Raw genomic sequence first — 68,928 nt, 5'->3', positions numbered from 1 at the left:
GCACAAGTTTGGAGTGTGATGGAATACTCTCCACTTGCTTGGATGAGTGCTGCTCCAACAACACTCAAGAAGCTCGACACCATCCAGGACAAAGCAGCCCGCTTGATTGGCACCCCATCCGCCACCCTACACATTCACTCCCTTCACCACCGGCGCACTGTGGCTGCAGTGTGTACCATCCACAGGATGCACTGCAGCAACGAGCCAAGGCTTCTTCGAGGGTACCTCCCAAACCCGCGACCACTATCACCAAGAAGGACAAGAGCAGCAGGCACTTGGGAACAACATCACCTGCACGTTCCCCTCCAAGTAACACTCCATCCCGACTTGGAAATATATTCCCGTTCCATCATCCTCGCTGGTTCAAAATCCTGGAACTCCCTCCTTAACAGCACTGTGGGGGAACGTTCACCACACAGACTGCAGCGGTTCAAGAAAGCGGCTCACCACCAGCTTCTCAAGGGCAATTCGGGATGGGCAATAAATGCCGGCCGCGCCATCGAACGCCCCCATCCCATGAAGGAATAAAAAAAGGATAGAGGAGCAGAGTGATCTGGGCGTACAGATGATTAAAGTAGCGAAGTTGGTTAGTCAGGCGATAAAAGAGCAAACCAAGAATTGGGGTTTATTTCCAGAGGGATGGAATTGAAAAGCTGAGAAGTTATATTAAATTTGTGTAGAACCTGGTTTAGACCATACTTGGAGAATTGGGAACAGTTCTGGTCTCCATATTATAAAAAAGGACAGAGAGGAATTCGAGAAGATGAACGGACTATTGCAAAGTACCATACGGACAACTGGGCAACGAGGAATACTACAGACGGTTACCCGCAGATCCAAAGAAGGAACACACCCACCACCTCAACAAACTGATCAAGACCTTCGACACAGACCTTCAAAACATCCTACGCGCTCTCATCCCACGTACTCCCTGCGTGGGAGACTTCTACTGCCTCCCAAAGATACACAAAGCCAACACACCCGGACGTCCTATCTTATCAGGCAACGGAACCCAGTGTGAGAACCTCTCTGGATACGTCGAGGGCATCCTGAAACCCATCGTACAGAGAACCCCCAGCTTCTGTCGCAACACTACAGACTTCCAACAAAAACTCAGCACCCACGGACCAGTTGAATCAGGAACACTTCTCACCACGATGGACGTCTCGGCACTTGATACCAGTATCCCCCACGATGACGGCATCGCTGCAACAGCATCAGTACTCAGCACCAACAACAGCCAACCCCCAGACGCCATCCTACAACTCATCCGCTTCATCCTGGATCACAATGTCTTCACCTTCGACAACCAGTTCTTTACCCAAACACAAGGAACATCCATGGGGACCAAATTCGCACCCCAACACGCCAAAGTTTTCATGCACAAGTTCGAGCAGGACTTCTTCACTGCACAGGACCTCCAACCAACGCTATACACCAGATACATCGACGACATTTTCTTCCTATGGACCCATGGCGAAGAATCACTGAAGAGACGACACGATAACATCAACAAGTTCCATCCCACCATCAAGCTCACCATGGACCACTCCTCAGAATCGGTTTCTTTCTTGGACACACGAATCTCCATCAAAGACGGGCACCTCAGCACCTCACTCTGCCGCAAGCCCATGGACAATCTCACGATGCTCCACTTTTCCAGCTCCAACCCTAACCACGTCAAAGATGCCATCTCCTATGGACTGTCCCTGCGAATACACAGGATCTGCTCAGACGAGGAGGAACGCGATGGACACCTACAGACGCTGAAAGACGCCCTCGTAAGAACGGGATATGACGCTTGACTCGTCGATCGACAGTTCCGACGGGCCACTGCGAAAAATCGCAGAGACTTCCTCAGAAGACTAACACGGGACGCAACCAACAGAGTACCCTTCGTCGTCCAGTACTTCCGCGGAGCGGAGAAACTTGGCCATGTTCTCCGCAGCCTTCAACATGTCATCGATGACGTCGAACACCTCGCTAAGACCATCCCCACACCTCCACTACTCGCCTTCAAACAGCCACCCAACCTCAAACACACCATCGTTCGCAGCAAATTACCCAGCTTTCACGAGAACAGCGTCCACGACACAACACAACCCTGCCACGGCAACCTCTGCAAGACATGCCAGATCATCGACACAGACACCACCATCACACGAGAGGACACCACCCACCAGGTACATGGTTCATACTCCTGTGACTCGGCCAACGTTGTCTACCTCATACGTTGCAGGAAAGGATGCCCCAGAGCATGGTACATTGGCGAGACCATGCGGACACTGCGACAACAGATGAACGGACACCACGCAACAATCGCCATGCAGGAGGGTTCACTCCCAGTCGGGGAACACTTCAGCAGTCAAGGACATTCAGCCACCGATCTTCGGGTCAGCGTTCTCCAAGGCGGCCTTCGAGACATACGACAACGCAAAATCGTCGAACAGAAATTGATAGCCAATTTCGGCACCCATGAGGACGGCCTCAACCGGGATCTTGGGTTCATATCACGCTACAGGTAACTCCACCAGCGAAAGAAAGTTATCTGTTTTTAACACAACGGTTCATTCTCTGTCTTTCTGTTCCTTTCGGATGTTTCTCTCTCTCTCTCTGTCTGTCTTTTGTTCTGGCCGTTTGTGTTTTCGGTGGTCCTGTAGGTAACATCACTCTGTCTGAACACTTTGATTGCCTTGACAACGGGCAGTTGGAAAGATTATCTGTAATCACCAGGTATTGTTCTCTGACTGTAAATGCGGTAACCTTCCATGGAATCGCACACTCGCTCACCTGACGAATGAGAAAGCCTCCGAAATCTTGTGATTTTCAAATAAAACAGTTGGACGAAAACTTGGTGTCGTAAGATTCCTTACATTTGTCAACCCCAGTCCATCAACTGCATCTCCAAATCACAGATTTAAAATTAACAATGGCGCTAGAATTAACTGTCATTTGCAGAAGAGCCTAACTTAACCAAACGTTTTCGTGCAGAATTGTTTCCAACTTCACTCCTGAAAGCGCTGGATCCAATTTATCGACGACGTCCCCGAGTTCGAGAAAAGAGCCAAGTATCTTTGGATGGAGGGTGTGACATTTCTAATTGAATGGGTTCCATGGTGTAATGGTACGCACTCTAGACTTTGAATCTACCGATCTGAGTTCGAATCGCAGTGAAACTTGGTTTGTTTTTGTCCCATTCGTTTGCAACTGCAAGGCGAAAAAACAAAATGCAGCTGGAATGCACTCCCTGCTGGTGGGAAGTTGCTGCCTCAATCAATGAGGTTCCAGTTGCTCCGATCGGTTCCAGTTCAGAAGCTCAACCGGACTTTTGCTTTCCCAAATCAGCAGAAGAGAAAGTTGTTTTTTCTTTGATGCTAAGTTTCACTGCACCAAAGGATGGTGTTTGCAGAGCTATTCTTTGTAATCTGCATTCAGCAGTCAAGCAGGCAGAAATTCAAAGCACTGTTTCTTGAAAGGCAGGCATTGCTTGGATCATGTCCTCGGGCAAAGTTTACATTTTCTTTGCAAGAAGTTGCAGTTTTGCTGATGGGAGAGGTTTGTCGGTAGCCTCGAGGTGTCAGTGATATTGCATTATGGCAGTGCTAAGAAAAGAGCCAAGTGTCTTTGACTGGTGGGTGCCGGCAGAAGTAATCAGTTGGATTCCATCGTGCAATGGTGAGCCTTCTGGACTTGGACTCCAGCGATCCAACTTTGAACCTCGAATTTTGTCCGATTCGTTTGCAAGTTTAGCGCAGAATAAGTCAAACGCACTTGAAATCCAATCCCTGTTGGTGGGGATTTCGCAGCTTCAATCAGTGAGGATCGAGCTCTTTTCTTTTTACCCCGAACTTCATGCATCAGTGCCTTGCAATGTTTATGCACTGATTATCCAACAAGACGAGCTGCGCTGAGAAGTGTGAAACAGAAGCAGCAACGAGCGAAGCGATGGATTCGACAGCAGCTGTGTGATTGGCAAAGCATCTATACTTATCAAAGGGGAAAGTGGGCAAGCTGAACGTCTGGATGAGAAAGGGCGGAGCCAAAGTGGCAGGTTGGGATTGACCAGGGCTTGCAGTTTTGTGAATGGCAGAGGTTTGCCAGTCGCCTCGTGCAGTCAACGATGCAGCGCCATGGCGATGCTGATAAACGAGCCCAGTATCTTTGATGGAAGGTGGGGGCCTGTTTTAATAAATGGGTTTCATGGTGTCATGCTGAGCTTTCTTTACTTTGAATCCAGCGATCCGAATTGAAATCTTGCTGGAACCTCAACTTTTGTCAATTTCGTTTGTAACTTTTGGGGAAAGAAACAAATGGCACCTGGAATCCCATCCCTGTTCGTGGGCAGTTCGCAGCCTCAATCAATGAGGCTCGAGCTCCTTGTATAAATTTGGCCTTTTGTTAAAGGCAAATCGTATTGAACGAACTTGATAGAGTTTTTGATGAGGTCACGGAGTGGGTTGATGAGGGCAATGCTATTGGTGTGGTGATTTTTAACTTTCAAAAGGCGTTTGATAAATTGCCTCATAATAGGCTTGTCATCAAGATTGATACCCATAGAATAAAAGGAGCAGTGGCAACATGGATGAAAAATTGCCTCAGTAACAGGAACCAGAGAGGATTGATGAACGGTTGTTTTTCGGATTGGAAGGAGGTGTACAGTAATGTTTCCCACAGGTCGGTAATCGCACCACTGCCGCTTTTGACATTTATTAATGACTTGGAATTCGGTGTACAGGGCACAATTTCCAAATTTGCAGATGAGACAAATCTTGGAAGTATAGTGAACAGTGAGGAGGATAGTGATAGACTGCAAGTGGATATAGGTATTTCACCCAGAAAAATGCAAGGCGATACACCTTGGTCGGAAGAAGGAGGAGGAGCAACATAAATTAGAGTGCTCAAATCGAAGAGGGGTGCAGGAACAGAGATATCTGGTGGTATATGTGCACAAATCATTGAATGTAGCGAGGCAGGCTGAGAAAGCGGTTCAGAAAAGCAGACGGGATCCTGGGCTTTATAAATAGAGGCATAGAGTACTAAAGCACGGAATTCATGATGAACCTTTATAAAACATGAGTTCGACCACAACTGGAGTATTGTGTCCAATTCTGGTCACCGCACTTTTGGAAAAATGTGAAGGCCTAAGAGAGGGTGCAGAAAAGATGAACGAGATTGATTCCAGGGATGAGGAACTTCAGTTACCTGGATAGACTGGAGAAGCTGGGGTTGTTCTTCTTGGAACAGAGAAGATTGAGAGGAGATTTGAGAGAGGTAATTAAAATCATGAGCGGTGTTGACAGAATAGATGGAGACAAACTTTTCCCATTGGCGGAAGGGTCAAGTACCAGAGGAAATAGATTTAAGTGACTGGCAAAAGAACCAAAGCTGACTTGAGGAAAAAGCTTTTTTAGTCAGTGAGTGGTTCGGATCAGGAATGCACTGCCAGGGGTCGTGGTGGAGGCAGATTCAATCGTGGCTTTCAAGAGGGAACTGTATAAATACTTGAATGGAAAACATGTGCTGGGCCACGGGGATAGGGCGAGGAAGTGGGATTGGCTGCATTGCTTTTGCACAGAGTTGGCAGGACTCGATGTATCGATCGGCCTCCTTCCGTGCTGTAACCTTTCGATGAGTCTGTCAGCTCAGCCTATCTTTTGCTTTCCCAAATCTTCAGAAGAGAAAGTTGCTTCATGTGCAACGCTGCGCGTCACTGCACCAAAGAATGGTGTTTGCTGAATTTTTCTTTGCAATCTGCATTCAGCAGGCAAACATGTCGAAATTCAAAGCACTGTCTCTTGAAATGCACGCATTGCTTGGATCGTGTCCTCGGGCAAAGTTTGCATTTTATTTTACGCCAATCTTCATGCATCAGTGCCTTGCAATATTTATTCACAGATTATCCGGCAAGACTGCAATTGGAGCAGAATCTGCGCTGAGCAGATTGAAACAGAAACAGTCACGAGGCAAGCGATGGGTTTGACGAGCAGCTGTGTGATTCGCAGAGCTTCGGAACGAAGCAGAAGGGAAAGGGTGGAAGCTGAAGGTATCGATGAGAACGGGCCGAGTCAAAGTGGCAATTTGGAATTGTCCACTTCTTGCAGTTTTGCTGATGGGAGAGGTTCAGCAACAGTCAGTGATGCAGCGACATGTCCGTGCTCAGAAAAGAGTGAAGTGTCTTTGGATGGAGGGTGCGGCATATCTTCATGAATGGGTTCCATGGTGTAAAGTGAAACACATTAAATTCTGAATCTAGCGATCCGAGTTCGAATTTTGGTGGAGATTGTTATGTTTTTGGTTCATTTGTTTGAAACTGCAGGGCGAAAAAACAAAATGCAGCTGGAATCCACTCACTGCTGGTGGGAAGTTGCTGCCACAATCAATTTGGTTCCAGTTGTTTCAATCGGATTCAGTCCATAAGTTACTTGTCGAATCTTGTGATCCCGGTGATGGTAACTGAAGAACTGGTTTTTGTTTTGATGCTTTTTGGCTTGTTTCTTTCAGCAGTTGAGTTGCGTGACCGACGGGCAGCGCTGCAGAGCTGTGAATGGCGGTTGACAGGTGCACATTTGGCAAGTTGGGGCGGCGCAGCAAGATCGGAAGTGTTCCGCCTTGGTCTCAAGAGTTCTGTTCAAACATGCGATTGAATCAAGTAGAGGATAAATGTAAAGAGCGCCTGTGGCGAAAAAGGAGCGATTACAGGCCATGAGCGAAAGGTCTTTCAAATTATTGTGCTGCACGACGCTGTGTGAGGATTCGGCAGATTTTAAAACGTGTGTCGGAAAGTAAAGTGCGATGTTGTGTGTGCGAAGAGCACAAGAAAGTTGTGCTTGAAGCTGCGCCCTTGAGGAATGTTTCAGGTTGTCAGGAAAACAACTACAGTGAAAGCTCAAAAATAAATCCAGAAACTGCTGGCAACACTCAGCAGGTCAGGTATTATCTGTGGACAGATACGCGTCAGATACTCGCGAGCAATGCAAAATTCATCCACCGTGGCTTCGGATTGGAGCGAGGCCCAAGACCTCTGGTTGAATGGAAGGAAGGAACCAACACATCAAACGGTAAATGCAATAATGGCGCGGATGAGATACAAAACCATGCGTGCAGAGCACAATGGATTAGGAATCCATCACCTCAAACACTCGGCCACCTCGTCGCATGAATATTGCTCAGAAAGCCCATTTATTTGATTCGTTCAATGGAAAATCCTCGACTCAAAGGTCAAAATGCAAGAAAACCACATTTCAATCACCAGATATCAGATTCTGAACGCAAAGCTTTGCGAGGTGGTAGCGTGGCCGAGCGGTCTAAGGCGCTGGATAAAGGTTCCAGTCTTTTCGGATGCGTGGGTTCGAATGCCAGTGTGCAAAGTGCTTGCTGCTTTTTCCTCATCACCAAACATCCTTCTTTTCCAAGCAGCACCGGGCGCGACATTGCTGTTGATCGGGCATGTCTGCCCCACCTGATGCGCTTCGCCTTGATCGTCTCCTCGTCCATGCTCTGCGTTGAGGTCGCAGTTTGTTCGGTTTGAATACGAGCTACAGTATCGTTTCGATTACATCTTTTGTTCTCTACCACATACACTAATAGAATGCAGCAAGAAATCAATCTTTTGCACAAAAAAGAAATATTTTTTGTTGCTGGCAAAAACCTAACCATTCCTTCAAATCCAGCACTCTCACATGCCTGTACTTGATGCTGCACAGTTCAAACTGGCCTGTTTTCCCCACTTTTTCTTCCTTCCACAGCCAATATGCCGCCTTTCCTTTCTTCCTTCCACTTCATGGAAACTTTCCTGCGGCATTGCCGACTCCAGCATTCACTTTCATGATCTCACGCCTTTAAGTTTGTTCTGCTGCGACCACTGTTTCTATTGGGCAGATGTCCGATTCGCACCAATGTTCATTTGCGCCTTGAAACCAGTCGATACATTTTGATCTGCGAGACCGCTCGACAGACAAACACGATGAAAGCAGGGCTGGCCTCTGGAAAGACAGCCGCCCGATTGTTCACGAATTTTACTTGTCGAATCTTGTGATCCAGGTGATGGTAACTGAAGAACTGGATTTTGTTTTGATGTTTTTTGGATTTTTTCTTTCAGCAGTTGAGTTGCGTGACCGACGGGCAGCGCGACAGAGCTGCGAGTGGCGGTTGAGATGTGCACATTTGGCAAGTTGGGGCGGCCCAGGAAGATCGGAAGTGTTCCGCCTTGATCTTTATAGTTCTGTTTAAACATGGGATTGAATCGAGTAGAGGATAAATGTAAATAGCGCCTGTGGCGAAAAAGGAGCGATTGCAGGCCAAGAGCGAAAGGTGTTTCAAATTTTCGTGGCGCAGGAAGCTGTGTGCGGATAAGCCAGATTTTAAAGCGAGTGTGTCGGAAAGTAAAGAGCGATGTTTTGTGTGAGTAGAGCTCAAGAAAGTTGTGCTTGAAGCTGCGCCCTTGAGTAAAGTTTCAAGTTGTCAGGAAAATGGCAATAGTGAAAGCTCAAAAATAAATCCAGAAACTGCTGGCAACACTCAGCAGGTCAGGTATTATCTGTGGACAGATACTCGCTTTACCGGGGCGTCATTGTGCACTTTCTTGATCCTTCACATTATTCACATCTTACACTCGCAACACCTCCGTGCACCAATTTTTCCTTGCTGATTTGAGCAGAGATCAGCGAGCAATGCAAAATTCATCCACCGTGGCTTCGGATTGAAGCGAGGCCCAAGACTTCTGGTTGAATTTCAGGAAGGAACCGACACGTCAAACGGTAAATGCAATAATGGCGCGGATGAGATACAAAACCATGCGTGCAGAGCACAATGGATTAGGAATCCATCACCTCAAACACTCGGCCACCTCGTCTCATGAATATTGCTCAGAAAGCCCATTTATTTGATTCGTTCAATGGAAAATCCTCGACTCAAAGGTCAAAATGCAAGAAAACCACATTTCAATCACCAGATATCAGATTCTGAAGGCCGAACGTTGTCAGGTGTTAGCGTGGCCGAGCGGTCTTAGGCGCTGCATTCAGGCTCCAGTCTCTTCGGGGGCGTGGGTTCGAATCCCACCGCTGCCAGCGTGTAAAGTGCTTGCTATTTTTTCCTCATCACCAAACATCCTTCTTTTCCAAGCAGCACCGGGCGCGACATTGCTGTTGTTCGGGCATGACTGCCCCACCTGATGCGCTTCGCCTTGATCGTATCCTCGTCCATGCTCTGCGTTGAGGTCGCAGTTTGTTCGGTTTGAATACGAGCTCGAGTATAGTTTCGATTACCTCTTTTGTTCTCTACCACATACACTAATAGAATGCAGCAAGAAATCAATCTTTTGCACAAAAAATAAATATTTTTTGTTGCTGGCAAAAACATAACCATTCCTTCAAATCCAGCACGCTCACATGCCTGTACTTGATGCTCCACAGTTCAAACTGGCCTGTTTTCCCCACTTTTTCTTCCTTCCACAGCCAATATGCCGCCTTTCCTTTCTTCCTTCCACTTCATGGAAACTTTCCAGCGGCATTGCCGACTCCAGCATTCACTTTCATGATCTCACGCCTTTAAGTTTGTTCTGCTGCGACCACTGTTTCTGTTGGGCAGATGTCCGATTCGCACCAATGTTCATTTGCGCCTTGAAACCAGTCGATACATTTCGATCTGCGTGACCGCTCGACAGACAAACACGATGAAAGCAGGGCTGGCCTCTGGAAAGACAGCCGCCCGATTGTTCACGAATATTACTTGTCGAATCTTGTGATCCAGGTGATGGTAACTGAAGAACTGGATTTTGTTTTGATGCTTTTTGGATTTTTTCTTTCAGCAGTTGAGTTGCGTGACCGACGGGCAGCGCTCCAGAGCTGCGAGTGGCGGTTGAGAGGTGCACATTTGGCAAGTTGGGGCGGCCCAGGAAGATCGGACGTGTTCCGCCTTGATCTTAATAGTTCTGTTTAAACATGGGATTGAATCGAGTAGAGGATAAATGTAAAGAGCGCCTGTGGCGAAAAAGGAGCGATTGCAGGCCAAGAGCGAAAGGTGTTTCAAATTTTCGTGGCGCAGGAAGCTGTGTGCGGATAAGCCAGATTTTAAAGCGAGTGTGTCGGAAAGCAAAGAGCGATGTTGTGTGTGAGGAGAGCTCAAGAAAGTTGTGCTTGAAGCTGCGCCCTTGAGTAAAGTTTCAAGTTGTCAGGAAAAGGGCTATCGTGAAAGCTCAACAATAAATCCAGAAACTGCTGGCAACACTCAGCAGGTCAGGTATTATCTGTGGACAGATACTCGCTTTACCGGGGCGTCATTGTGCACTTTATTGATACTTCACGTTATTCACATCTAACACTCGCAGCACCTCCGTGCACCAATTTTTCCTTGCTGATTTGAGCAGAGATCAGCGAGCAATGCAAAATTCATCCACCGTGGCTTCGGATTGGAGCGAGGCCCAAGACTTCTGGTTGAATTTCAGGAAGGAACCGACATATCAAACGGTAAATGCAATAATGGCGCGGATGAGATACAAAACCATGCGTGCAGAGCACAATGGATTAGGAATCCATCACCTCAAACACTCGGCCACCTCGTCGCATGAATATTGCTCAGAAAGCCCATTTATTTGTTTCGTTCAATGGAAAATCCTCGACTCAAAGGTCAAAATGCAAGAAAACCACATTTCAATCACCAGTTATCAGATTCTGAAGGCAGAGCTTTGACAGGTGATAGCGTGGCCGAGCGGTCTAAGGCGCTGGATTAAGGCTCCAGTCTCTTCGGGGGCGTGGGTTCGAATCCCACCGTTGCCAGCGTTAAAGTGCTTGCTATTTTTTCCTCATCACCAAACATCCTTCTTTTCCAAGCAGCACCGGGCGCGACATTGCTGTTGTTCGGGCATGACTGCCCCACCTGATGCGCTTCGCCTTGATCGTATCCACATCCATGCTCTGCGTTGAGGTCGCAGTTTGTTCGGTTTGAATACGAGCTACAGTATAGTTTCGATTACCTCTTTTGTTCTCTACCACATACACCAATAGAATGCAGCAAGAAATCAATCTTTTGCACAAAAAATAAATATTTTTTGTTGCTGACAAAAACCTAACCATTCCTTCAAATCCAGCACTCTCACATGACTGTACTTGATGCTCCACAGTTCAAACTGGCCTGTTTTCCCCACTTCTTCTTCCTTCCACAGTCAATATGCAGCCTTTCCTTTCTTCCTTCCACTTCATGGAAACTTTCCTGCGGCATTGCCGACTCCAGCATTCACTTTCATGATCTCACGCCTTTCAGTTTGTTCTGCTGCGAACACTGTTTCTATTGGGCGGATGTCCGATTCGCACCAATGTTCATTTGCGCCTTGAAACCAGTCGATACATTTCGATCTGCGTGACCGCTCGACAGACAAACACGATGAAAGCAGGGCTGGCCTCTGGAAAGACAGCCGCCCGATTGTTCACGAATTTTACTTGTCGAATCTTGTGATCCAGGTGATGGTAACTGAAGAACTGGATTTTCTTTTGATGCTTTTTGGATTTTTTCTTTCAGCAGTTGAGTTGCGTGACCGACGGGCAGCGCGACAGAGCTGCGAGTGGCGGTTGAGAGGTGCACATTTGGCAAGTTGGGGCGGCCCAGGAAGATCGGAAGTGTTCCGCCTTGATCTTAATAGTTCTGTTTAAACATGGGATTGAATCGAGTAGAGGATAAATGTAAAGAGCGCCTGTGGCGAAAAAGGAGCGATTGCAGGCCAAGAGCGAAAGGTGGTTCAGATTTTCGTGGCGCAGGAAGCTGTGTGCGGATAAGCCAGATTTTAAAGCGAGTGTGTCGGAAAGTAAAGAGCGATGTTGTGTGTGAGTAGAGGTCAAGAAAGTTGTGCTTGAAGCTGCGCCCTTGAGTAAAGTTTCAAGTTGTCAGGAAAAGGGCTATCGTGAAAGCTCAAAAATAAATCCAGAAACTGCTGGCAACACTCAGCAGGTCAGGTATTATCTGTGGACAGATACTCGCTTGACCGGGGCGTCATTGTGCACTTTATTGATACTTCACGTTCTTCACATCGAACACTCGCAATACCTCCGTGCACCAATCAGGGCCTTGCTGATTTGAGCAGAGATCAGCGAGCAATGCAAAATTCATCCACTGTGGCTTCGGATTGGAGCGAGGCCCAAGACTTCTGGTTGAATTTCAGGAAGGAACCGAAATATCAAACGGTAAATGCAATAATGGCGCGGATGAGATATAAAACCATGCGTGCAGAGCACAATGGATTAGGAATCCATCACCTCAAACACTCGGCCACCTCGTCGCATGAATATTGCTCAGAAAGCCCATTTATTTGATTCGTTCAATGGAAAATCCTCGACTCAAAGGTCAAAATGCAAGAAAACCACATTTCAAACACCAGATATCAGATTGTGAAGGCGGAGCTTTGACAGGTGGGAGCGTGGCTGAGCTGACAAAGGCGCTGGATTAAGGCTCCAGTCTCTTCGGGGGCGGGGGTTCGAATCCCACCGCTGACAGCGTGTAAAGTCCTTGCTATTTTTTCCTCATCACCAAACATCCTTCTTTTCCAAGCAGCACCGGGCGCGACATTGCGGTTCTTCGGGCATGACTGCCCCACCTGATGCGCTTCGCCTTGATCGTATCCTCGTCCATGCTCTGCGTTGAGGTCGCAGTTTGTTCGGTTTGAATACGAGCTACAGTATAGTTTCGATTACATCTTTTGTTCTCTACCACATACACTAATAGAATGCAGCAAGAAATCAATCTTTTGCACAAAAAAGAAATATTTTTGTTGCTGGCAAAAACCTAACTATTCCTTCAAATCCAGCACTCTCACATGCCTGTACTTGATGCTCCACAGTTCAAACTGGCCTGTTTTCCCCACTTTTTTCTTCCTTCCACAGCCAATATGGCGCCTTTCCTTTCTTCCTTCCACTTCATGGAAACTTTCCTGCGGCATTGCCGACTCCAGCATTCACTTTCATGATCTCACGCCTTTAAGTTTGTTCTGCTGCGACCACTGTTTCTATTGGGCAGATGTCCGATTCGCACCAATGTTCATTTGCGCCTTGAAACCAATCGATACATTTCGATCTGCGTGACCGCTCGACAGACAAACACGATGAAAGCAGGGCTGGCCTCTGGAAAGACAGCCGCCCGATTGTTCACGAATTTTACTTGCCGAATCTTGTGATCCAGGTGGTGGTAACTGAAGAACTGGATTTTGTTTTGATGCTTTTTGGATTTTTTCTTTCAGCAGTTGAGTTGCGTGACCGACGGGCAGCGCTACAGAGCTGCGAGTGGCGGTTGAGCGGTGCACATTTGGCAAGTTGGGTCGGCCCAGGAAGATCGGAAGTGTTCCGCCTTGATCTTAATAGTTCTGTTTAAACATGGGATTGAATCGAGTAGAGGATAAATGAAAAGAGCGCCTGTGGCGAAAAAGGAGCGATTGCAGGCCAAGAGCGAAAGGTGTTTCAAATTTTCGTGGCGCAGGAAGCTGTGTGCGAATAAGCCAGATTTTAAAGCGAGTGTGTCGGAAAGTAAAGAGCGATGATGTGTGTGAGTAGAGCTCAAGAAAGTTGTGCTTGAAGCTGCGCCCTTGAGTAAAGTTTCAAGTTGTCAGGAAAAGGGCTATCGTGAAAGCTCAAAAATAAATCCAGAAACTGCTGGCAACACTCAGCAGGTCAGGTATTATCTGTGGACAGATACTCGCTTGACCGGGGCGTCATTGTGCACTTTCTTGATACTTCACGTTATTCACATCTCACACTCGCAACACCTCCGTGCACCAATCAGGACCTTGCTGATTTGAGCAGAGTTCAGCGAGCAATGCAAAATTCATCCACCGTGGCTTCGGATTGGAGCGAGGCCCAAGACTTCTGGTTGAATTTCAGGAAGGAACCGACACATCAAACGGTAAATGCAACAATGGCGCGGATGAGATACAAAACCATGCGTGCAGAGCTCAATGGATTAGGTATCCATCACCTCAAACACTCGGCCACCTCGTCGCATGAATATTGCTCAGAAAGCCCATTTATTTGATTCGTTCAATGGAAAATCCTCGACTCAAAGGTCAAAATGCAAGAAAACCACATTTCAATCACCAGATATCAGATTCTGAAGGCACAACTTTGACAGGTGGTAGTGTGGCCGAGCGGTCTAAGGCGCTGGATTAAGGCTCCAGTCTCTTCGGGGGCGAGGGTTCGAATTCCACCGCTGCCAACGTGTAAAGTGCTTGCTATTTTTTCCTCATCACCAAACATCCTTCTTTTCCAAGCAGCACCGGGCGCGACATTGCGGTTGTTCGGGCATGTCTGCCCCACCTGATGCGCTTCGCCTTGATCGTATCCTCGTCCATGCTCTGCGTTGAGGTCGCAGTTTGTTCGGTTTGAATACGAGCTACAGCATAGTTTCGATTACCTCTTTTGTTCTCTACCACATACACTAATAGAATGCAGCAAGAAATCAATCTTTTGCACAAAAAAGAAATATTTTTTGTTGCTGGCCAAAACCTAACCATTCTTTCAAATCCAGCACTCTCACATGCCTGTACTTGATGCTCCACAGTTCAAACTGGCCTGTCTTCCCCACTTTTTTCTTCCTTCTACAGCCAATATGGCGCCTTTCCTTTCTTCCTTCCACTTCATGGAAACTTTCCTGCGGCATTGCCGACTCCAGCATTCACTTTCATGATCTCACGCCTTTAAGTTTGTTCTGCTGCGACCACTGTTTCTATTGGGCAGATGTCCGATTCGCACCAATGTTTATTTGCGCCTTGAAGCCAGTCGATATATTTCGATCTGCGTGACCGCTCGACAGACAAACACGATGAAAGCAGGGCTGGCCTCTGGAAAGACAGCTCCCGATTGTTCACGAATTTTACTTGTCGAATCTTGTGATCCAGGTGATGGTAACTGAAGAACTGTATTTTTTTTTGATGCTTATTGGATTTTTTCTTTCAGCAGTTGAGTTGCGTGACCGACGGGCAGCGCTACAGAGCTGCGAGTGGCGGTTGAGCGGTGCACATTTGGCAAGTTGGGTCGGCCCAGGAAGATCGGAAGTGTTCCGCCTTGATCTTAATAGTTCTGTTTAAACATGGGATTGAATCGAGTAGAGGATAAATGAAAAGAGCGCCTGTGGCGAAAAAGGAGCGATTGCAGGCCAAGAGCGAAAGGTGTTTCAAATTTTCGTGGCGCAGGAAGCTGTGTGCGGATAAGCCAGATTTTAAAGCGAGTGTGTCGGAAAGTAAAGAGCGATGTTGTGTGTGAGTAGAGCTCAAGAAAGTTGTGCTTGAAGCTGCGCCCTTGAGTAAAGTTTCAAGTTGTCAGGAAAAGGGCTATCGTGAAAGCTCAAAAATAAATCCAGAAACTGCTGGCAACACTCAGCAGGTCAGGTATTATCTGTGGACAGGTACTCGCTTTATTGGGGCGTCATTGTGCACTTTCTTGATACTTCACGTTATTCACATCTCACACTCGCAACACCTCCGTGCACCAATTTTTCCTTGCTGATTTGAGCAGAGATCAGCGAGCAATGCAAAATTCATCCACCGTGGCTTCGGATTGGAGCGAGGCCCAAGACATCTGGTTGAATTTCAGGAAGGAAGCGACGCATCAAACGGTAAATGCAATAATGGCGCGAATGAGATACAAAACCATGCGTGCAGAGCACAATGGATTAGGAATCCATCACCTCAAACACTCGGCCACCTCGTCGCATGAATATTGCTCAGAAAGTCCATTTATTTGATTCGTTCAATGGAAAATCCTCGACTCAAAGGTCAAAATGCAAGAAAACCACATTTCAATCACCAGATATCAGATTCTGAAGGCAGAGCTTTGACACGTGGTAGCGTGGCCGAGCGGTCTAAGGCGCTTGATTAAGGCTCCAGTCTCTTCGGGTGCGTGGGTTCGAATCCCACCGCTGCCAGCGTGTAAAGTGCTTGCTATTTTTTCCTCATCACCAAACATCCTTCTTTTCCAAGCAGCACCGGGCGCGACATTGCTGTTGTTCGGGCATGACTGCCCCACCTGATGCGCTTCGCCTTGATCGTATCCTCGTCCATGCTCTGCGTTGAGGTCGCAGTTTGTTCGGTTTGAATACGAGCTACAGTATAGTTTCGATTACCTCTTTTGTTCTCTACCACATACACTAATAGAATGCAGCAAGAAATCAATCTTTTGCACAAAAAATAAATATTTTTTGTTGCTGGCAAAAACCGAACCATTCCTTCAAATCCAACACTCTCACATGCCTGTACTTGATGCTCCACAGTTCAAACTGGCCTGTTTTCCCAACTTTTTCTTCCTTCCACAGCCAATATGCCGCCTTTCCTTTCTTCCTTCCACTTCATGGAAACTATCCTGCGGCATTACCGACTCCAGCATTCACTTTCATGATCTCACGCGTTTAAATTTGTTCTGCTGTGACCACTGTTTCTATTGGGCAGATGTCCGATTCGCACCAATGTTCATTTGCGCCTTGAAACCAGTCGACACATTTCGATCTGCGTGACCGCTCGACAGACAAACACGATCAAAGCAGGGCTGGCCTCTGGAAAGACAGCCGCCCGATTGTTCACGAATTTTACTTGTCGAATCTTGTGATCCAGGTGATGGTAACTGAAGAACTGGATTTTGTTTTGATGCTTTTTGGATTTTTTCTTTCAGCAGTTGAGTTGCGTGACCGACGGGCAGCGCTACAGAGCTGCGAGTGGCGGTTGAGAGGTGCACATTTGGCAAGTTGGGGCGGCCCAGGAAGATCGGAAGTATTCCGCCTTGATCTTAATAGTTCTGTTTAAACATGGGATTGAATCGAGTAGAGGATAAATGTAAAGAGCGCCTGTGGCGAAAAAGGAGCGATTGCAGGCCAAGAGCGAAAGGTGTTTCAAATTTTCGTGGCGCAGGAAGCTGTGTGCGGATAAGCCAGATTTTAAAGCGAGTGTGTCGGAAAGTAAAGAGCGATGTTGTGTGTGAGTAGAGCTCAAGAAAGTTGTGCTTGAAGCTGCGCCCTTGAGTAAAGTTTCAAGTTGTCAGGAAAACGGCTATAGTGAAAGCTCAAAAATAAATCCAGAAACTGCTGGCAACACTCAGCAGGTCAGGTATTATCTGTGGACAGATACTCGCTTTACCGGGGCGTAATTGTGCACTTTCTTGATCCTTCACGTTATTCACATCTTACACTCGCAACACCTCCGTGCACCAATTTTTCCTTGCTGATTTGAGCAGAGATCAGCGAGCAATGCAAAATTCATCCACCGTGGCTTCGGATTGGAGCGAGGCCCAAGACATCTGGTTGAATTTCAGGAAGGAAGCGACGCATCAAACGGTAAATGCAATAATGGCGCGAATGAGATACAAAACCATGCGTGCAGAGCACAATGGATTAGGAATCCATCACCTCAAACACTCGGCCACCTCGTCGCATGAATATTGCTCAGAAAGTCCATTTATTTGATTCGTTCAATGGAAAATCCTCGACTCAAAGGTCAAAATGCAAGAAAACCACATTTCAATCACCAGATATCAGATTCTGAAGGCAGAGCTTTGACACGTGGTAGCGTGGCCGAGCGGTCTAAGGCGCTGGATTAAGGCTCCAGTCTCTTCGGGGGCGAGGGTTCGAATCCCACCGCTGCCAGCGTGTAAAGTGCTTGCTATTTTTTCCTCATCACCAAACATCCTTCTTTTCCAAGCAGCACCGGGCGCGACATTGCTGTTGTTCGGGCATGACTGCCCCACCTGATGCGCTTCGCCTTGATCGTATCCTCGTCCATGCTCTGCGTTGAGGTCGCAGTTTGTTCGGTTTGAATACGAGCTACAGTATAGTTTCGATTACCTCTTTTGTTCTCTACCACATACACTAATAGAATGCAGCAAGAAATCAATCTTTTGCACAAAAAAGAAATATTTTTTGTTGCTGGCAAAAACCGAACCATTCCTTCAAATCCAGCACTCTCACATGCCTGTACTTGATGCTCCACAGTTCAAACTGGCCTGTTTTCCCAACTTTTTCTACCTTCCACAGCCTTTCCTTTCTTCCTTCCACTTCATGGAAACTATCCTGCGGCATTGCCGACTCCAGCATTCACTTTCATGATCTCACGCGTTTAAATTTGTTCTGCTGTGACCACTGTTTCTATTGGGCAGATGTCCGATTCGCACCAATGTTCATTTGCGCCTTGAAACCAGTCGACACATTTCGATCTGCGTGACCGCTCGACAGACAAACACGATGAAAGCAGGGCTGGCCTCTGGAAAGACAGCCGCCCGATTGTTCACGAATTTTACTTGTCGAATCTTGTGATCCAGGTGATGGTAACTGAAGAACTGGATTTTGTTTTGATGCTTTTTGGATTTTTTCTTTCAGCAGTTGAGTTGCGTGACCGACGGGCAGCGCTACAGAGCTGCGAGTGGCGGTTGAGAGGTGCACATTTGGCAAGTTGGGGCGGCCCAGGAAGATCGGAAGTATTCCGCCTTGATCTTAATAGTTCTGTTTAAACATGGGATTGAATCGAGTAGAGGATAAATGTAAAGAGCGCCTGTGGCGAAAAAGGAGCGATTGCAGGCCAAGAGCGAAAGGTGTTTCAAATTTTCGTGGCGCAGGAAGCTGTGTGCGGATAAGCCAGATTTTAAAGCGAGTGTGTCGGAAAGTAAAGAGCGATGTTGTGTGTGAGTAGAGCTCAAGAAAGTTGTGCTTGAAGCTGCGCCCTTGAGTAAAGTTTCAAGTTGTCAGGAAAACGGCTATAGTGAAAGCTCAACAATAAATCCAGAAACTGCTGGCAACACTCAGCAGGTCAGGTATTATCTGTGGACAGATACTCGCTTTACCGGGGCGTAATTGTGCACTTTCTTGATCCTTCACGTTATTCACATCTTACACTCGCAACACCTCCGTGCACCAATTTTTCCTTGCTGATTTGAGCAGAGATCAGCGAGCAATGCAAAATTCATCCACCGTGGCTTCGGATTGGAGCGAGGCCCAAGACATCTGGTTGAATTTCAGGAAGGAAGCGACGCATCAAACGGTAAATGCAATAATGGCGCGAATGAGATACAAAACCATGCGTGCAGAGCACAATGGATTAGGAATCCATCACCTCAAACACTCGGCCACCTCGTCGCATGAATATTGCTCAGAAAGTCCATTTATTTGATTCGTTCAATGGAAAATCCTCGACTCAAAGGTCAAAATGCAAGAAAACCACATTTCAATCACCAGATATCAGATTCTGAAGGCAGAGCTTTGACACGTGGTAGCGTGGCCGAGCGGTCTAAGGCGCTGGATTAAGGCTCCAGTCTCTTCGGGGGCGAGGGTTCGAATTCCACCGCTGCCAACGTGTAAAGTGCTTGCTATTTTTTCCTCATCACCAAACATCCTTCTTTTCCAAGCAGCACCGGGCGCGACATTGCTGTTGTTCGGGCATGACTGCCCCACCTGATGCGCTTCGCCTTGATCGTATCCTCGTCCATGCTCTGCGTTGAGGTCGCAGTTTGTTCGGTTTGAATACGAGCTACAGTATAGTTTCGATTACCTCTTTTGTTCTCTACCACATACACTAATAGAATGCAGCAAGAAATCAATCTTTTGCACAAAAAAGAAATATTTTTTGTTGCTGGCAAAAACCGAACCATTCCTTCAAATCCAGCACTCTCACATGCCTGTACTTGATGCTCCACAGTTCAAACTGGCCTGTTTTCCCAACTTTTTCTTCCTTCCACAGCTAATATGCCGCCTTTCCTTTCTTCCTTCCACTTCATGGAAACTATCCTGCGGCATTGCCGACTCCAGCATTCACTTTCATGATCTCACGCGTTTAAATTTGTTCTGCTGTGACCACTGTTTCTATTGGGCAGATGTCCGATTCGCACCAATGTTCATTTGCGCCTTGAAACCAGTCGACACATTTCGATCTGCGTGACCGCTCGACAGACAAACACGATCAAAGCAGGGCTGGCCTCTGGAAAGACAGCCTCCCGATTGTTCACGAATTTTACTTGTCGAATCTTGTGATCCAGGTGATGGTAACTGAAGAACTGGATTTTGTTTTGATGCTTTTTGGATTTTTTCTTTCAGCAGTTGAGTTGCGTGACCGACGGGCAGCGCTACAGAGCTGCGAGTGGCGGTTGAGAGGTGCACATTTGGCAAGTTGGGGCGGCCCAGGAAGATCGGAAGTGTTCCGCCTTGATCTTAATAGTTCTGTTTAAACATGGGATTGAATCGAGTAGAGGATAAATGTAAAGAGCGCCTGTGGCGAAAAAGGAGCGATTGCAGGCCAAGAGCGAAAGGTGTTTCAAATTTTCGTGGCGCAGGAAGCTGTGTGCGGATAAGCCAGATTTTAAAGCGAGTGTGTCGGAAAGTAAAGAGCGATGTTGTGTGTGAGTAGAGCTCAAGAAAGTTGTGCTTGAAGCTGCGCCCTTGAGTAAAGTTTCAAGTTGTCAGGAAAAGGGCTATAGTGAAAGCTCAAAAATAAATCCAGAAACTGCTGGCAACACTCAGCAGGTCAGGTATTATCTGTGGACAGATACTCGCTTTACCGGGGCGTAATTGTGCACTTTCTTGATCCTTCACGTTATTCACATCTTACACTCGCAACACCTCCGTGCACCAATTTTTCCTTGCTGATTTGAGCAGAGATCAGCGAGCAATGCAAAATTCATCCACCGTGGCTTCGGATTGGAGCGAGGCCCAAGACATCTGGTTGAATTTCAGGAAGGAAGCGACGCATCAAACGGTAAATGCAATAATGGCGCGAATGAGATACAAAACCATGCGTGCAGAGCACAATGGATTAGGAATCCATCACCTCAAACACTCGGCCACCTCGTCGCATGAATATTGCTCAGAAAGTCCATTTATTTGATTCGTTCAATGGAAAATCCTCGACTCAAAGGTCAAAATGCAAGAAAACCACATTTCAATCACCAGATATCAGATTCTGAAGGCAGAGCTTTGACACGTGGTAGCGTGGCCGAGCGGTCTAAGGCGCTGGGTTAAGGCTCCAGTCTCTTCGGGGTCGTGGGTTCGAATCCCACCGCTGCCAACGTGTAAAGTGCTTGCTATTTTTTCCTCATCACCAAACATCCTTCTTTTCCAAGCAGCACCGGGCGCGACATTGCTGTTGTTCGGGCATGACTGCCCCACCTGATGCGCTTCGCCTTGATCGTATCCTCGTCCATGCTCTGCGTTGAGGTCGCAGTTTGTTCGGTTTGAATACGAGCTACAGTATAGTTTCGATTACCTCTTTTGTTCTCTACCACATACACTAATAGAATGCAGCAAGAAATCAATCTTTTGCACAAAAAAGAAATATTTTTTGTTGCTGGCAAAAACCGAACCATTCCTTCAAATCCAGCACTCTCACATGCCTGTACTTGATGCTCCACAGTTCAAACTGGCCTGTTTTCCCAACTTTTTCTTCCTTCCACAGCCAATATGCCGCCTTTCCTTTCTTCCTTCCACTTCATGGAAACTATCCTGCGGCATTGCCGACTCCAGCATTCACTTTCATGATCTCACGCGTTTAAATTTGTTCTGCTGTGACCACTGTTTCTATTGGGCAGATGTCCGATTCGCACCAATGTTCATTTGCGCCTTGAAACCAGTCGACACATTTCGATCTGCGTGACCGCTCGACAGACAAACACGATGAAAGCAGGGCTGGCCTCTGGAAAGACAGCCGCCCGATTGTTCACGAATTTTACTTGTCGAATCTTGTGATCCAGGTGATGGTAACTGAAGAACTGGATTTTGTTTTGATGCTTTTTGGATTTTTTCTTTCAGCAGTTGAGTTGCGTGACCGACGGGCAGCGCTACAGAGCTGCGAGTGGCGGTTGAGAGGTGCACATTTGGCAAGTTGGGGCGGCCCAGGAAGATCGGAAGTATTCCGCCTTGATCTTAATAGTTCTGTTTAAACATGGGATTGAATCGAGTAGAGGATAAATGTAAAGAGCGCCTGTGGCGAAAAAGGAGCGATTGCAGGCCAAGAGCGAAAGGTGTTTCAAATTTTCGTGGCGCAGGAAGCTGTGTGCGGATAAGCCAGATTTTAAAGCGAGTGTGTCGGAAAGTAAAGAGCGATGTTGTGTGTGAGTAGAGCTCAAGAAAGTTGTGCTTGAAGCTGCGCCCTTGAGTAAAGTTTCAAGTTGTCAGGAAAACGGCTATAGTGAAAGCTCAAAAATAAATCCAGAAACTGCTGGCAACACTCAGCAGGTCAGGTATTATCTGTGGACAGATACTCGCTTTACCGGGGCGTAATTGTGCACTTTCTTGATCCTTCACGTTATTCACATCTTACACTCGCAACACCTCCGTGCACCAATTTTTCCTTGCTGATTTGAGCAGAGATCAGCGAGCAATGCAAAATTCATCCACCGTGGCTTCGGATTGGAGCGAGGCCCAAGACATCTGGTTGAATTTCAGGAAGGAAGCGACGCATCAAACGGTAAATGCAATAATGGCGCGAATGAGATACAAAACCATGCGTGCAGAGCACAATGGATTAGGAATCCATCACCTCAAACACTCGGCCACCTCGTCGCATGAATATTGCTCAGAAAGTCCATTTATTTGATTCGTTCAATGGAAAATCCTCGACTCAAAGGTCAAAATGCAAGAAAACCACATTTCAATCACCAGATATCAGATTCTGAAGGCAGAGCTTTGACACGTGGTAGCGTGGCCGAGCGGTCTAAGGCGCTGGATTAAGGCTCCAGTCTCTTCGGGGGCGTGGGTTCGAATCCCACCGCTGCCAACGTGTAAAGTGCTTGCTATTTTTTCCTCATCACCAAACATCCTTCTTTTCCAAGCAGCACCGGGCGCGACATTGCTGTTGTTCGGGCATGACTGCCCCACCTGATGCGCTTCGCCTTGATCGTATCCTCGTCCATGCTCTGCGTTGAGGTCGCAGTTTGTTCGGTTTGAATACGAGCTACAGTATAGTTTCGATTACCTCTTTTGTTCTCTATCACATACACTAATAGAATGCAGCAAGAAATCAATCTTTTGCACAAAAAAGAAATATTTTTTGTTGCTGGCAAAAACCGAACCATTCCTTCAAATCCAGCACTCTCACATGCCTGTACTTGATGCTCCACAGTTCAAACTGGCCTGTTTTCCCAACTTTTTCTTCCTTCCACAGCCAATATGCCGCCTTTCCTTTCTTCCTTCCACTTCATGGAAACTATCCTGCGGCATTGCCGACTCCAGCATTCACTTTCATGATCTCACGCGTTTAAATTTGTTCTGCTGTGACCACTGTTTCTATTGGGCAGATGTCCGATTCGCACCAATGTTCATTTGCGCCTTGAAACCAGTCGACACATTTCGATCTGCGTGACCGCTCGACAGACAAACACGATGAAAGCAGGGCTGGCCTCTGGAAAGACAGCCGCCCGATTGTTCACGAATTTTACTTGTCGAATCTTGTGATCCAGGTGATGGTAACTGAAGAACTGGATTTTGTTTTGATGCTTTTTGGATTTTTTCTTTCAGCAGTTGAGTTGCGTGACCGACGGGCAGCGCTACAGAGCTGCGAGTGGCGGTTGAGAGGTGCACATTTGGCAAGTTGGGGCGGCCCAGGAAGATCGGAAGTATTCCGCCTTGATCTTAATAGTTCTGTTTAAACAGGGGATTGAATCGAGTAGACGATAAATGTAAAGAGCGCCTGTGGCGAAAAAGGAGCGATTGCAGGCCAAGAGCGAAAGGTGTTTCAAATTTTCGTGGCGCAGGAAGCTGTGTGCGGATAAGCCAGATTTTAAAGCGAGTGTGTCGGAAAGTAAAGAGCGATGTTGTGTGTGAGTAGAGCTCAAGAAAGTTGTGCTTGAAGCTGCGCCCTTGAGTAAAGTTTCAAGTTGTCAGGAAAACGGCTATAGTGAAAGCTCAAAAATAAATCCAGAAACTGCTGGCAACACTCAGCAGGTCAGGTATTATCTGTGGACAGATACTCGCTTTACCGGGGCGTAATTGTGCACTTTCTTGATCCTTCACGTTATTCACATCTTACACTCGCAACACCTCCGTGCACCAATTTTTCCTTGCTGATTTGAGCAGAGATCAGCGAGCAATGCAAAATTCATCCACCGTGGCTTCGGATTGGAGCGAGGCCCAAGACATCTGGTTGAATTTCAGGAAGGAAGCGACGCATCAAACGGTAAATGCAATAATGGCGCGAATGAGATACAAAACCATGCGTGCAGAGCACAATGGATTAGGAATCCATCACCTCAAACACTCGGCCACCTCGTCGCATGAATATTGCTCAGAAAGTCCATTTATTTGATTCGTTCAATGGAAAATCCTCGACTCAAAGGTCAAAATGCAAGAAAACCACATTTCAATCACCAGATATCAGATTCTGAAGGCAGAGCTTTGACACGTGGTAGCGTGGCCGAGCGGTCTAAGGCGCTGGATTAAGGCTCCAGTCTCTTCGGGGGCGAGGGTTCGAATCCCACCGCTGCCAACGTGTAAAGTGCTTGCTATTTTTTCCTCATCACCAAACATCCTTCTTTTCCAAGCAGCACCGGGCGCGACATTGCTGTTGTTCGGGCATGACTGCCCCACCTGATGCGCTTCGCCTTGATCGTATCCTCGTCCATGCTCTGCGTTGAGGTCGCAGTTTGTTCGGTTTGAATACGAGCTACAGTATAGTTTCGATTACCTCTTTTGTTCTCTATCACATACACTAATAGAATGCAGCAAGAAATCAATCTTTTGCACAAAAAAGAAATATTTTTTGTTGCTGGCAAAAACCGAACCATTCCTTCAAATCCAGCACTCTCACATGCCTGTACTTGATGCTCCACAGTTCAAACTGGCCTGTTTTCCCAACTTTTTCTTCCTTCCACAGCCAATATGCCGCCTTTCCTTTCTTCCTTCCACTTCATGGAAACTATCCTGCGGCATTGCCGACTCCAGCATTCACTTTCATGATCTCACGCGTTTAAATTTGTTCTGCTGTGACCACTGTTTCTATTGGGCAGATGTCCGATTCGCACCAATGTTCATTTGCGCCTTGAAACCAGTCGACACATTTCGATCTGCGTGACCGCTCGACAGACAAACACGATGAAAGCAGGGCTGGCCTCTGGAAAGACAGCCGCCCGATTGTTCACGAATTTTACTTGTCGAATCTTGTGATCCAGGTGATGGTAACTGAAGAACTGGATTTTGTTTTGATGCTTTTTGGATTTTTTCTTTCAGCAGTTGAGTTGCGTGACCGACGGGCAGCGCTACAGAGCTGCGAGTGGCGGTTGAGAGGTGCACATTTGGCAAGTTGGGGCGGCCCAGGAAGATCGGAAGTATTCCGCCTTGATCTTAATAGTTCTGTTTAAACATGGGATTGAATCGAGTAGAGGATAAATGTAAAGAGCGCCTGTGGCGAAAAAGGAGCGATTGCAGGCCAAGAGCGAAAGGTGTTTCAAATTTTCGTGGCGCAGGAAGCTGTGTGCGGATAAGCCAGATTTTAAAGCGAGTGTGTCGGAAAGTAAAGAGCGATGTTGTGTGTGAGTAGAGCTCAAGAAAGTTGTGCTTGAAGCTGCGCCCTTGAGTAAAGTTTCAAGTTGTCAGGAAAACGGCTATAGTGAAAGCTCAAAAATAAATCCAGAAACTGCTGGCAACACTCAGCAGGTCAGGTATTATCTGTGGACAGATACTCGCTTTACCGGGGCGTAATTGTGCACTTTCTTGATCCTTCACGTTATTCACATCTTACACTCGCAACACCTCCGTGCACCAATTTTTCCTTGCTGATTTGAGCAGAGATCAGCGAGCAATGCAAAATTCATCCACCGTGGCTTCGGATTGGAGCGAGGCCCAAGACATCTGGTTGAATTTCAGGAAGGAAGCGACGCATCAAACGGTAAATGCAATAATGGCGCGAATGAGATACAAAACCATGCGTGCAGAGCACAATGGATTAGGAATCCATCACCTCAAACACTCGGCCACCTCGTCGCATGAATATTGCTCAGAAAGTCCATTTATTTGATTCGTTCAATGGAAAATCCTCGACTCAAAGGTCAAAATGCAAGAAAACCACATTTCAATCACCAGATATCAGATTCTGAAGGCAGAGCTTTGACACGTGGTAGCGTGGCCGAGCGGTCTAAGGCGCTGGATTAAGGCTCCAGTCGCTTCGGGGGCGAGTGTTCGAATCCCACCGCTGCCAACGTGTAAAGTGCTTGCTATTTTTTCCTCATCACCAAACATCCTTCTTTTCCAAGCAGCACCGGGCGCGACATTGCTGTTGTTCGGGCATGACTGCCCCACCTGATGCGCTTCGCCTTGATCGTATCCTCGTCCATGCTCTGCGTTGAGGTCGCAGTTTGTTCGGTTTGAATACGAGCTACAGTATAGTTTCGATTACCTCTTTTGTTCTCTACCACATACACTAACAGAATGCTGCAAGAAATCAATCTTTTGCACAAAAAATAAATATTTTTTGTTGCTGGCAAAAACCGAACCATTCCTTCAAATCCAACACTCTCACATGCCTGTACTTGATGCTCCACAGTTCAAACTGGCCTGTTTTCCCAACTTTTTCTTCCTTCCACAGCTAATATGCCGCCTTTCCTTTCTTCCTTCCACTTCATGGAAACTATCCTGCGGCATTGCCGACTCCAGCATTCACTTTCATGATCTCACGCGTTTAAATTTGTTCTGCTGTGACCACTGTTTCTATTGGGCAGATGTCCGATTCGCACCAATGTTCATTTGCGCCTTGAAACCAGTCGACACATTTCGATCTGCGTGACCGCTCGACAGACAAACACGATCAAAGCAGGGCTGGCCTCTGGAAAGACAGCCTCCCGATTGTTCACGAATTTTACTTGTCGAATCTTGTGATCCAGGTGATGGTAACTGAAGAACTGGATTTTGTTTTGATGCTTTTTGGATTTTTTCTTTCAGCAGTTGAGTTGCGTGACCGACGGGCAGCGCTACAGAGCTGCGAGTGGCGGTTGAGAGGTGCACATTTGGCAAGTTGGGGCGGCCCAGGAAGATCGGAAGTGTTCCGCCTTGATCTTAATAGTTCTGTTTAAACATGGGATTGAATCGAGTAGAGGATAAATGTAAAGAGCGCCTGTGGCGAAAAAGGAGCGATTGCAGGCCAAGAGCGAAAGGTGTTTCAAATTTTCGTGGCGCAGGAAGCTGTGTGCGGATAAGCCAGATTTTAAAGCGAGTGTGTCGGAAAGTAAAGAGCGATGTTGTGTGTGAGTAGAGCTCAAGAAAGTTGTGCTTGAAGCTGCGCCCTTGAGTAAAGTTTCAAGTTGTCAGGAAAAGGGCTATAGTGAAAGCTCAAAAATAAATCCAGAAACTGCTGGCAACACTCAGCAGGTCAGGTATTATCTGTGGACAGATACTCGCTTTACCGGGGCGTAATTGTGCACTTTCTTGATCCTTCACGTTATTCACATCTTACACTCGCAACACCTCCGTGCACCAATTTTTCCTTGCTGATTTGAGCAGAGATCAGCGAGCAATGCAAAATTCATCCACCGTGGCTTCGGATTGGAGCGAGGCCCAAGACATCTGGTTGAATTTCAGGAAGGAAGCGACGCATCAAACGGTAAATGCAATAATGGCGCGAATGAGATACAAAACCATGCGTGCAGAGCACAATGGATTAGGAATCCATCACCTCAAACACTCGGCCACCTCGTCGCATGAATATTGCTCAGAAAGTCCATTTATTTGATTCGTTCAATGGAAAATCCTCGACTCAAAGGTCAAAATGCAAGAAAACCACATTTCAATCACCAGATATCAGATTCTGAAGGCAGAGCTTTGACACGTGGTAGCGTGGCCGAGCGGTCTAAGGCGCTGGGTTAAGGCTCCAGTCTCTTCGGGGTCGTGGGTTCGAATCCCACCGCTGCCAACGTGTAAAGTGCTTGCTATTTTTTCCTCATCACCAAACATCCTTCTTTTCCAAGCAGCACCGGGCGCGACATTGCTGTTGTTCGGGCATGACTGCCCCACCTGATGCGCTTCGCCTTGATCGTATCCTCGTCCATGCTCTGCGTTGAGGTCGCAGTTTGTTCGGTTTGAATACGAGCTACAGTATAGTTTCGATTACCTCTTTTGTTCTCTACCACATACACTAATAGAATGCAGCAAGAAATCAATCTTTTGCACAAAAAAGAAATATTTTTTGTTGCTGGCAAAAACCGAACCATTCCTTCAAATCCAGCACTCTCACATGCCTGTACTTGATGCTCCACAGTTCAAACTGGCCTGTTTTCCCAACTTTTTCTTCCTTCCACAGCCAATATGCCGCCTTTCCTTTCTTCCTTCCACTTCATGGAAACTATCCTGCGGCATTGCCGACTCCAGCATTCACTTTCATGATCTCACGCGTTTAAATTTGTTCTGCTGTGACCACTGTTTCTATTGGGCAGATGTCCGATTCGCACCAATGTTCATTTGCGCCTTGAAACCAGTCGACACATTTCGATCTGCGTGACCGCTCGACAGACAAACACGATGAAAGCAGGGCTGGCCTCTGGAAAGACAGCCGCCCGATTGTTCACGAATTTTACTTGTCGAATCTTGTGATCCAGGTGATGGTAACTGAAGAACTGGATTTTGTTTTGATGCTTTTTGGATTTTTTCTTTCAGCAGTTGAGTTGCGTGACCGACGGGCAGCGCTACAGAGCTGCGAGTGGCGGTTGAGAGGTGCACATTTGGCAAGTTGGGGCGGCCCAGGAAGATCGGAAGTATTCCGCCTTGATCTTAATAGTTCTGTTTAAACATGGGATTGAATCGAGTAGAGGATAAATGTAAAGAGCGCCTGTGGCGAAAAAGGAGCGATTGCAGGCCAAGAGCGAAAGGTGTTTCAAATTTTCGTGGCGCAGGAAGCTGTGTGCGGATAAGCCAGATTTTAAAGCGAGTGTGTCGGAAAGTAAAGAGCGATGTTGTGTGTGAGTAGAGCTCAAGAAAGTTGTGCTTGAAGCTGCGCCCTTGAGTAAAGTTTCAAGTTGTCAGGAAAACGGCTATAGTGAAAGCTCAAAAATAAATCCAGAAACTGCTGGCAACACTCAGCAGGTCAGGTATTATCTGTGGACAGATACTCGCTTTACCGGGGCGTAATTGTGCACTTTCTTGATCCTTCACGTTATTCACATCTTACACTCGCAACACCTCCGTGCACCAATTTTTCCTTGCTGATTTGAGCAGAGATCAGCGAGCAATGCAAAATTCATCCACCGTGGCTTCGGATTGGAGCGAGGCCCAAGACATCTGGTTGAATTTCAGGAAGGAAGCGACGCATCAAACGGTAAATGCAATAATGGCGCGAATGAGATACAAAACCATGCGTGCAGAGCACAATGGATTAGGAATCCATCACCTCAAACACTCGGCCACCTCGTCGCATGAATATTGCTCAGAAAGTCCATTTATTTGATTCGTTCAATGGAAAATCCTCGACTCAAAGGTCAAAATGCAAGAAAACCACATTTCAATCACCAGATATCAGATTCTGAAGGCAGAGCTTTGACACGTGGTAGCGTGGCCGAGCGGTCTAAGGCGCTGGATTAAGGCTCCAGTCTCTTCGGGGGCGAGGGTTCGAATCCCACCGCTGCCAACGTGTAAAGTGCTTGCTATTTTTTCCTCATCACCAAACATCCTTCTTTTCCAAGCAGCACCGGGCGCGACATTGCTGTTGTTCGGGCATGACTGCCCCACCTGATGCGCTTCGCCTTGATCGTATCCTCGTCCATGCTCTGCGTTGAGGTCGCAGTTTGTTCGGTTTGAATACGAGCTACAGTATAGTTTCGATTACCTCTTTTGTTCTCTACCACATACACTAACAGAATGCTGCAAGAAATCAATATTTTGCACAAAAAATAAATATTTTTTGTTGCTGGCAAAAACCGAACCATTCCTTCAAATCCAACACTCTCACATGCCTGTACTTGATGCTCCACAGTTCAAACTGGCCTGTTTTCCCAACTTTTTCTTCCTTCCACAGCCAATATGCCGCCTTTCCTTTCTTCCTTCCACTTCATGGAAACTATCCTGCGGCATTGCCGACTCCAGCATTCACTTTCATGATCTCACGCGTTTAAATTTGTTCTGCTGTGACCACTGTTTCTATTGGGCAGATGTCCGATTCGCACCAATGTTCATTTGCGCCTTGAAACCAGTCGACACATTTCGATCTGCGTGACCGCTCGACAGACAAACACGATGAAAGCAGGGCTGGCCTCTGGAAAGACAGCCGCCCGATTGTTCACGAATTTTACTTGTCGAATCTTGTGATCCAGGTGATGGTAACTGAAGAACTGGATTTTGTTTTGATGCTTTTTGGATTTTTTCTTTCAGCAGTTGAGTTGCGTGACCGACGGGCAGCGCTACAGAGCTGCGAGTGGCGGTTGAGAGGTGCACATTTGGCAAGTTGGGGCGGCCCAGGAAGATCGGAAGTATTCCGCCTTGATCTTAATAGTTCTGTTTAAACAGGGGATTGAATCGAGTAGACGATAAATGTAAAGAGCGCCTGTGGCGAAAAAGGAGCGATTGCAGGCCAAGAGCGAAAGGTGTTTCAAATTTTCGTGGCGCAGGAAGCTGTGTGCGGATAAGCCAGATTTTAAAGCGAGTGTGTCGGAAAGTAAAGAGCGATGTTGTGTGTGAGTAGAGCTCAAGAAAGTTGTGCTTGAAGCTGCGCCCTTGAGTAAAGTTTCAAGTTGTCAGGAAAACGGCTATAGTGAAAGCTCAAAAATAAATCCAGAAACTGCTGGCAACACTCAGCAGGTCAGGTATTATCTGTGGACAGATACTCGCTTTACCGGGGCGTAATTGTGCACTTTCTTGATCCTTCACGTTATTCACATCTTACACTCGCAACACCTCCGTGCACCAATTTTTCCTTGCTGATTTGAGCAGAGATCAGCGAGCAATGCAAAATTCATCCACCGTGGCTTCGGATTGAAGCGAGGCCCAAGACATCTGGTTGAATTTCAGGAAGGAAGCGACGCATCAAACGGTAAATGCAATAATGGCGCGAATGAGATACAAAACCATGCGTGCAGAGCACAATGGATTAGGAATCCATCACCTCAAACACTCGGCCACCTCGTCGCATGAATATTGCTCAGAAAGTCCATTTATTTGATTCGTTCAATGGAAAATCCTCGACTCAAAGGTCAAAATGCAAGAAAACCACATTTCAATCACCAGATATCAGATTCTGAAGGCAGATCTTTGACACGTGGTAGCGTGGCCGAGCGGTCTAAGGCGCTGGATTAAGGCTCCAGTCTCTTCGGGGGCGTGGGTTCGAATCCCACCGCTGCCAACGAGTAAAGTGCTTGCTATTTTTTCCTCATCACCAAACATCCTTCTTTTCCAAGCAGCACCGGGCGCGACATTGCTGTTGTTCGGGCATGACTGCCCCACCTGATGCGCTTCGCCTTGATCGTATCCTCGTCCATGCTCTGCGTTGAGGTCGCAGTTTGTTCGGTTTGAATACGAGCTACAGTATAGTTTCGATTACCTCTTTTGTTCTCTACCACATACACTAATAGAATGCAGCAAGAAATCAATCTTTTGCACAAAAAAGAAATATTTTTTGTTGCTGGCAAAAACCGAACCATTCCTTCAAATCCAGCACTCTCACATGCCTGTACTTGATGCTCCACAGTTCAAACTGGCCTGTTTTCCCAACTTTTTCTTCCTTCCACAGCCAATATGCCGCCTTTCCTTTCTTCCTTCCACTTCATGGAAACTATCCTGCGGCATTGCCGACTCCAGCATTCACTTTCATGATCTCACGCGTTTAAATTTGTTCTGCTGTGACCACTGTTTCTATTGGGCAGATGTCCGATTCGCACCAATGTTCATTTGCGCCTTGAAACCAGTCGACACATTTCGATCTGCGTGACCGCTCGACAGACAAACACGATGAAAGCAGGGCTGGCCTCTGGAAAGACAGCCGCCCGATTGTTCACGAATTTTACTTGTCGAATCTTGTGATCCAGGTGATGGTAACTGAAGAACTGGATTTTGTTTTGATGCTTTTTGGATTTTTTCTTTCAGCAGTTGAGTTGCGTGACCGACGGGCAGCGCTACAGAGCTGCGAGTGGCGGTTGAGAGGTGCACATTTGGCAAGTTGGGGCGGCCCAGGAAGATCGGAAGTATTCCGCCTTGATCTTAATAGTTCTGTTTAAACAGGGGATTGAATCGAGTAGACGATAAATGTAAAGAGCGCCTGTGGCGAAAAAGGAGCGATTGCAGGCCAAGAGCGAAAGGTGTTTCAAATTTTCGTGGCGCAGGAAGCTGTGTGCGGATAAGCCAGATTTTAAAGCGAGTGTGTCGGAAAGTAAAGAGCGATGTTGTGTGTGAGTAGAGCTCAAGAAAGTTGTGCTTGAAGCTGCGCCCTTGAGTAAAGTTTCAAGTTGTCAGGAAAACGGCTATAGTGAAAGCTCAAAAATAAATCCAGAAACTGCTGGCAACACTCAGCAGGTCAGGTATTATCTGTGGACAGATACTCGCTTTACCGGGGCGTAATTGTGCACTTTCTTGATCCTTCACGTTATTCACATCTTACACTCGCAACACCTCCGTGCACCAATTTTTCCTTGCTGATTTGAGCAGAGATCAGCGAGCAATGCAAAATTCATCCACCGTGGCTTCGGATTGGAGCGAGGCCCAATACATCTGGTTGAATTTCAGGAAGGAAGCGACGCATCAAACGGTAAATGCAATAATGGCGCGAATGAGATACAAAACCATGCGTGCAGAGCACAATGGATTAGGAATCCATCACCTCAAACACTCGGCCACCTCGTCGCATGAATATTGCTCAGAAAGTCCATTTATTTGATTCGTTCAATGGAAAATCCTCGACTCAAAGGTCAAAATGCAAGAAAACCACATTTCAATCACCAGATATCAGATTCTGAAGGCAGAGCTTTGACACGTGGTAGCGTGGCCGAGCGGTCTAAGGCGCTGGGTTAAGGCTCCAGTCTCTTCGGGGGCGTGGGTTCGAATCCCACCGCTGCCAACGTGTAAAGTGCTTGCTATTTTTTCCTCATCACCAAACATCCTTCTTTTCCAAGCAGCACCGGGCGCGACATTGCTGTTGTTCGGGCATGACTGCCCCACCTGATGCGCTTCGCCTTGATCGTATCCTCGTCCATGCTCTGCGTTGAGGTCGCAGTTTGTTCGGTTTGAATACGAGCTACAGTATAGTTTCGATTACCTCTTTTGTTCTCTACCACATACACTAATAGAATGCAGCAAGAAATCAATCTTTTGCACAAAAAAGAAATATTTTTTGTTGCTGGCAAAAACCGAACCATTCCTTCAAATCCAGCACTCTCACATGCCTGTACTTGATGCTCCACAGTTCAAACTGGCCTGTTTTCCCAACTTTTTCTTCCTTCCACAGCCAATATGCCGCCTTTCCTTTCTTCCTTCCACTTCATGGAAACTATCCTGCGGCATTGCCGACTCCAGCATTCACTTTCATGATCTCACGCGTTTAAATTTGTTCTGCTGTGACCACTGTTTCTATTGGGCAGATGTCCGATTCGCACCAATGTTCATTTGCGCCTTGAAACCAGTCGACACATTTCGATCTGCGTGACCGCTCGACAGACAAACACGATGAAAGCAGGGCTGGCCTCTGGAAAGACAGCCGCCCGATTGTTCACGAATTTTACTTGTCGAATCTTGTGATCCAGGTGATGGTAACTGAAGAACTGGATTTTGTTTTGATGCTTTTTGGATTTTTTCTTTCAGCAGTTGAGTTGCGTGACCGACGGGCAGCGCTACAGAGCTGCGAGTGGCGGTTGAGAGGTGCACATTTGGCAAGTTGGGGCGGCCCAGGAAGATCGGAAGTATTCCGCCTTGATCTTAATAGTTCTGTTTAAACATGGGATTGAATCGAGTAGAGGATAAATGTAAAGAGCGCCTGTGGCGAAAAAGGAGCGATTGAAGGCCAAGAGCGAAAGGTGTTTCAAATTTTCGTGGCGCAGGAAGCTGTGTGCGGATAAGCCAGATTTTAAAGCGAGTGTGTCGGAAAGTAAAGAGCGATGTTGTGTGTGAGTAGAGCTCAAGAAAGTTGTGCTTGAAGCTGCGCCCTTGAGTAAAGTTTCAAGTTGTCAGGAAAACGGCTATAGTGAAAGCTCAAAAATAAATCCAGAAACTGCTGGCAACACTCAGCAGGTCAGGTATTATCTGTGGACAGATACTCGCTTTACCGGGGCGTAATTGTGCACTTTCTTGATCCTTCACGTTATTCACATCTTACACTCGCAACACCTCCGTGCACCAATTTTTCCTTGCTGATTTGAGCAGAGATCAGCGAGCAATGCAAAATTCATCCACCGTGGCTTCGGATTGGAGCGAGGCCCAAGACATCTGGTTGAATTTCAGGAAGGAAGCGACGCATCAAACGGTAAATGCAATAATGGCGCGAATGAGATACAAAACCATGCATGCAGAGCACAATGGATTAGGAATCCATCACCTCAAACACTCGGCCACCTCGTCGCATGAATATTGCTCAGAAAGTCCATTTATTTGATTCGTTCAATGGAAAATCCTCGACTCAAAGGTCAAAATGCAAGAAAACCACATTTCAATCACCAGATATCAGATTCTGAAGGCAGAGCTTTGACACGTGGTAGCGTGGCCGAGCGGTCTAAGGCGCTGGATTAAGGCTCCAGTCTCTTCGGGGGCGAGGGTTCGAATCCCACCGCTGCCAACGTGTAAAGTGCTTGCTATTTTTTCCTCATCACCAAACATCCTTCTTTTCCAAGCAGCACCGGGCGCGACATTGCTGTTGTTCGGGCATGACTGCCCCACCTGATGCGCTTCGCCTTGATCGTATCCTCGTCCATGCTCTGCGTTGAGGTCGCAGTTTGTTCGGTTTGAATACGAGCTACAGTATAGTTTCGATTACCTCTTTTGTTCTCTACCACATACACTAACAGAATGCTGCAAGAAATCAATCTTTTGCACAAAAAATAAATATTTTTTGTTGCTGGCAAAAACCGAACCATTCCTTCAAATCCAACACTCTCACATGCCTGTACTTGATGCTCCACAGTTCAAACTGGCCTGTTTTCCCAACTTTTTCTTCCTTCCACAGCCAATATGCCGCCTTTCCTTTCTTCCTTCCACTTCATGGAAACTATCCTGCGGCATTGCCGACTCCAGCATTCACTTTCATGATCTCACGCGTTTAAATTTGTTCTGCTGTGACCACTGTTTCTATTGGGCAGATGTCCGATTCGCACCAATGTTCATTTGCGCCTTGAAACCAGTCGACACATTTCGATCTGCGTGACCGCTCGACAGACAAACACGATGAAAGCAGGGCTGGCCTCTGGAAAGACAGCCGCCCGATTGTTCACGAATTTTACTTGTCGAATCTTGTGATCCAGGTGATGGTAACTGAAGAACTGGATTTTGTTTTGATGCTTTTTGGATTTTTTCTTTCAGCAGTTGAGTTGCGTGACCGACGGGCAGCGCTACAGAGCTGCGAGTGGCGGTTGAGAGGTGCACATTTGGCAAGTTGGGGCGGCCCAGGAAGATCGGAAGTATTCCGCCTTGATCTTAATAGTTCTGTTTAAACAGGGGATTGAATCGAGTAGACGATAAATGTAAAGAGCGCCTGTGGCGAAAAAGGAGCGATTGCAGGCCAAGAGCGAAAGGTGTTTCAAATTTTCGTGGCGCAGGAAGCTGTGTGCGGATAAGCCAGATTTTAAAGCGAGTGTGTCGGAAAGTAAAGAGCGATGTTGTGTGTGAGTAGAGCTCAAGAAAGTTGTGCTTGAAGCTGCGCCCTTGAGTAAAGTTTCAAGTTGTCAGGAAAACGGCTATAGTGAAAGCTCAAAAATAAATCCAGAAACTGCTGGCAACACTCAGCAGGTCAGGTATTATCTGTGGACAGATACTCGCTTTACCGGGGCGTAATTGTGCACTTTCTTGATCCTTCACGTTATTCACATCTTACACTCGCAACACCTCCGTGCACCAATTTTTCCTTGCTGATTTGAGCAGAGATCAGCGAGCAATGCAAAATTCATCCACCGTGGCTTCGGATTGGAGCGAGGCCCAAGACATCTGGTTGAATTTCAGGAAGGAAGCGACGCATCAAACGGTAAATGCAATAATGGCGCGAATGAGATACAAAACCATGCGTGCAGAGCACAATGGATTAGAAATCCATCACCTCAAACACTCGGCCACCTCGTCGCATGAATATTGCTCAGAAAGTCCATTTATTTGATTCGTTCAATGGAAAATCCTCGACTCAAAGGTCAAAATGCAAGAAAACCACATTTCAATCACCAGATATCAGATTCTGAAGGCAGAGCTTTGACACGTGGTAGCGTGGCCGAGCGGTCTAAGGCGCTGGATTAAGGCTCCAGTCTCTTCGGGGGCGTGGGTTCGAATCCCACCGCTGCCAACGTGTAAAGTGCTTGCTATTTTTTCCTCATCACCAAACATCCTTCTTTTCCAAGCAGCACCGGGCGCGACATTGCTGTTGTTCGGGCATGACTGCCCCACCTGATGCGCTTCGCCTTGATCGTATCCTCGTCCATGCTCTGCGTTGAGGTCGCAGTTTGTTCGGTTTGAATACGAGCTACAGTATAGTTTCGATTACCTCTTTTGTTCTCTATCACATACACTAATAGAATGCAGCAAGAAATCAATCTTTTGCACAAAAAAGAAATATTTTTTGTTGCTGGCAAAAACCGAACCATTCCTTCAAATCCAGCACTCTCACATGCCTGTACTTGATGCTCCACAGTTCAAACTGGCCTGTTTTCCCAACTTTTTCTTCCTTCCACAGCCAATATGCCGCCTTTCCTTTCTTCCTTCCACTTCATGGAAACTATCCTGCGGCATTGCCGACTCCAGCATTCACTTTCATGATCTCACGCGTTTAAATTTGTTCTGCTGTGACCACTGTTTCTATTGGGCAGATGTCCGATTCGCACCAATGTTCATTTGCGCCTTGAAACCAGTCGACACATTTCGATCTGCGTGACCGCTCGACAGACAAACACGATGAAAGCAGGGCTGGCCTCTGGAAAGACAGCCGCCCGATTGTTCACGAATTTTACTTGTCGAATCTTGTGATCCAGGTGATGGTAACTGAAGAACTGGATTTTGTTTTGATGCTTTTTGGATTTTTTCTTTCAGCAGTTGAGTTGCGTGACCGACGGGCAGCGCTACAGAGCTGCGAGTGGCGGTTGAGAGGTGCACATTTGGCAAGTTGGGGCGGCCCAGGAAGATCGGAAGTATTCCGCCTTGATCTTAATAGTTCTGTTTAAACAGGGGATTGAATCGAGTAGACGATAAATGTAAAGAGCGCCTGTGGCGAAAAAGGAGCGATTGCAGGCCAAGAGCGAAAGGTGTTTCAAATTTTCGTGGCGCAGGAAGCTGTGTGCGGATAAGCCAGATTTTAAAGCGAGTGTGTCGGAAAGTAAAGAGCGATGTTGTGTGTGAGTAGAGCTCAAGAAAGTTGTGCTTGAAGCTGCGCCCTTGAGTAAAGTTTCAAGTTGTCAGGAAAACGGCTATAGTGAAAGCTCAAAAATAAATCCAGAAACTGCTGGCAACACTCAGCAGGTCAGGTATTATCTGTGGACAGATACTCGCTTTACCGGGGCGTAATTGTGCACTTTCTTGATCCTTCACGTTATTCACATCTTACACTCGCAACACCTCCGTGCACCAATTTTTCCTTGCTGATTTGAGCAGAGATCAGCGAGCAATGCAAAATTCATCCACCGTGGCTTCGGATTGGAGCGAGGCCCAAGACATCTGGTTGAATTTCAGGAAGGAAGCGACGCATCAAACGGTAAATGCAATAATGGCGCGAATGAGATACAAAACCATGCGTGCAGAGCACAATGGATTAGGAATCCATCACCTCAAACACTCGGCCACCTCGTCGCATGAATATTGCTCAGAAAGTCCATTTATTTGATTCGTTCAATGGAAAATCCTCGACTCAAAGGTCAAAATGCAAGAAAACCACATTTCAATCACCAGATATCAGATTCTGAAGGCAGAGCTTTGACACGTGGTAGCGTGGCCGAGCGGTCTAAGGCGCTGGATTAAGGCTCCAGTCTCTTCGGGGGCGAGGGTTCGAATTCCACCGCTGCCAACGTGTAAAGTGCTTGCTATTTTTTCCTCATCACCAAACATCCTTCTTTTCCAAGCAGCACCGGGCGCGACATTGCTGTTGTTCGGGCATGACTGCCCCACCTGATGCGCTTCGCCTTGATCGTATCCTCGTCCATGCTCTGCGTTGAGGTCGCAGTTTGTTCGGTTTGAATACGAGCTACAGTATAGTTTCGATTACCTCTTTTGTTCTCTATCACATACACTAATAGAATGCAGCAAGAAATCAATCTTTTGCACAAAAAAGAAATATTTTTTGTTGCTGGCAAAAACCGAACCATTCCTTCAAATCCAGCACTCTCACATGCCTGTACTTGATGCTCCACAGTTCAAACTGGCCTGTTTTCCCAACTTTTTCTTCCTTCCACAGCCAATATGCCGCCTTTCCTTTCTTCCTTCCACTTCATGGAAACTATCCTGCGGCATTGCCGACTCCAGCATTCACTTTCATGATCTCACGCGTTTAAATTTGTTCTGCTGTGACCACTGTTTCTATTGGGCAGATGTCCGATTCGCACCAATGTTCATTTGCGCCTTGAAACCAGTCGACACATTTCGATCTGCGTGACCGCTCGACAGACAAACACGATGAAAGCAGGGCTGGCCTCTGGAAAGACAGCCGCCCGATTGTTCACGAATTTTACTTGTCGAATCTTGTGATCCAGGTGATGGTAACTGAAGAACTGGATTTTGTTTTGATGCTTTTTGGATTTTTTCTTTCAGCAGTTGAGTTGCGTGACCGACGGGCAGCGCTACAGAGCTGCGAGTGGCGGTTGAGAGGTGCACATTTGGCAAGTTGGGGCGGCCCAGGAAGATCGGAAGTATTCCGCCTTGATCTTAATAGTTCTGTTTAAACAGGGGATTGAATCGAGTAGACGATAAATGTAAAGAGCGCCTGTGGCGAAAAAGGAGCGATTGCAGGCCAAGAGCGAAAGGTGTTTCAAATTTTCGTGGCGCAGGAAGCTGTGTGCGGATAAGCCAGATTTTAAAGCGAGTGTGTCGGAAAGTAAAGAGCGATGTTGTGTGTGAGTAGAGCTCAAGAAAGTTGTGCTTGAAGCTGCGCCCTTGAGTAAAGTTTCAAGTTGTCAGGAAAACGGCTATAGTGAAAGCTCAAAAATAAATCCAGAAACTGCTGGCAACACTCAGCAGGTCAGGTATTATCTGTGGACAGATACTCGCTTTACCGGGGCGTAATTGTGCACTTTCTTGATCCTTCACGTTATTCACATCTTACACTCGCAACACCTCCGTGCACCAATTTTTCCTTGCTGATTTGAGCAGAGATCAGCGAGCAATGCAAAATTCATCCACCGTGGCTTCGGATTGGAGCGAGGCCCAATACATCTGGTTGAATTTCAGGAAGGAAGCGACGCATCAAACGGTAAATGCAATAATGGCGCGAATGAGATACAAAACCATGCGTGCAGAGCACAATGGATTAGGAATCCATCACCTCAAACACTCGGCCACCTCGTCGCATGAATATTGCTCAGAAAGTCCATTTATTTGATTCGTTCAATGGAAAATCCTCGACTCAAAGGTCAAAATGCAAGAAAACCACATTTCAATCACCAGATATCAGATTCTGAAGGCAGAGCTTTGACACGTGGTAGCGTGGCCGAGCGGTCTAAGGCGCTGGGTTAAGGCTCCAGTCTCTTCGGGGGCGTGGGTTCGAATCCCACCGCTGCCAACGTGTAAAGTGCTTGCTATTTTTTCCTCATCACCAAACATCCTTCTTTTCCAAGCAGCACCGGGCGCGACATTGCTGTTGTTCGGGCATGACTGCCCCACCTGATGCGCTTCGCCTTGATCGTATCCTCGTCCATGCTCTGCGTTGAGGTCGCAGTTTGTTCGGTTTGAATACGAGCTACAGTATAGTTTCGATTACCTCTTTTGTTCTCTACCACATACACTAATAGAATGCAGCAAGAAATCAATCTTTTGCACAAAAAAGAAATATTTTTTGTTGCTGGCAAAAACCGAACCATTCCTTCAAATCCAGCACTCTCACATGCCTGTACTTGATGCTCCACAGTTCAAACTGGCCTGTTTTCCCAACTTTTTCTTCCTTCCACAGCCAATATGCCGCCTTTCCTTTCTTCCTTCCACTTCATGGAAACTATCCTGCGGCATTGCCGACTCCAGCATTCACTTTCATGATCTCACGCGTTTAAATTTGTTCTGCTGTGACCACTGTTTCTATTGGGCAGATGTCCGATTCGCACCAATGTTCATTTGCGCCTTGAAACCAGTCGACACATTTCGATCTGCGTGACCGCTCGACAGACAAACACGATGAAAGCAGGGCTGGCCTCTGGAAAGACAGCCGCCCGATTGTTCACGAATTTTACTTGTCGAATCTTGTGATCCAGGTGATGGTAACTGAAGAACTGGATTTTGTTTTGATGCTTTTTGGATTTTTTCTTTCAGCAGTTGAGTTGCGTGACCGACGGGCAGCGCTACAGAGCTGCGAGTGGCGGTTGAGAGGTGCACATTTGGCAAGTTGGGGCGGCCCAGGAAGATCGGAAGTATTCCGCCTTGATCTTAATAGTTCTGTTTAAACATGGGATTGAATCGAGTAGAGGATAAATGTAAAGAGCGCCTGTGGCGAAAAAGGAGCGATTGAAGGCCAAGAGCGAAAGGTGTTTCAAATTTTCGTGGCGCAGGAAGCTGTGTGCGGATAAGCCAGATTTTAAAGCGAGTGTGTCGGAAAGTAAAGAGCGATGTTGTGTGTGAGTAGAGCTCAAGAAAGTTGTGCTTGAAGCTGCGCCCTTGAGTAAAGTTTCAAGTTGTCAGGAAAACGGCTATAGTGAAAGCTCAAAAATAAATCCAGAAACTGCTGGCAACACTCAGCAGGTCAGGTATTATCTGTGGACAGATACTCGCTTTACCGGGGCGTAATTGTGCACTTTCTTGATCCTTCACGTTATTCACATCTTACACTCGCAACACCTCCGTGCACCAATTTTTCCTTGCTGATTTGAGCAGAGATCAGCGAGCAATGCAAAATTCATCCACCGTGGCTTCGGATTGGAGCGAGGCCCAAGACATCTGGTTGAATTTCAGGAAGGAAGCGACGCATCAAACGGTAAATGCAATAATGGCGCGAATGAGATACAAAACCATGCATGCAGAGCACAATGGATTAGGAATCCATCACCTCAAACACTCGGCCACCTCGTCGCATGAATATTGCTCAGAAAGTCCATTTATTTGATTCGTTCAATGGAAAATCCTCGACTCAAAGGTCAAAATGCAAGAAAACCACATTTCAATCACCAGATATCAGATTCTGAAGGCAGAGCTTTGACACGTGGTAGCGTGGCCGAGCGGTCTAAGGCGCTGGATTAAGGCTCCAGTCTCTTCGGGGGCGAGGGTTCGAATTCCACCGCTGCCAACGTGTAAAGTGCTTGCTATTTTTTCCTCATCACCAAACATCCTTCTTTTCCAAGCAGCACCGGGCGCGACATTGCTGTTGTTCGGGCATGACTGCCCCACCTGATGCGCTTCGCCTTGATCGTATCCTCGTCCATGCTCTGCGTTGAGGTCGCAGTTTGTTCGGTTTGAATACGAGCTACAGTATAGTTTCGATTACCTCTTTTGTTCTCTACCACATACACTAACAGAATGCTGCAAGAAATCAATCTTTTGCACAAAAAATAAATATTTTTTGTTGCTGGCAAAAACCGAACCATTCCTTCAAATCCAACACTCTCACATGCCTGTACTTGATGCTCCACAGTTCAAACTGGCCTGTTTTCCCAACTTTTTCTTCCTTCCACAGCCAATATGCCGCCTTTCCTTTCTTCCTTCCACTTCATGGAAACTATCCTGCGGCATTGCCGACTCCAGCATTCACTTTCATGATCTCACGCGTTTAAATTTGTTCTGCTGTGACCACTGTTTCTATTGGGCAGATGTCCGATTCGCACCAATGTTCATTTGCGCCTTGAAACCAGTCGACACATTTCGATCTGCGTGACCGCTCGACAGACAAACACGATGAAAGCAGGGCTGGCCTCTGGAAAGACAGCCGCCCGATTGTTCACGAATTTTACTTGTCGAATCTTGTGATCCAGGTGATGGTAACTGAAGAACTGGATTTTGTTTTGATGCTTTTTGGATTTTTTCTTTCAGCAGTTGAGTTGCGTGACCGACGGGCAGCGCTACAGAGCTGCGAGTGGCGGTTGAGAGGTGCACATTTGGCAAGTTGGGGCGGCCCAGGAAGATCGGAAGTATTCCGCCTTGATCTTAATAGTTCTGTTTAAACAGGGGATTGAATCGAGTAGACGATAAATGTAAAGAGCGCCTGTGGCGAAAAAGGAGCGATTGCAGGCCAAGAGCGAAAGGTGTTTCAAATTTTCGTGGCGCAGGAAGCTGTGTGCGGATAAGCCAGATTTTAAAGCGAGTGTGTCGGAAAGTAAAGAGCGATGTTGTGTGTGAGTAGAGCTCAAGAAAGTTGTGCTTGAAGCTGCGCCCTTGAGTAAAGTTTCAAGTTGTCAGGAAAACGGCTATAGTGAAAGCTCAAAAATAAATCCAGAAACTGCTGGCAACACTCAGCAGGTCAGGTATTATCTGTGGACAGATACTCGCTTTACCGGGGCGTAATTGTGCACTTTCTTGATCCTTCACGTTATTCACATCTTACACTCGCAACACCTCCGTGCACCAATTTTTCCTTGCTGATTTGAGCAGAGATCAGCGAGCAATGCAAAATTCATCCACCGTGGCTTCGGATTGGAGCGAGGCCCAAGACATCTGGTTGAATTTCAGGAAGGAAGCGACGCATCAAACGGTAAATGCAATAATGGCGCGAATGAGATACAAAACCATGCGTGCAGAGCACAATGGATTAGGAATCCATCACCTCAAACACTCGGCCACCTCGTCGCATGAATATTGCTCAGAAAGTCCATTTATTTGATTCGTTCAATGGAAAATCCTCGACTCAAAGGTCAAAATGCAAGAAAACCACATTTCAATCACCAGATATCAGATTCTGAAGGCAGAGCTTTGACACGTGGTAGCGTGGCCGAGCGGTCTAAGGCGCTGGATTAAGGCTCCAGTCTCTTCGGGGGCGTGGGTTCGAATCCCACCGCTGCCAACGTGTAAAGTGCTTGCTATTTTTTCCTCATCACCAAACATCCTTCTTTTCCAAGCAGCACCGGGCGCGACATTGCTGTTGTTCGGGCATGACTGCCCCACCTGATGCGCTTCGCCTTGATCGTATCCTCGTCCATGCTCTGCGTTGAGGTCGCAGTTTGTTCGGTTTGAATACGAGCTACAGTATAGTTTCGATTACCTCTTTTGTTCTCTATCACATACACTAATAGAATGCAGCAAGAAATCAATCTTTTGCACAAAAAAGAAATATTTTTTGTTGCTGGCAAAAACCGAACCATTCCTTCAAATCCAGCACTCTCACATGCCTGTACTTGATGCTCCACAGTTCAAACTGGCCTGTTTTCCCAACTTTTTCTTCCTTCCACAGCCAATATGCCGCCTTTCCTTTCTTCCTTCCACTTCATGGAAACTATCCTGCGGCATTGCCGACTCCAGCATTCACTTTCATGATCTCACGCGTTTAAATTTGTTCTGCTGTGACCACTGTTTCTATTGGGCAGATGTCCGATTCGCACCAATGTTCATTTGCGCCTTGAAACCAGTCGACACATTTCGATCTGCGTGACCGCTCGACAGACAAACACGATGAAAGCAGGGCTGGCCTCTGGAAAGACAGCCGCCCGATTGTTCACGAATTTTACTTGTCGAATCTTGTGATCCAGGTGATGGTAACTGAAGAACTGGATTTTGTTTTGATGCTTTTTGGATTTTTTCTTTCAGCAGTTGAGTTGCGTGACCGACGGGCAGCGCTACAGAGCTGCGAGTGGCGGTTGAGAGGTGCACATTTGGCAAGTTGGGGCGGCCCAGGAAGATCGGAAGTATTCCGCCTTGATCTTAATAGTTCTGTTTAAACAGGGGATTGAATCGAGTAGACGATAAATGTAAAGAGCGCCTGTGGCGAAAAAGGAGCGATTGCAGGCCAAGAGCGAAAGGTGTTTCAAATTTTCGTGGCGCAGGAAGCTGTGTGCGGATAAGCCAGATTTTAAAGCGAGTGTGTCGGAAAGTAAAGAGCGATGTTGTGTGTGAGTAGAGCTCAAGAAAGTTGTGCTTGAAGCTGCGCCCTTGAGTAAAGTTTCAAGTTGTCAGGAAAACGGCTATAGTGAAAGCTCAAAAATAAATCCAGAAACTGCTGGCAACACTCAGCAGGTCAGGTATTATCTGTGGACAGATACTCGCTTTACCGGGGCGTAATTGTGCACTTTCTTGATCCTTCACGTTATTCACATCTTACACTCGCAACACCTCCGTGCACCAATTTTTCCTTGCTGATTTGAGCAGAGATCAGCGAGCAATGCAAAATTCATCCACCGTGGCTTCGGATTGGAGCGAGGCCCAAGACATCTGGTTGAATTTCAGGAAGGAAGCGACGCATCAAACGGTAAATGCAATAATGGCGCGAATGAGATACAAAACCATGCGTGCAGAGCACAATGGATTAGGAATCCATCACCTCAAACACTCGGCCACCTCGTCGCATGAATATTGCTCAGAAAGTCCATTTATTTGATTCGTTCAATGGAAAATCCTCGACTCAAAGGTCAAAATGCAAGAAAACCACATTTCAATCACCAGATATCAGATTCTGAAGGCAGAGCTTTGACACGTGGTAGCGTGGCCGAGCGGTCTAAGGCGCTGGATTAAGGCTCCAGTCTCTTCGGGGGCGTGGGTTCGAATCCCACCGCTGCCAACGTGTAAAGTGCTTGCTATTTTTTCCTCATCACCAAACATCCTTCTTTTCCAAGCAGCACCGGGCGCGACATTGCTGTTGTTCGGGCATGACTGCCCCACCTGATGCGCTTCGCCTTGATCGTATCCTCGTCCATGCTCTGCGTTGAGGTCGCAGTTTGTTCGGTTTGAATACGAGCTACAGTATAGTTTCGATTACCTCTTTTGTTCTCTATCACATACACTAATAGAATGCAGCAAGAAATCAATCTTTTGCACAAAAAAGAAATATTTTTTGTTGCTGGCAAAAACCGAACCATTCCTTCAAATCCAGCACTCTCACATGCCTGTACTTGATGCTCCACAGTTCAAACTGGCCTGTTTTCCCAACTTTTTCTTCCTTCCACAGCCAATATGCCGCCTTTCCTTTCTTCCTTCCACTTCATGGAAACTATCCTGCGGCATTGCCGACTCCAGCATTCACTTTCATGATCTCACGCGTTTAAATTTGTTCTGCTGTGACCACTGTTTCTATTGGGCAGATGTCCGATTCGCACCAATGTTCATTTGCGCCTTGAAACCAGTCGACACATTTCGATCTGCGTGACCGCTCGACAGACAAACACGATGAAAGCAGGGCTGGCCTCTGGAAAGACAGCCGCCCGATTGTTCACGAATTTTACTTGTCGAATCTTGTGATCCAGGTGATGGTAACTGAAGAACTGGATTTTGTTTTGATGCTTTTTGGATTTTTTCTTTCAGCAGTTGAGTTGCGTGACCGACGGGCAGCGCTACAGAGCTGCGAGTGGCGGTTGAGAGGTGCACATTTGGCAAGTTGGGGCGGCCCAGGAAGATCGGAAGTATTCCGCCTTGATCTTAATAGTTCTGTTTAAACATGGGATTGAATCGAGTAGAGGATAAATGTAAAGAGCGCCTGTGGCGAAAAAGGAGCGATTGCAGGCCAAGAGCGAAAGGTGTTTCAAATTTTCGTGGCGCAGGAAGCTGTGTGCGGATAAGCCAGATTTTAAAGCGAGTGTGTCGGAAAGTAAAGAGCGATGTTGTGTGTGAGTAGAGCTCAAGAAAGTTGTGCTTGAAGCTGCGCCCTTGAGTAAAGTTTCAAGTTGTCAGGAAAACGGCTATAGTGAAAGCTCAAAAATAAATCCAGAAACTGCTGGCAACACTCAGCAGGTCAGGTATTATCTGTGGACAGATACTCGCTTTACCGGGGCGTAATTGTGCACTTTCTTGATCCTTCACGTTATTCACATCTTACACTCGCAACACCTCCGTGCACCAATTTTTCCTTGCTGATTTGAGCAGAGATCAGCGAGCAATGCAAAATTCATCCACCGTGGCTTCGGATTGGAGCGAGGCCCAAGACATCTGGTTGAATTTCAGGAAGGAAGCGACGCATCAAACGGTAAATGCAATAATGGCGCGAATGAGATACAAAACCATGCGTGCAGAGCACAATGGATTAGGAATCCATCACCTCAAACACTCGGCCACCTCGTCGCATGAATATTGCTCAGAAAGTCCATTTATTTGATTCGTTCAATGGAAAATCCTCGACTCAAAGGTCAAAATGCAAGAAAACCACATTTCAATCACCAGATATCAGATTCTGAAGGCAGAGCTTTGACACGTGGTAGCGTGGCCGAGCGGTCTAAGGCGCTGGATTAAGGCTCCAGTCTCTTCGGGGGCGAGGGTTCGAATTCCACCGCTGCCAACGTGTAAAGTGCTTGCTATTTTTTCCTCATCACCAAACATCCTTCTTTTCCAAGCAGCACCGGGCGCGACATTGCTGTTGTTCGGGCATGACTGCCCCACCTGATGCGCTTCGCCTTGATCGTATCCTCGTCCATGCTCTGCGTTGAGGTCGCAGTTTGTTCGGTTTGAATACGAGCTACAGTATAGTTTCGATTACCTCTTTTGTTCTCTATCACATACACTAATAGAATGCAGCAAGAAATCAATCTTTTGCACAAAAAAGAAATATTTTTTGTTGCTGGCAAAAACCGAACCATTCCTTCAAATCCAGCACTCTCACATGCCTGTACTTGATGCTCCACAGTTCAAACTGGCCTGTTTTCCCAACTTTTTCTTCCTTCCACAGCCAATATGCCGCCTTTCCTTTCTTCCTTCCACTTCATGGAAACTATCCTGCGGCATTGCCGACTCCAGCATTCACTTTCATGATCTCACGCGTTTAAATTTGTTCTGCTGTGACCACTGTTTCTATTGGGCAGATGTCCGATTCGCACCAATGTTCATTTGCGCCTTGAAACCAGTCGACACATTTCGATCTGCGTGACCGCTCGACAGACAAACACGATGAAAGCAGGGCTGGCCTCTGGAAAGACAGCCGCCCGATTGTTCACGAATTTTACTTGTCGAATCTTGTGATCCAGGTGATGGTAACTGAAGAACTGGATTTTGTTTTGATGCTTTTTGGATTTTTTCTTTCAGCAGTTGAGTTGCGTGACCGACGGGCAGCGCTACAGAGCTGCGAGTGGCGGTTGAGAGGTGCACATTTGGCAAGTTGGGGCGGCCCAGGAAGATCGGAAGTATTCCGCCTTGATCTTAATAGTTCTGTTTAAACATGGGATTGAATCGAGTAGAGGATAAATGTAAAGAGCGCCTGTGGCGAAAAAGGAGCGATTGCAGGCCAAGAGCGAAAGGTGTTTCAAATTTTCGTGGCGCAGGAAGCTGTGTGCGGATAAGCCAGATTTTAAAGCGAGTGTGTCGGAAAGTAAAGAGCGATGTTGTGTGTGAGTAGAGCTCAAGAAAGTTGTGCTTGAAGCTGCGCCCTTGAGTAAAGTTTCAAGTTGTCAGGAAAACGGCTATAGTGAAAGCTCAAAAATAAATCCAGAAACTGCTGGCAACACTCAGCAGGTCAGGTATTATCTGTGGACAGATACTCGCTTTACCGGGGCGTAATTGTGCACTTTCTTGATCCTTCACGTTATTCACATCTTACACTCGCAACACCTCCGTGCACCAATTTTTCCTTGCTGATTTGAGCAGAGATCAGCGAGCAATGCAAAATTCATCCACCGTGGCTTCGGATTGGAGCGAGGCCCAAGACATCTGGTTGAATTTCAGGAAGGAAGCGACGCATCAAACGGTAAATGCAATAATGGCGCGAATGAGATACAAAACCATGCGTGCAGAGCACAATGGATTAGGAATCCATCACCTCAAACACTCGGCCACCTCGTCGCATGAATATTGCTCAGAAAGTCCATTTATTTGATTCGTTCAATGGAAAATCCTCGACTCAAAGGTCAAAATGCAAGAAAACCACATTTCAATCACCAGATATCAGATTCTGAAGGCAGAGCTTTGACACGTGGTAGCGTGGCCGAGCGGTCTAAGGCGCTGGATTAAGGCTCCAGTCTCTTCGGGTGCGTGGGTTCGAATCCCACCGCTGCCAGCGTGTAAAGTGCTTGCTATTTTTTCCTCATCACCAAACATCCTTCTTTTCCAAGCAGCACCGGGCGCGACATTGCTGTTGTTCGGGCATGACTGCCCCACCTGATGCGCTTCGCCTTGTTCGTATCCTCGTCCATGCTCTGCGTTGAGGTCGCAGTTTGTTCGGTTTGAATACGAGCTACAGTATAGTTTCGATTACCTCTTTTGTTCTCTACCACATACACTAATAGAATGCAGCATGAAATCAATCTTTTGCACAAAAAAGAAATATTTTTTGTTGCTGGCAAAAACCGAACCATTCCTTCAAATCCAGCACTCTCACATGCCTGTACTTGATGCTCCACAGTTCAAACTGGCCTGTTTTCCCAACTTTTTCTTCCTTCCACAGCCAATATGCCGCCTTTCCTTTCTTCCTTCCACTTCATGGAAACTATCCTGCGGCATTGCCGACTCCAGCATTCACTTTCATGATCTCACGCGTTTAAATTTGTTCTGCTGTGACCACTGTTTCTATTGGGCAGATGTCCGATTCGCACCAATGTTCATTTGCGCCTTGAAACCAGTCGACACATTTCGATCTGCGTGACCGCTCGACAGACAAACACGATGAAAGCAGGGCTGGCCTCTGGAAAGACAGCCGCCCGATTGTTCACGAATTTTACTTGTCGAATCTTGTGATCCAGGTGATGGTAACTGAAGAACTGGATTTTGTTTTGATGCTTTTTGGATTTTTTCTTTCAGCAGTTGATTTGCGTGACCGACGGGCAGCGCTACAGAGCTGCGAGTGGCGGTTGAGAGGTGCACATTTGGCAAGTTGGGGCGGCCCAGGAAGATCGGAAGTATTCCGCCTTGATCTTAATAGTTCTGTTTAAACATGGGATTGAATCGAGTAGAGGATAAATGTAAAGAGCGCCTGTGGCGAAAAAGGAGCGATTGCAGGCCAAGAGCGAAAGGTGTTTCAAATTTTCGTGGCGCAGGAAGCTGTGTGCGGATAAGCCAGATTTTAAAGCGAGTGTGTCGGAAAGTAAAGAGCGATGTTGTGTGTGAGTAGAGCTCAAGAAAGTTGTGCTTGAAGCTGCGCCCTTGAGTAAAGTTTCAAGTTGTCAGGAAAACGGCTATAGTGAAAGCTCAAAAATAAATCCAGAAACTGCTGGCAACACTCAGCAGGTCAGGTATTATCTGTGGACAGATACTCGCTTTACCGGGGCGTAATTGTGCACTTTCTTGATCCTTCACGTTATTCACATCTTACACTCGCAACACCTCCGTGCACCAATTTTTCCTTGCTGATTTGAGCAGAGATCAGCGAGCAATGCAAAATTCATCCACCGTGGCTTCGGATTGGAGCGAGGCCCAAGACATCTGGTTGAATTTCAGGAAGGAAGCGACGCATCAAACGGTAAATGCAATAATGGCGCGAATGAGATACAAAACCATGCGTGCAGAGCACAATGGATTAGGAATCCATCACCTCAAACACTCGGCCACCTCGTCGCATGAATATTGCTCAGAAAGTCCATTTATTTGATTCGTTCAATGGAAAATCCTCGACTCAAAGGTCAAAATGCAAGAAAACCACATTTCAATCACCAGATATCAGATTCTGAAGGCAGAGCTTTGACACGTGGTAGCGTGGCCGAGCGGTCTAAGGCGCAGGATTAAGGCTCCAGTCTCTTCGGGGGCGTGGGTTCGAATCCCACCGCTGCCAACGTGTAAAGTGCTTGCTATTTTTCCTCATCACCAAACATCCTTCTTTTCCAAGCAGCACCGGGCGCGACATTGCTGTTGTTCGGGCATGACTGCCCCACCTGATGCGCTTCGCCTTGATCGTATCCTCGTCCATGCTCTGCGTTGAGGTCGCAGTTTGTTCGGTTTGAATACGAGCTACAGTATAGTTTCGATTACCTCTTTTGTTCTCTATCACATACACTAATAGAATGCAGCAAGAAATCAATCTTTTGCACAAAAAAGAAATATTTTTTGTTGCTGGCAAAAACCGAACCATTCCTTCAAATCCAGCACTCTCACATGCCTGTACTTGATGCTCCACAGTTCAAACTGGCCTGTTTTCCCAACTTTTTCTTCCTTCCACAGCCAATATGCCGCCTTTCCTTTCTTCCTTCCACTTCATGGAAACTATCCTGCGGCATTGCCGACTCCAGCATTCACTTTCATGATCTCACGCGTTTAAATTTGTTCTGCTGTGACCACTGTTTCTATTGGGCAGATGTCCGATTCGCACCAATGTTCATTTGCGCCTTGAAACCAGTCGACACATTTCGATCTGCGTGACCGCTCGACAGACAAACACGATGAAAGCAGGGCTGGCCTCTGGAAAGACAGCCGCCCGATTGTTCACGAATTTTACTTGTCGAATCTTGTGATCCAGGTGATGGTAACTGAAGAACTGGATTTTGTTTTGATGCTTTTTGGATTTTTTCTTTCAGCAGTTGAGTTGCGTGACCGACGGGCAGCGCTACAGAGCTGCGAGTGGCGGTTGAGAGGTGCACATTTGGCAAGTTGGGGCGGCCCAGGAAGATCGGAAGTATTCCGCCTTGATCTTAATAGTTCTGTTTAAACATGGGATTGAATCGAGTAGAGGATAAATGTAAAGAGCGCCTGTGGCGAAAAAGGAGCGATTGCAGGCCAAGAGCGAAAGGTGTTTCAAATTTTCGTGGCGCAGGAAGCTGTGTGCGGATAAGCCAGATTTTAAAGCGAGTGTGTCGGAAAGTAAAGAGCGATGTTGTGTGTGAGTAGAGCTCAAGAAAGTTGTGCTTGAAGCTGCGCCCTTGAGTAAAGTTTCAAGTTGTCAGGAAAACGGCTATAGTGAAAGCTCAAAAATAAATCCAGAAACTGCTGGCAACACTCAGCAGGTCAGGTATTATCTGTGGACAGATACTCGCTTTACCGGGGCGTAATTGTGCACTTTCTTGATCCTTCACGTTATTCACATCTTACACTCGCAACACCTCCGTGCACCAATTTTTCCTTGCTGATTTGAGCAGAGATCAGCGAGCAATGCAAAATTCATCCACCGTGGCTTCGGATTGGAGCGAGGCCCAAGACATCTGGTTGAATTTCAGGAAGGAAGCGACGCATCAAACGGTAAATGCAATAATGGCGCGAATGAGATACAAAACCATGCGTGCAGAGCACAATGGATTAGGAATCCATCACCTCAAACACTCGGCCACCTCGTCGCATGAATATTGCTCAGAAAGTCCATTTATTTGATTCGTTCAATGGAAAATCCTCGACTCAAAGGTCAAAATGCAAGAAAACCACATTTCAATCACCAGATATCAGATTCTGAAGGCAGAGCTTTGACACGTGGTAGCGTGGCCGAGCGGTCTAAGGCGCTGGATTAAGGCTCCAGTCTCTTCGGGGGCGAGGGTTCGAATCCCACCGCTGCCAACGTGTAAAGTGCTTGCTATTTTTTCCTCATCACCAAACATCCTTCTTTTCCAAGCAGCACCGGGCGCGACATTGCTGTTGTTCGGGCATGACTGCCCCACCTGATGCGCTTCGCCTTGATCGTATCCTCGTCCATGCTCTGCGTTGAGGTCGCAGTTTGTTCGGTTTGAATACGAGCTACAGTATAGTTTCGATTACCTCTTTTGTTCTCTACCACATACACTAACAGAATGCTGCAAGAAATCAATCTTTTGCACAAAAAATAAATATTTTTTGTTGCTGGCAAAAACCGAACCATTCCTTCAAATCCAACACTCTCACATGCCTGTACTTGATGCTCCACAGTTCAAACTGGCCTGTTTTCCCAACTTTTTCTTCCTTCCACAGCCAATATGCCGCCTTTCCTTTCTTTCTTCCTTCCACTTCATGGAAACTATCCTGCGGCATTGCCGACTCCAGCATTCACTTTCATGATCTCACGCGTTTAAATTTGTTCTGCTGTGACCACTGTTTCTATTGGGCAGATGTCCGATTCGCACCAATGTTCATTTGCGCCTTGAAACCAGTCGACACATTTCGATCTGCGTGACCGCTCGACAGACAAACACGATGAAAGCAGGGCTGGCCTCTGGAAAGACAGCCGCCCGATTGTTCACGAATTTTACTTGTCGAATCTTGTGATCCAGGTGATGGTAACTGAAGAACTGGATTTTGTTTTGATGCTTTTTGGATTTTTTCTTTCAGCAGTTGAGTTGCGTGACCGACGGGCAGCGCTACAGAGCTGCGAGTGGCGGTTGAGAGGTGCACATTTGGCAAGTTGGGGCGGCCCAGGAAGATCGGAAGTATTCCGCCTTGATCTTAATAGTTCTGTTTAAACAGGGGATTGAATCGAGTAGACGATAAATGTAAAGAGCGCCTGTGGCGAAAAAGGAGCGATTGCAGGCCAAGAGCGAAAGGTGTTTCAAATTTTCGTGGCGCAGGAAGCTGTGTGCGGATAAGCCAGATTTTAAAGCGAGTCTGTCGGAAAGTAAAGAGCGATGTTGTGTGTGAGTAGAGCTCAAGAAAGTTGTGCTTGAAGCTGCGCCCTTGAGTAAAGTTTCAAGTTGTCAGGAAAACGGCTATAGTGAAAGCTCAAAAATAAATCCAGAAACTGCTGGCAACACTCAGCAGGTCAGGTATTATCTGTGGACAGATACTCGCTTTACCGGGGCGTAATTGTGCACTTTCTTGATCCTTCACGTTATTCACATCTTACACTCGCAACACCTCCGTGCACCAATTTTTCCTTGCTGATTTCAGCAGAGATCAGCGAGCAATGCAAAATTCATCCACCGTGGCTTCGGATTGGAGCGAGGCCCAAGACATCTGGTTGAATTTCAGGAAGGAAGCGACGCATCAAACGGTAAATGCAATAATGGCGCGAATGAGATACAAAACCATGCGTGCAGAGCACAATGGATTAGGAATCCATCACCTCAAACACTCGGCCACCTCGTCGCATGAATATTGCTCAGAAAGTCCATTTATTTGATTCGTTCAATGGAAAATCCTCGACTCAAAGGTCAAAATGCAAGAAAACCACATTTCAATCACCAGATATCAGATTCTGAAGGCAGAGCTTTGCCACGTGGTAGCGTGGCCGAGCGGTCTAAGGCGCTGGATTAAGGCTCCAGTCTCTTCGGGGGCGTGGGTTCGAATCCCACCGCTGCCAACGAGTAAAGTGCTTGCTATTTTTTCCTCATCACCAAACATCCTTCTTTTCCAAGCAGCACCGGGCGCGACATTGCTGTTGTTCGGGCATGACTGCCCCACCTGATGCGCTTCGCCTTGATCGTATCCTCGTCCATGCTCTGCGTTGAGGTCGCAGTTTGTTCGGTTTGAATACGAGCTACAGTATAGTTTCGATTACCTCTTTTGTTCTCTACCACATACACTAATAGAATGCAGCAAGAAATCAATCTTTTGCACAAAAAAGAAATATTTTTTGTTGCTGGCAAAAACCGAACCATTCCTTCAAATCCAACACTCTCACATGCCTGTACTTGATGCTCCACAGTTCAAACTGGCCTGTTTTCCCAACTTTTTCTTCCTTCCACAGCCAATATGCCGCCTTTCCTTTCTTCCTTCCACTTCATGGAAACTATCCTGCGGCATTGCCGACTCCAGCATTCACTTTCATGATCTCACGCGTTTAAATTTGTTCTGCTGTGACCACTGTTTCTATTGGGCAGATGTCCGATTCGCACCAATGTTCATTTGCGCCTTGAAACCAGTCGACACATTTCGATCTGCGTGACCGCTCGACAGACAAACACGATGAAAGCAGGGCTGGCCTCTGGAAAGACAGCCGCCCGATTGTTCACGAATTTTACTTGTCGAATCTTGTGATCCAGGTGATGGTAACTGAAGAACTGGATTTTGTTTTGATGCTTTTTGGATTTTTTCTTTCAGCAGTTGAGTTGCGTGACCGACGGGCAGCGCTACAGAGCTGCGAGTGGCGGTTGAGAGGTGCACATTTGGCAAGTTGGGGCGGCCCAGGAAGATCGGAAGTATTCCGCCTTGATCTTAATAGTTCTGTTTAAACAGGGGATTGAATCGAGTAGACGATAAATGTAAAGAGCGCCTGTGGCGAAAAAGGAGCGATTGCAGGCCAAGAGCGAAAGGTGTTTCAAATTTTCGTGGCGCAGGAAGCTGTGTGCGGATAAGCCAGATTTTAAAGCGAGTGTGTCGGAAAGTAAAGAGCGATGTTGTGTGTGAGTAGAGCTCAAGAAAGTTGTGCTTGAAGCTGCGCCCTTGAGTAAAGTTTCAAGTTGTCAGGAAAACGGCTATAGTGAAAGCTCAAAAATAAATCCAGAAACTGCTGGCAACACTCAGCAGGTCAGGTATTATCTGTGGACAGATACTCGCTTTACCGGGGCGTAATTGTGCACTTTCTTGATCCTTCACGTTATTCACATCTTACACTCGCAACACCTCCGTGCACCAATTTTTCCTTGCTGATTTGAGCAGAGATCAGCGAGCAATGCAAAATTCATCCACCGTGGCTTCGGATTGGAGCGAGGCCCAAGACATCTGGTTGAATTTCAGGAAGGAAGCGACGCATCAAACGGTAAATGCAATAATGGCGCGAATGAGATACAAAACCATGCGTGCAGAGCACAATGGATTAGGAATCCATCACCTCAAACACTCGGCCACCTCGTCGCATGAATATTGCTCAGAAAGTCCATTTATTTGATTCGTTCAATGGAAAATCCTCGACTCAAAGGTCAAAATGCAAGAAAACCACATTTCAATCACCAGATATCAGATTCTGAAGGCAGAGCTTTGACACGTGGTAGCGTGGCCGAGCGGTCTAAGGCGCTGGATTAAGGCTCCAGTCTCTTCGGGGGCGTGGGTTCGAATCCCACCGCTGCCAACGTGTAAAGTGCTTGCTATTTTTTCCTCATCACCAAACATCCTTCTTTTCCAAGCAGCACCGGGCGCGACATTGCTGTTGTTCGGGCATGACTGCCCCACCTGATGCGCTTCGCCTTGATCGTATCCTCGTCCATGCTCTGCGTTGAGGTCGCAGTTTGTTCGGTTTGAATACGAGCTGCAGTATAGTTTCGATTACCTCTTTTGTTCTCTACCACATACACTAATAGAATGCAGCAAGAAATCAATCTTTTGCACAAAAAAGAAATATTTTTTGTTGCTGGCAAAAACCGAACCATTCCTTCAAATCCAGCACTCTCACATGCCTGTACTTGATGCTCCACAGTTCAAACTGGCCTGTTTTCCCAACTTTTTCTTCCTTCCACAGCCAATATGCCGCCTTTCCTTTCTTCCTTCCACTTCATGGAAACTATCCTGCGGCATTGCCGACTCCAGCATTCACTTTCATGATCTCACGCGTTTAAATTTGTTCTGCTGTGACCACTGTTTCTATTGGGCAGATGTCCGATTCGCACCAATGTTCATTTGCGCCTTGAAACCAGTCGACACATTTCGATCTGCGTGACCGCTCGACAGACAAACACGATGAAAGCAGGGCTGGCCTCTGGAAAGACAGCCGCCCGATTGTTCACGAATTTTACTTGTCGAATCTTGTGATCCAGGTGATGGTAACTGAAGAACTGGATTTTGTTTTGATGCTTTTTGGATTTTTTCTTTCAGCAGTTGAGTTGCGTGACCGACGGGCAGCGCTACAGAGCTGCGAGTGGCGGTTGAGAGGTGCACATTTGGCAAGTTGGGGCGGCCCAGGAAGATCGGAAGTATTCCGCCTTGATCTTAATAGTTCTGTTTAAACAGGGGATTGAATCGAGTAGACGATAAATGTAAAGAGCGCCTGTGGCGAAAAAGGAGCGATTGCAGGCCAAGAGCGAAAGGTGTTTCAAATTTTCGTGGCGCAGGAAGCTGTGTGCGGATAAGCCAGATTTTAAAGCGAGTGTGTCGGAAAGTAAAGAGCGATGTTGTGTGTGAGTAGAGCTCAAGAAAGTTGTGCTTGAAGCTGCGCCCTTGAGTAAAGTTTCAAGTTGTCAGGAAAACGGCTATAGTGAAAGCTCAAAAATAAATCCAGAAACTGCTGGCAACACTCAGCAGGTCAGGTATTATCTGTGGACAGATACTCGCTTTACCGGGGCGTAATTGTGCACTTTCTTGATCCTTCACGTTATTCACATCTTACACTCGCAACACCTCCGTGCACCAATTTTTCCTTGCTGATTTGAGCAGAGATCAGCGAGCAATGCAAAATTCATCCACCGTGGCTTCGGATTGGAGCGAGGCCCAAGACATCTGGTTGAATTTCAGGAAGGAAGCGACGCATCAAACGGTAAATGCAATAATGGCGCGAATGAGATACAAAACCATGCGTGCAGAGCACAATGGATTAGGAATCCATCACCTCAAACACTCGGCCACCTCGTCGCATGAATATTGCTCAGAAAGTCCATTTATTTGATTCGTTCAATGGAAAATCCTCGACTCAAAGGTCAAAATGCAAGAAAACCACATTTCAATCACCAGATATCAGATTCTGAAGGCAGAGCTTTGACACGTGGTAGCGTGGCCGAGCGGTCTAAGGCGCTGGATTAAGGCTCCAGTCTCTTCGGGGTCGTGGGTTCGAATCCCACCGCTGCCAACGTGTAAAGTGCTTGCTATTTTTTCCTCATCACCAAACATCCTTCTTTTCCAAGCAGCACCGGGCGCGACATTGCTGTTGTTCGGGCATGACTGCCCCACCTGATGCGCTTCGCCTTGATCGTATCCTCGTCCATGCTCTGCGTTGAGGTCGCAGTTTGTTCGGTTTGAATACGAGCTACAGTATAGTTTCGATTACCTCTTTTGTTCTCTACCACATACACTAATAGAATGCAGCAAGAAATCAATCTTTTGCACAAAAAAGAAATATTTTTTGTTGCTGGCAAAAACCGAACCATTCCTTCAAATCCAGCACTCTCTCATGCCTGTACTTGATGCTCCACAGTTCAAACTGGCCTGTTTTCCCAACTTTTTCTTCCTTCCACAGCCAATATGCCGCCTTTCCTTTCTTCCTTCCACTTCATGGAAACTATCCTGCGGCATTGCCGACTCCAGCATTCACTTTCATGATCTCACGCGTTTAAATTTGTTCTGCTGTGACCACTGTTTCTATTGGGCAGATGTCCGATTCGCACCAATGTTCATTTGCGCCTTGAAACCAGTCGACACATTTCGATCTGCGTGACCGCTCGACAGACAAACACGATGAAAGCAGGGCTGGCCTCTGGAAAGACAGCCGCCCGATTGTTCACGAATTTTACTTGTCGAATCTTGTGATCCAGGTGATGGTAACTGAAGAACTGGATTTTGTTTTGATGCTTTTTGGATTTTTTCTTTCAGCAGTTGAGTTGCGTGACCGACGGGCAGCGCTACAGAGCTGCGAGTGGCGGTTGAGAGGTGCACATTTGGCAAGTTGGGGCGGCCCAGGAAGATCGGAAGTATTCCGCCTTGATCTTAATAGTTCTGTTTAAACAGGGGATTGAATCGAGTAGACGATAAATGTAAAGAGCGCCTGTGGCGAAAAAGGAGCGATTGCAGGCCAAGAGCGAAAGGTGTTTCAAATTTTCGTGGCGCAGGAAGCTGTGTGCGGATAAGCCAGATTTTAAAGCGAGTGTGTCGGAAAGTAAAGAGCGATGTTGTGTGTGAGTAGAGCTCAAGAAAGTTGTGCTTGAAGCTGCGCCCTTGAGTAAAGTTTCAAGTTGTCAGGAAAACGGCTATAGTGAAAGCTCAAAAATAAATCCAGAAACTGCTGGCAACACTCAGCAGGTCAGGTATTATCTGTGGACAGATACTCGCTTTACCGGGGCGTAATTGTGCACTTTCTTGATCCTTCACGTTATTCACATCTTACACTCGCAACACCTCCGTGCACCAATTTTTCCTTGCTGATTTGAGCAGAGATCAGCGAGCAATGCAAAATTCATCCACCGTGGCTTCGGATTGGAGCGAGGCCCAAGACATCTGGTTGAATTTCAGGAAGGAAGCGACGCATCAAACGGTAAATGCAATAATGGCGCGAATGAGATACAAAACCATGCGTGCAGAGCACAATGGATTAGGAATCCATCACCTCAAACACTCGGCCACCTCGTCGCATGAATATTGCTCAGAAAGTCCATTTATTTGATTCGTTCAATGGAAAATCCTCGACTCAAAGGTCAAAATGCAAGAAAACCACATTTCAATCACCAGATATCAGATTCTGAAGGCAGAGCTTTGACACGTGGTAGCGTGGCCGAGCGGTCTAAGGCGCTGGATTAAGGCTCCAGTCTCTTCGGGGGCGTGGGTTCGAATCCCACCGCTGCCAACGTGTAAAGTGCTTGCTATTTTTTCCTCATCACCAAACATCCTTCTTTTCCAAGCAGCACCGGGCGCGACATTGCTGTTGTTCGGGCATGACTGCCCCACCTGATGCGCTTCGCCTTGATCGTATCCTCGTCCATGCTCTGCGTTGAGGTCGCAGTTTGTTCGGTTTGAATACGAGCTGCAGTATAGTTTCGATTACCTCTTTTGTTCTCTATCACATACACTAATAGAATGCAGCAAGAAATCAATCTTTTGCACAAAAAAGAAATATTTTTTGTTGCTGGCAAAAACCGAACCATTCCTTCAAATCCAGCCCTCTCACATGCCTGTACTTGATGCTCCACAGTTCAAACTGGCCTGTTTTCCCAACTTTTACTTCCTTCCACAGCCAATATGCCGCCTTTCCTTTCTTCCTTCCACTTCATGGAAACTATCCTGCGGCATTGCCGACTCCAGCATTCACTTTCATGATCTCACGCGTTTAAATTTGTTCTGCTGTGACCACTGTTTCTATTGGGCAGATGTCCGATTCGCACCAATGTTCATTTGCGCCTTGAAACCAGTCGACACATTTCGATCTGCGTGACCGCTCGACAGACAAACACGATGAAAGCAGGGCTGGCCTCTGGAAAGACAGCCGCCCGATTGTTCACGAATTTTACTTGTCGAATCTTGTGATCCAGGTGATGGTAACTGAAGAACTGGATTTTGTTTTGATGCTTTTTGGATTTTTTCTTTCAGCAGTTGAGTTGCGTGACCGACGGGCAGCGCTACAGAGCTGCGAGTGGCGGTTGAGAGGTGCACATTTGGCAAGTTGGGGCGGCCCAGGAAGATCGGAAGTATTCCGCCTTGATCTTAATAGTTCTGTTTAAACATGGGATTGAATCGAGTAGAGGATAAATGTAAAGAGCGCCTGTGGCGAAAAAGGAGCGATTGCAGGCCAAGAGCGATAGGTGTTTCAAATTTTCGTGGCGCAGGAAGCTGTGTGCGGATAAGCCAGATTTTAAAGCGAGTGTGTCGGAAAGTAAAGAGCGATGTTGTGTGTGAGTAGAGCTCAAGAAAGTTGTGCTTGAAGCTGCGCCCTTGAGTAAAGTTTCAAGTTGTCAGGAAAACGGCTATAGTGAAAGCTCAAAAATAAATCCAGAAACTGCTGGCAACACTCAGCAGGTCAGGTATTATCTGTGGACAGATACTCGCTTTACCGGGGCGTAATTGTGCTCTTTCTTGATCCTTCACGTTATTCACATCTTACACTCGCAACACCTCCGTGCACCAATTTTTCCTTGCTGATTTGAGCAGAGATCAGCGAGCAATGCAAAATTCATCCACCGTGGCTTCGGATTGGAGCGAGGCCCAAGACATCTGGTTGAATTTCAGGAAGGAAGCGACGCATCAAACGGTAAATGCAATAATGGCGCGAATGAGATACAAAACCATGCGTGCAGAGCACAATGGATTAGGAATCCATCACCTCAAACACTCGGCCACCTCGTCGCATGAATATTGCTCAGAAAGCCCATTTATTTGATTCGTTCAATGGAAAATCCTCGACTCAAAGGTCAAAATGCAAGAAAACCACATTTCAAACACCAGATATCAGATTGTGAAGGCGGAGCTTTGACAGGTGGGAGCGTGGCTGAGCTGACAAAGGCGCTGGATTAAGGCTCTAGTCTCTTCGGGGGCGGGGGTTCGAATCCCACCGCTGACAGCGTGTAAAGTCCTTGCTATTTTTTCCTCATCACCAAACATCCTTCTTTTCCAAGCAGCACCGGGCGCGACATTGCGGTTCTTCGGGCATGACTGCCCCACCTGATGCGCTTCGCCTTGATCGTATCCTCGTCCATGCTCTGCGTTGAGGTCGCAGTTTGTTCGGTTTGAATACGAGCTACAGTATAGTTTCGATTACATCTTTTGTTCTCTACCACATACACTAATAGAATGCAGCAAGAAATCAATCTTTTGCACAAAAAAGAAATATTTTTGTTGCTGGCAAAAACCTAACTATTCCTTCAAATCCAGCACTCTCACATGCCTGTACTTGATGCTCCACAGTTCAAACTGGCCTGTTTTCCCCACTTTTTTCTTCCTTCCACAGCCAATATGGCGCCTTTCCTTTCTTCCTTCCACTTCATGGAAACTTTCCTGCGGCATTGCCGACTCCAGCATTCACTTTCATGATCTCACGCCTTTAAGTTTGTTCTGCTGCGACCACTGTTTCTATTGGGCAGATGTCCGATTCGCACCAATGTTCATTTGCGCCTTGAAACCAATCGATACATTTCGATCTGCGTGACCGCTCGACAGACAAACACGATGAAAGCAGGGCTGGCCTCTGGAAAGACAGCCGCCCGATTGTTCACGAATTTTACTTGCCGAATCTTGTGATCCAGGTGGTGGTAACTGAAGAACTGGATTTTGTTTTGATGCTTTTTGGATTTTTTCTTTCAGCAGTTGAGTTGCGTGACCGACGGGCAGCGCTACAGAGCTGCGAGTGGCGGTTGAGCGGTGCACATTTGGCAAGTTGGGTCGGCCCAGGAAGATCGGAAGTGTTCCGCCTTGATCTTAATAGTTCTGTTTAAACATGGGATTGAATCGAGTAGAGGATAAATGAAAAGAGCGCCTGTGGCGAAAAAGGAGCGATTGCAGGCCAAGAGCGAAAGGTGTTTCAAATTTTCGTGGCGCAGGAAGCTGTGTGCGGATAAGCCAGATTTTAAAGCGAGTGTGTCGGAAAGTAAAGAGCGATGATGTGTGTGAGTAGAGCTCAAGAAAGTTGTGCTTGAAGCTGCGCCCTTGAGTAAAGTTTCAAGTTGTCAGGAAAAGGGCTATCGTGAAAGCTCAAAAATAAATCCAGAAACTGCTGGCAACACTCAGCAGGTCAGGTATTATCTGTGGACAGATACTCGCTTGACCTGGGCGTCATTGTGCACTTTCTTGATACTTCGCGTTATTCACATCTCACACTCGCAACACCTCCGTGCACCAATCAGGACCTTGCTGATTTGAGCAGAGTTCAGCGAGCAATGCAAAATTCATCCACCGTGGCTTCGGATTGGAGCGAGGCCCAAGACTTCTGGTTGAATTTCAGGAAGGAACCGACACATCAAACGGTAAATGCAACAATGGCGCGGATGAGATACAAAACCATGCGTGCAGAGCTCAATGGATTAGGTATCCATCACCTCAAACACTCGGCCACCTCGTCGCATGAATATTGCTCAGAAAGCCCATTTATTTGATTCGTTCAATGGAAAATCCTCGACTCAAAGGTCAAAATGCAAGAAAACCACATTTCAATCACCAGATATCAGATTCTGAAGGCACAACTTTGACAGGTGGTAGTGTGGCCGAGCGGTCTAAGGCGCTGGATTAAGGCTCCAGTCTCTTCGGGGGCGTGGGTTCGAATCCCACCGCTGCCAGCGTGTAAAGTGCTTGCTATTTTTTCCTCATCACCAAACAACCTTCTTTTCCAAGCATCATTGCTGTTGTTCGGGCATGACTGCCCCACCTGATGCGCTTCGCCTTGATCGTCTCCTCGTCCATTCTCTGCGTTGAGGTTGCAGTTTGTTCGGTTTGAATACGAGCTGCAGTATAGTTTCGATTACCTCTTTTGTTCTCTACCACATACACTAATAGAATGCAGCAAGAAATCAATCTTTTGCACAAAAAAGAAATATTTTTTGTTGCTGGCAAAAACCTAACCATTCCTTCAAATCCAGCACTCTCACATGCCTGTACTTGATGCTCCACAGTTCAAACTGGCCTGTTTTCCCCACTTTTTCTTCCTTCCACAGCCAATATGCCGCCTTTCCTTTCTTCCTTTCACTTCATGGAAACTATCCTGCGGCATTGCCGACTCCAGCATTCACTTTCATGATCTCACGCGTTTAAATTTGTTCTGCTGTGAGCACTGTTTCTATTGGGCAGATGTCCGATTCGCACCAATGTTCATTTGCGCCTTGAAAACAGTCGACACATTTCGATCTGCGTGACCGCTCGACAGACAAACACGATGAAAGCAGGGCTGGCCTCTGGAAAGACAGCCGCCCGATTGTTCACGAATTTTACTTGTCGAATCTTGTGATCCAGGTGATGGTAACTGAAGAACTGGATTTTGTTTTGATGCTTTTTGGATTTTTTCTTTCAGCAGTTGAGTTGCGTGACCGACGGGCAGCGCTACAGAGCTGCGAGTGGCGGTTGAGAGGTGCACATTTGGCAAGTTGGGGCGGCCCAGGAAGATCGGAAGTATTCCGCCTTGATCTAAATAGTTCTGTTTAAACATGGGATTGAATCGAGTAGAGGATAAATGTAAAGAGCGCCTGTGGCGAAAAAGGAGCGATTGCAGGCCAAGAGCGATAGGTGTTTCAAATTTTCGTGGCGCAGGAAGCTGTGTGCGGATAAGTCAGATTTTAAAGCGAGTGTGTGGGAAAGTAAAGAGCGATGTTGTGTGTGAGTAGAGCTCAAGAAAGTTGTGCTTGAAGCTGCGCCCTTGAGTAAAGTTTCAAGTTGTCAGGAAAACGGCTATAGTGAAAGCTCAAAAATAAATCCAGAAACTGCTGGCAACACTCAGCAGGTCAGTTATTATCTGTGGACAGATACTCGCTTTACCGGGGCGTCATTGTGCACTTTCTTGATCCTTCACGTTATTCACATCTTACACTCGCAACACTTCCGTGCACCAATTTTTCCTTGCTGATTTGAGCAGAGATCAGCGAGCAATGCAAAATTCATCCACCGAGGCTTCGGATTGGAGCGAGGCCCAAGACATACGGTTGAATTTCAGGAAGGAACCGACACATCAAACGGTAAATGCAATAATGGCGCGGATGAGATACAAAACCATGCGTGCAGAGCACAATGGATTAGGAATCCATCACCTCAAACACTCGGCCACCTCGTCGCATGAATATTGCTCAGAAAGCCCATTCATTTGATTCGTTCAATGGAAAATCCTCGACTCAAAGGTCAAAATGCAAGAAAACCACATTTCAATCACCAGATATCAGATTCTGAAGGCAGAGCTTTGACAGGTGGTAGCGTGGCCGAGCCGTCTAAGGCGCTGGATTAAGGCTCCAGTCTCTTCTGGGGCGTGGGTTCAAATCCCACCGCTGCCAACGTGCTATTTTTTCCTCATCACCAAACATCCTTCTTTTCCAAGCAGCACCGGGCGCGACATTGCTGTTGTTCGGGCATGACTGCCCCACCTGATGCGTTTCGCCTTGATCGTATCCTCGTCCATGCTCTGCGTTGAGGTCGCAGTTTGTTCGGTTTGAATCCGAGCTGCAGTATAGTTTCGATGACCTCTCTTGTTCTCTACCACATACACTAATAGAATGCAGCAAGAAATCAATCTTTTGCACAAAAAAGAAATATTTTTTGTTGCTGGCAAAAACCTAACCATTCCTTCAAATCGAGCACTCTCACATGCCTGTACTTGATGCTCCACAGTTCAAACCGGCCTGTTTTCCCCACTTTTTCTTCCTTCCAACAGCCAATCTGCCGCCTTTCCTTTCTTCCTTCCACTTCATAGAAACTTTCCTGCGGCATTGCCGACTCCAGCATTCACTTTCATGATCTCACGCCTTTAAGTTTGTTCTGCTGCGACCACTGTTTCGATTGGGCAGATGTCCGATTTGCACCAATGTTCATTTGCGCCTTGAAACCAGTCGACACATTTCGATCTGCGTGACCGCTCGACAGACAAACACGATGAAAGCAGGGCTGGCCTCTGGAAAGACAGCCGCCCGATTGTTCACGAATTTTACTTGTCGAATCTTGTGATCCAGGTGATGGTAACTGAAGAACTGGATTTTGTTTTGCTGCTTTTTGGATTTTTTCCTTCAGCAGTTGAGTTGCGTGACCGACGGGCAGCGCTACAGATCTGCGAGTGGCGGTTGAGAGGTGCACATTTGGCAAGTTGGAGCGGCCCAGGAAGATCGGAAGTGTTCCGCCTTGATCTTAATAGTTCTGTTTAAACATGGGATTGAATCGAGTAGAGGATAAATGTAAAGAGCGCCTGTGGCGAAAAAGGAGCGATTGCAGGCCAAGAGCGAAATGTGTTTCAAATTTTCGTGGCGCAGGAAGCTGTGTGCGGATAAGCCAGATTTTAAAGCGAGTGTGTGGGAAAGTAAAGAGCGATGTTGTGTGTGAGGAGAGCTCAAGAAAGTTGTGCTTGAAGCTGCGCCCTTGAGTAAAGTTTCAAGTTGTCAGGAAAAGGGCGATCGTGAAAGCTCAAAAATAAATCCAGAAACTGCTGGCAACACTCAGCAGGTCAGGTATTATCTGTGCACAGATACTCGCTTTACCGGGGCGTCATTGTGCACTTTCTTGATCCTTCACTTTATTCACATCTTACACTCGCAACACCTCCGTGCACCAATTTTTCCTTGCTGATTTGAGCAGAGATCAGCGAGCAATGCAAAATTCATCCACCGTGGCTTCGGATTGGAGCGAGGCCCAAGACTTCTGGTTGAATTTCAGGAAGGAAACGACGCATCAAACGGTAAATGCAATAATGGCGCGGATGAGATTCAAAACCATGCGTGCAGAGCACAATGGATTAAAAATCCATCACCTCAAACACTCGGCCACCTCGTGGCATGAATATTGCTCAGAAAGCCCATTTATTTGATTCGTTCAATGGAAAATCCTCGACTCAATGGTCAAAATGCAAGAAAACCACATTTCAATCACCAGATATCAGATTCTGAAGGCAGAGCTTTGACAGGTGGTAGCGTGGCCGAGCGGTCTCAGGCGCTGGATTAAGGCTCCAGTCTCTTCGGGGGCGTTGGTTCGAATGCCAGCGTGTAAAGTGCTTGCTATTTTTTCCTCATCACCAAACATCCTTCTTTTCCAAGCAGCACCGGGCGCGACATTGCTGTTGTTCGGGCATGACTGCCCCACCTGATGCGCGTCGCCTTGATCGTATTCTGGTCCATCCTCTGCGTTGTGGTCGCAGTCAGTTCGGTTTGAATACGAGCTGTGCTATAGTTTCGTTTCCCTCTTCTGTTCTCTGCTCCATACACTGATATAATGCAGCCAGAAATCAATCTTTTTCACAAGAAAAAATATTTTTTTTTGCTGGCGAAAACCGATCCATTCCTTCAAATCCAGCACTCTCACATGCCTGGACTTGATGCTCCACAGTTCAAACTCCCCTGTTGTCCCCACTTTTTCTTCCTTCCACAGTCAATAGGCCTCCTTTTCTTTCTTCCTTCCATTTCATGGAAGCTTTCCGACACATTACCGACTCTAACATTCACTTTCATGGTCTCACGTTTTTAATTTTGCTCTGCGACGACCGCTGTTTCTTTTGGGCAGATGTGCGATTCGCACCAATGTTCATTTGCGCCATGAAACCGGTCGATACATTTCGATCTGCGTGACCGCTCGACAGACAAACACGACGAAAGCAGGATTGGCCTCGGGAAAGACAGCCACCCGATTCTTTACGAATTTTACTTGTCGAATCTTGTGATCCAGGTGATGGTAACTGAAGAACTGGTTTTTGTTTTGATGCTTTTTCGCTTTTTTCTTTCAGCAGTTGAGTTGCGTGAGCGACGGGCAGCGCGACAGAGCTGTGAATGGCGGTTGAGAGGTGCACATTTGGCAAGTTGGCGCGGCGCAGTCAGATCGGAAGTGTTCCGCCTTGATCTTAATAGTTCTGTTGAAACATGCGATTCACACCCCTCCTGATTCTTCTTCCCCTTCACTTTCCTCTGACCCCATCCCTCCCTCCAATCTCATTGTCGTATTTTCATTCTTCCATCTGATCTTCCCCTCTCTGAAACTGAACGTCAGTCCTCAGTAAATGCCTCTGCGTCATCCTCATACGCCCCCACCTCAATGAGTTTCGATCAAGATATTATGCTGAGCTCTTCTTCGGTGGCCTTCACATCCGCGCCCATTTCTTTGGCCAGGAGTCTTCCCTCCGCACAGCGGACCCTTGCTCCCATCTCCAGAATTCTCGGTGCACCTGGACCCCTCCCTCTATCCTCTTCCCCTCACTTGATCTTATCATTGGGAACTGCCGGCAATACATCGGCAGTCTCAATTTCTCTGCTCCCCTCACTCACTATGATCTACTTCCCTCTGAACTTGCAGCATTCCGTTCTCTCAGGTCCAACCCTGACATTGTCATTAAACCTGCTGACAAGGGTGTCGCTGTTATCGTTACGAGGCGAACAGACCTCTCCCTTGCGGAGGCTGAACGCCAACTCTCTGATACCTCCTCTTACCTTCCCCTGGACCGTGATCCCACCACCGAACATCAAGCCATAGTTTCCCAGACCGTCACTGTCCTCATCTCCTCTGGAGATCTTCCACCCACGGCCTCCAACCTCACAGTCCCCAAACCCTGCACAGCCCAGTTCTACCTCCTTCCTAAGATCTACAAACAGGACTGGCCTGGTAGATCCATTGTCTCACCCTGTTCTTGTCCCACGGAACCAATTTCTTCCTATTCCGTCTCTATTTTCTCTCCACTCCTCCAGTCTATTCCGACGAACATGCGATTCACACCCCTCCCGATTCTTCTTCCCCTTCACTTTCCTCTGACCCCATCCCTCCCTCCAATCTCTTTGTCGTATTTTCATTCTTCCCTCTGATCTTCCCCTCTCTGAAACCGAACGTCAGTCCTTAGTAAAAGCCTCTGCGTCATCCTCATACGCCCCAACTCAATGAGTTTCGAGCAAGATATTATGCTGAGCTCTTCTTCGGTGGCCTTCACATCCGCGCCCATTTCTTTGGCCAGGAGTCTTCCCTCCGCACAGCGGACCCTTGCTCCCATCTCCACAATTCTCGGTGCACCTGGACCCCTCCCTCTATCCTCTTCCCCTCACTTGATCTTATCATTGGGAACTGCCGGCAATACATCGGCCGTGTCAATTTCTCTGCTCCCCTCATTTACTATGATCTACTTCCCTCTGAACTTGCAGCACTCCGTTCTCTCAGGTCCAACCCTGACATTGTCATTAAACCTGCTGACAAGGGTGTCGCTGTTATCGTTATGAGGCGAACAGACCTCTCCCTTGCGGAGGCTGAACGCCAACTCTCTGATACCTCCTCTTACCTTCCCCTGGACCGTGATCCCACCACCGAACACCAAGCCATAGTTTCCCAGACCTTCACTGTCCTCATCTCCTCTGGAGATCTTCCACCCACGGCCTCCAACCTCACAGTCCCAAAACCCGCGACTCTTCCGACACCCTCCACCACTTAAACAGTTTATTTTCCCGAGACCTAACTTTCTCCTTTTTACCATGGACGTCCAGTCCGTCTGCACATCCACTTCTCACCAGGACGGCTTGTGGGCCCCAGGCCTTTTCCTTAAACGAAGGCCCAGCCGATCCCCATCCACCACCACCTTCCGCCTGGCTGAACTTGTTCTTACGTTGAACAACGTCTCCTTTGACTCCACTCATTTCCTCCAAATAAAAGGTGTTGCTATGGGCTCCTCTATGGGTCCTCGCTGTGCCTTCCTGTTTTTGTTGGATATGAGGAACATCATTTGTTCCAGTCCGACTCAGGTCCCCTCCCTCACCTCTTTTTCTGGTGCATTGATGACTGTTTCAATGCCGTTTCCTGCTCTAACCCCGAACTGGGAAATGTCATGAAGATTGCTTCCAATTTCCACCCTTCCCTCGCCTTCACACGGTCCATCTCCGAATCGTCCCTTCCCTTCCTCGACTTCTCTATCTACATTTCCAGGGATAGGCTGTCAACCAATGTCAACTATAAGCCCACCGACCCTCACAGCTACCTTGATTACACATCCTCCAACCCCGCTTCCTGTAAGGACTCTTTTCCCTTCTCCCAGTTTCTCCGTCTCCTTCACATCTGTTCTCACGATGCCACCTTCCAAACCAGTGCTTCCGAAATATCTTCCTTTTTCCTCTACCGATAATTCCCCTCCACTCAAGTTAACAGGCCCTTCACCGTGTCCGTCTCAGTTCCTCCACTTCTGCCCTCACCCTCTCCCTCCCAGAACCATGATAAGGTTCCTCTTGTCCTTCCTTTCCACACCACCAGCCTCCACATTCAACATACCATCCTCCCCCATTTCAACCACCTGCAGCACAATCCCACCACCAAACACATCGTCCCCTCCACTCCCCTTTCAACATTCTCAAGTGACTGCTCTCTCCTCGACACGCTGGTCCACTCTTCCATCACCCCCAAAACCCGCCCTCCTCCCACAGCACCTTTCCATGCAAGTACAGGAGATGCAACAGGATGGGAGGAAGAAGAGTGGCAGGGCTATAGTGATTGGGGATTCAATTGTAAGGGGAACAGATAGGCTTTTCTGAGGCGGCAAACGTGACACAAGGATGGTATGTTGCCTCCCTGGTGCTAGGGTCAAGGATGTCACGG

General features: G+C 47.1%; 28 non-coding genes across 28 annotated transcripts; all 28 read left to right on the top strand.

Moving 5' to 3' along the window:
- The first annotated feature begins 10,687 nt into the window (after positions 1–10,687).
- trnal-aag (transfer RNA leucine (anticodon AAG)) lies at positions 10,688–10,772 on the top strand. The gene has a single exon. It is a non-coding gene; the product is annotated as a tRNA-Leu (tRNA).
- A 5,040-nt stretch (positions 10,773–15,812) lies between these two features.
- Positions 15,813–15,894, top strand: trnal-aag (transfer RNA leucine (anticodon AAG)). Its single transcript has one exon. It is a non-coding gene; the product is annotated as a tRNA-Leu (tRNA).
- A 1,625-nt stretch (positions 15,895–17,519) lies between these two features.
- On the top strand, positions 17,520–17,601 carry trnal-aag (transfer RNA leucine (anticodon AAG)). The gene has a single exon. It is a non-coding gene; the product is annotated as a tRNA-Leu (tRNA).
- Positions 17,602–19,215: 1,614 nt separating this feature from the next.
- On the top strand, positions 19,216–19,297 carry trnal-aag (transfer RNA leucine (anticodon AAG)). The gene has a single exon. It is a non-coding gene; the product is annotated as a tRNA-Leu (tRNA).
- A 1,625-nt stretch (positions 19,298–20,922) lies between these two features.
- On the top strand, positions 20,923–21,004 carry trnal-aag (transfer RNA leucine (anticodon AAG)). The gene has a single exon. It is a non-coding gene; the product is annotated as a tRNA-Leu (tRNA).
- Positions 21,005–22,629: 1,625 nt separating this feature from the next.
- On the top strand, positions 22,630–22,711 carry trnal-aag (transfer RNA leucine (anticodon AAG)). The gene has a single exon. It is a non-coding gene; the product is annotated as a tRNA-Leu (tRNA).
- A 1,625-nt stretch (positions 22,712–24,336) lies between these two features.
- trnal-aag (transfer RNA leucine (anticodon AAG)) lies at positions 24,337–24,418 on the top strand. The gene has a single exon. It is a non-coding gene; the product is annotated as a tRNA-Leu (tRNA).
- A 3,332-nt stretch (positions 24,419–27,750) lies between these two features.
- On the top strand, positions 27,751–27,832 carry trnal-aag (transfer RNA leucine (anticodon AAG)). The gene has a single exon. It is a non-coding gene; the product is annotated as a tRNA-Leu (tRNA).
- A 1,625-nt stretch (positions 27,833–29,457) lies between these two features.
- On the top strand, positions 29,458–29,539 carry trnal-aag (transfer RNA leucine (anticodon AAG)). Its single transcript has one exon. It is a non-coding gene; the product is annotated as a tRNA-Leu (tRNA).
- A 1,625-nt stretch (positions 29,540–31,164) lies between these two features.
- trnal-aag (transfer RNA leucine (anticodon AAG)) lies at positions 31,165–31,246 on the top strand. The gene has a single exon. It is a non-coding gene; the product is annotated as a tRNA-Leu (tRNA).
- A 1,625-nt stretch (positions 31,247–32,871) lies between these two features.
- Positions 32,872–32,953, top strand: trnal-aag (transfer RNA leucine (anticodon AAG)). The gene has a single exon. It is a non-coding gene; the product is annotated as a tRNA-Leu (tRNA).
- Positions 32,954–34,578: 1,625 nt separating this feature from the next.
- Positions 34,579–34,660, top strand: trnal-aag (transfer RNA leucine (anticodon AAG)). The gene has a single exon. It is a non-coding gene; the product is annotated as a tRNA-Leu (tRNA).
- A 1,625-nt stretch (positions 34,661–36,285) lies between these two features.
- On the top strand, positions 36,286–36,367 carry trnal-aag (transfer RNA leucine (anticodon AAG)). Its single transcript has one exon. It is a non-coding gene; the product is annotated as a tRNA-Leu (tRNA).
- A 1,625-nt stretch (positions 36,368–37,992) lies between these two features.
- On the top strand, positions 37,993–38,074 carry trnal-aag (transfer RNA leucine (anticodon AAG)). Its single transcript has one exon. It is a non-coding gene; the product is annotated as a tRNA-Leu (tRNA).
- Positions 38,075–39,699: 1,625 nt separating this feature from the next.
- On the top strand, positions 39,700–39,781 carry trnal-aag (transfer RNA leucine (anticodon AAG)). Its single transcript has one exon. It is a non-coding gene; the product is annotated as a tRNA-Leu (tRNA).
- Positions 39,782–41,406: 1,625 nt separating this feature from the next.
- On the top strand, positions 41,407–41,488 carry trnal-aag (transfer RNA leucine (anticodon AAG)). The gene has a single exon. It is a non-coding gene; the product is annotated as a tRNA-Leu (tRNA).
- A 1,625-nt stretch (positions 41,489–43,113) lies between these two features.
- Positions 43,114–43,195, top strand: trnal-aag (transfer RNA leucine (anticodon AAG)). Its single transcript has one exon. It is a non-coding gene; the product is annotated as a tRNA-Leu (tRNA).
- Positions 43,196–44,820: 1,625 nt separating this feature from the next.
- On the top strand, positions 44,821–44,902 carry trnal-aag (transfer RNA leucine (anticodon AAG)). Its single transcript has one exon. It is a non-coding gene; the product is annotated as a tRNA-Leu (tRNA).
- Positions 44,903–46,527: 1,625 nt separating this feature from the next.
- On the top strand, positions 46,528–46,609 carry trnal-aag (transfer RNA leucine (anticodon AAG)). The gene has a single exon. It is a non-coding gene; the product is annotated as a tRNA-Leu (tRNA).
- A 1,625-nt stretch (positions 46,610–48,234) lies between these two features.
- On the top strand, positions 48,235–48,316 carry trnal-aag (transfer RNA leucine (anticodon AAG)). The gene has a single exon. It is a non-coding gene; the product is annotated as a tRNA-Leu (tRNA).
- A 1,625-nt stretch (positions 48,317–49,941) lies between these two features.
- Positions 49,942–50,023, top strand: trnal-aag (transfer RNA leucine (anticodon AAG)). Its single transcript has one exon. It is a non-coding gene; the product is annotated as a tRNA-Leu (tRNA).
- A 1,624-nt stretch (positions 50,024–51,647) lies between these two features.
- On the top strand, positions 51,648–51,729 carry trnal-aag (transfer RNA leucine (anticodon AAG)). The gene has a single exon. It is a non-coding gene; the product is annotated as a tRNA-Leu (tRNA).
- A 1,629-nt stretch (positions 51,730–53,358) lies between these two features.
- trnal-aag (transfer RNA leucine (anticodon AAG)) lies at positions 53,359–53,440 on the top strand. Its single transcript has one exon. It is a non-coding gene; the product is annotated as a tRNA-Leu (tRNA).
- Positions 53,441–55,065: 1,625 nt separating this feature from the next.
- Positions 55,066–55,147, top strand: trnal-aag (transfer RNA leucine (anticodon AAG)). The gene has a single exon. It is a non-coding gene; the product is annotated as a tRNA-Leu (tRNA).
- Positions 55,148–56,772: 1,625 nt separating this feature from the next.
- Positions 56,773–56,854, top strand: trnal-aag (transfer RNA leucine (anticodon AAG)). Its single transcript has one exon. It is a non-coding gene; the product is annotated as a tRNA-Leu (tRNA).
- A 1,625-nt stretch (positions 56,855–58,479) lies between these two features.
- Positions 58,480–58,561, top strand: trnal-aag (transfer RNA leucine (anticodon AAG)). The gene has a single exon. It is a non-coding gene; the product is annotated as a tRNA-Leu (tRNA).
- A 3,333-nt stretch (positions 58,562–61,894) lies between these two features.
- Positions 61,895–61,976, top strand: trnal-aag (transfer RNA leucine (anticodon AAG)). Its single transcript has one exon. It is a non-coding gene; the product is annotated as a tRNA-Leu (tRNA).
- Positions 61,977–63,589: 1,613 nt separating this feature from the next.
- trnal-aag (transfer RNA leucine (anticodon AAG)) lies at positions 63,590–63,671 on the top strand. The gene has a single exon. It is a non-coding gene; the product is annotated as a tRNA-Leu (tRNA).
- Positions 63,672–68,928: the final 5,257 nt, after the last annotated feature.

This window comes from Heptranchias perlo, chromosome 35 (genome assembly GCF_035084215.1).
Source record: "Heptranchias perlo isolate sHepPer1 chromosome 35, sHepPer1.hap1, whole genome shotgun sequence".
Lineage (NCBI taxonomy): Eukaryota > Metazoa > Chordata > Chondrichthyes > Hexanchiformes > Hexanchidae > Heptranchias > Heptranchias perlo.
This window is presented reverse-complemented; position numbering and strand designations above follow the sequence as displayed.